Here is a 72089-nt window from a genome sequence, read left to right as displayed (position 1 = left end):
TTTCTGGACTTTTGGAGTTGCACAGAATAGGTTTCTAATATTTGCTCCTTTTCCGACCCAGAATTCTAGCTGCCGGCATTCTCCCTCCTTATATAAACCTTGTAAAATAGGAGAGAATAGCCATACGTATTGTGACATAAAGTGAAATAACAATCCATAATGCAATAAATATCGATATAAAAGCATGATGCAAAATGGACATATCAGATAACATCCTCGAAAGATCTTGAACTAATGCAGAGTGGAAACACGAATCTTAGAGATATCTTGAGCACTCCGGAACAATTGAATAGCGAGCAATGAATGAATATGAGGTGCACCGGCATGAGAAGGTATTTGAAACAAGGAAAAGGATATGATCAACAAAGCTTGACTTGGGTCTACCGGAGAAGAAAAAAACAAAGAATGATAAACTAGAAGCTCCGTTAGAATCTTCATGAGAATCACCGGATAAGAAACATTGACGGAAAAGGAATGAAGAGGCCTCGCACCAATAAGATGGATACTTGATTAAGATATCTGAGTCCTTGAAAAAAAAGGGGGGGGGGGGGGGAAAACAAAGGCAACTTGGAGACGGATGAAACAAACACCGTTGAGAAGAACTGATAATAGATCTTGCGAATGTTGACAAGATTGGATCCACTTGAAGAGGAGCACGCCGGTTGAAAAGGATTTACATGACAATCTCGATTATGAAGAAGGATTGGTATTCACATAGGAACATGAGAACACCGCTTAGGAAAGGTATGGAATCAACACTTGACTTCGAAGCAACTCAAATACCACAACTCAAAACAAAAACAAACGATTGGCTTGCAGAATAAGCCGGAACAAACATATGATAGAGATTTCGTCCTAAGTTTTCGCGGTGGGGCCCACACGGGCTCGATCGTACAGCACCATCATGTACAAGGCAGTGCACATGACATACGAAGCGTCCCCGAGTCGGCATAGCCAAGGACTCTTTAAGACACAAAGAGACCACAGTAAAACCAACCGTGGATAGGCAGACCACTAGACGTCGAACCCCAATTTCATATTATACATCTATCGGAAAGATATCCTAGGATCTACTTGAATTCCCACTTATAAACTCCCGAAACTTTCCAGTTATGCAATCAGGTGTTGGGGATACAGGGGAAGCATAATATCTCACCCAAAACTAGCAAATCCTACATCCAGTTGTATCCATCCTTCAACACATAACCAAGAAACCTTCGGAAATCATTTACCTCAACCTTTGAGAAGCATCCGTTATACGAGTTATGGCAATACTCCCGAACTCCCGCCCCAGTACTAGGTGGCGTCGAGGTTATCTCACCAACAACTACATAGAAGACATTTTCGATGTCGGCGAAACTCAGGTATTCCAGAATAGCAACGATAAATTGTGACGACAACACCTCAGAGCTCAACTCCCCGGGACACTGCCACAACCCCTAAATGTCAGGAGGCACCAAGAACAGTGTTCTCGTCACAAAACCATCGGAATGATTCCAAGATACCCGCGTGATCCTAAATTTTTTTAGTGAAATTTGAGAAGAGAAGAGTCAAAACTCTACGTCAGGATGCCTCACCAGAGCGACGAAGGGACTGAGGAGTAAAAAGAATCCTACTCTCCGATATATATAATGCTAAATGACTCAAAACATTTTTCTAGACTCAACAACGCCAGCGATTGATCAAGCAGGGGGCTCCTAAGTCGGGGAAGGCTCTGATTACCAACTTGTAACGCCCTCGATGCGGCTATATCTCCCACGTGTCGAAGCATGACTTAGAGGCATAACCGCAATGAAATCAATGTCGCAAGTGAGGTAATCTTCACACAACCCATGTAATACATAAGGGAAAGAGATACATAGTTGGCTTACAATGCCACGTCACACAATACATGAATAAAGCATTACATCAACCAGATAGAATCAAGGTCCAACTACGGAACCAAAATAAAAGAATACTACCCCAAAAGCTACACAGATCCCCAATCATCCCCAACTAGGCTCCACTACTGATCAACTAGAACGAAACAACACAAAGGACAAGATCTTCATCGAGCTCCTCCTTGAGCTTGGTCGCGTCACCTGCTTGGCAACATCGGCACCTGCAAACTGGTTTTGGAAGTATCTGTGAGTCACGGGGACTCAGCAATCTCACACCCTCGCGATCAAGACTATTTAAGCTTATAGGTAGGGAAAAAGGTATGTGAGGTGGAGCTGCAACAAGCGACTAGCATATATGGTGGCTAACATACACAAATGAGAGCGAGAAGAGAAGGCAAAGCATGGTCGAGAAACTATGATCAAGAAGTGATCCTAGAACAACCTATGTCAAGCATTACTCCAACACCGTGTTCACTTCCCGGACCCCGCCGAGAAGAGACCATCACGGCTACACACGCGGTTGATGCATTTTAATTAAGATAAGTTTCAGGTTTCCTACAACCGGACATTAACAAATTCCCATCTGCCCATAACCGCGGGCACGGCTTTTGAAAGTTCAAATCCCTGCAGGGGTTTCCCAACTTAGCCCATCACAAGGTCTCACGGTCAATGAAGGATATTCCTTCTCCCAGGAAGACCCGATCAGGCTCGGAATCCCGGTTACAAGACATTTCAACAATGGTAAAAACAAGACCAGCAAAGCCACCCAGATGTGCCGACAAATCCCGATAGGAGCTGCACATATCTCGTTCTCAGGGCACACCGGATGAGCAAGACGTCGGGTAGGCCAGCCCAGAGTTGCCCCTCGTAGCCCCGGACATCGCTCAGTTGGACCAACACTTAGAGAAGCACTGGCCCGGGGGGGGGGGGTTAAATAAAGATGACCCTTGAGCCGGCCGACCCAAGGGAAAGAAAAGGCTAGGTGGCAAGTGGTAAAACCAATGTTGGGCCTTGCTGGAGGAGTTTTATTCAAGGCGGACTGTCAAGGGGTTCCCATTATAACCCAACCGTGTAAGGAACGCAAAATCAAGGAACATAACACCGGTATGACGGAAACTAGGGCGGCAAGAGTGGAACAAAACACCAGGCATAAGGCCGAGCCTTCCACCCTTTACCAAGTATATAGATGCATTAATTAAATAAGCGATATTGTGATATCCCAACATATAATCGTGTTCCAACAAGGAACAAACTCAAATCTTCACCTGCAACTAACAATGCTATAAGAGGGGCTGAGCAAAGTGGTAACATAGCCAAACAACGGTTTGCTAGGACAAGGTGGGTTAGAGGCTTGGCTTAGCAACATGGGAGGCATGATATAGCAAGTGGTAGGTATCGCAGCATAGGCGTAGCAAAAGAGCGAGCATCTAGCAAGCAAAGATAGAAGTGATTTCGAGGGTATGTTCATCTTGCCTGAGATCCCGCAAGGAAGAAGAATGAGTCCATGAAGAAGACAAACGGACGTAGTCGAACGGATCCTCACAACACGACGTTATCGGAACCAACCCGAAGAAGCAACACCGGAAAGAAGCAAACAATCATGGTAAACAACCATCACATAAGCATGGCACGATGCACAATCAAGTATGATGCATGTCTGGTTTAATGAGGCATGGCATGGCAAATTGCACAAACAACCCTACAAATTAAGTGGAGCTCAATATGCAATGAGTTGCATATTGACAAAACACCACATGACTTATTTAGTTCGATCTCGTTTATGAACTCAACAATATTAAATGTTGTTAAGCATGTCAAGAGGTGAAACATAAAGGAATTATCTATCTAAACAATTTAAATGGGGCCGGATATAGCAACCAACAAATCCGGTAAATCCCCATATGCATTTATCAATTTGGTGCAACAACAATTTAAACATTTTCTTGATGCGTTTTGTTGTTTTTCCTCCTTTTAGTTTAGCTTGATTACCCCTTGTAATCCCCCTTGTACTTGTTCTTGTCTTGCCTTTTAATAAAGTTTTGATTTGCTGTGGGGGTTTTTCCCTACAGTCCCCAGTCAAAAAAAACAATTTAAACATTTTAATTGTTGTTATCATGATGCGGATGACGTGAACAAGTTTTATGCAATTATTATTAAAAGTTGACAAGAGCATTAAGAAGCATTTGTCATCGTGGCGGAAATGAAAGGGGTGCCACAATAATGACAAGGGAAATGGTGCCACGGCAACATTCCGGTTCCGATAGCTCACGAAGATACCGGTGCAAAAGGAAAAGTGACGGGAGCGTGACATGCGATAGAAGGTGGGGTGATCCCGGTAACTGGGTTCCGACGAGACGACGGCATGGCAACGGGGAACATGCAAGAAACACGTCGGGCACGGTGCAACCGCGAGCATTTCATACAACATATGCATTCATCCACGGGCGGTCGTTTCGGGGTTATACCTTCGAAGCGTGCGTTATCGGAGCGGTTCGGGTCAAGCGGTGTAGTCGTTCTCACATGCATCTAGGGTCGACGGAAGAGGTTCTCGCGATCTCGGCGACAGTAGTTGTACATGTTGGCGGTAGTCGAACTTGACTGTTCCGTTACACGGTTCTTCGGGGACGGTAGTGGTATACGGTACTTTCGGCCATGGTAGTCGTACACGCATTTGGAGAGGAACTCGGTGTTGGAAATATGCCCTAGAGGCAATAATAAAATGGTTATTATTATATTTCTTTGTTCATGATAATTGTCTATTGTTCATGCTATAATTGTGTTATCCGGAAATCGTAATACATGTGTGAATACATAGACCACAACACGTCCCTAGTGAGCCTCTAGTTGACTAGCTCGTTGATCAAAAGATAGTCATGGTTTCCTGACTATGGACATTGGATGTCATTGATAACGGGATCACATCATTAGGAGAATGATGTGATGGACAAGACCCAATCCTAAGCATAGCTCAAAGACCGTGTAGTTCGTTTGCTGTAGCTTTTCCGAATGTCAAGTATCATTTCCTTAGACCATGAGATTGTGCAACTCCCGGATACTGTAGGAGTGCTTTGGGTGTGCCAAACGTCACAACGTAACTGGGTGACTATAAAGGTACACTACAGGTATCTCCGAAAGTATCTGTTGGGTTGGCACGAATCGAGACTGGGATTTGTCACTCCGTATGATGGAGAGGTATCTCTGGGCCCACTCGGTAATGCATCATCATAATGAGCTCAATGTGACCAAGTGGTTGATCACGGGATCATGCATTACGGCACGAGTAAAGTGACTTGCCAGTAACGAGATTGAACGAGGTATTGGGATACCGACGATCGAGTCTCGGGCAAGTAACGTACCGATTGACAAAGGGAATTGTATACGGATTGATTGAATCCTCGACATCATGGTTCATCCGATGAGATCATCGTGGAGCATGTGGGAGCCAACATGGGTATCTAGATCCCGGTGTTGGTTATTGACCGGAGAGGCGTCTCGGTCATGTCTGCATGTCTCCCGAACCCGTAGGGTCTACACACTTAAGGTTCGGTGACGCTAGGGTTGTAGAGATATTAGTATGCAGTAACCCAAAAGTTGTTCAGAGTCCCGGATGAGATCCCGGACGTCACGAGGAGTTCCGTAATGGTCCGGAGGTAAATATTTGTATATAGGAAGTCCAGTTTCGGCCATCCGGAAGGTTTCGGGGGTCGCCGGTATTGTACCGGGACCACCGGAAGGGTCCCGGGGGTCCACCGGGTGGGGCCACCTATCCCGGAGGGCCCCATGGGCTGAGTTGGGAGGGGAACCAGCCCCTAGTGGGCTGGTGCACCCCCTTGGGCCTCCCCTGCGCCTAGGGTTGGGAAACCCTAGGGGTGGGGGCGCCCCCCACTTGGCTTGGGGGGGAAGCCACCCCTTGGCCGCCGCCCCTTTGGAGATCCATCTCCTAGGGCCGGCGCCCCCCCTAAGGCCCCTATATAAAGAGGGGGGAGGGAGGGCAGCCGCACCCCTTGCTCTTGGTGCCTCCCTCTCCCTCCGTAACACCTCTCCTCCCCGCTTGCGCTTGGCGAAGCCCTGCCGGGATCCTGCTGCATCCACCACCACGCCGTCGTGCTGCTGGATCTTCATCAACCTCTCCTTCCCCCTTGCTGGATCAAGAAGGAGGAGACGTCTTCCCAACCGTACGTGTGTTGAACGCGGAGGTGCCATCCGTTCGGCACTAGGTCATCGGTGATTTGGATCATGTCGAGTACGACTCCATCAACCCTATTCTCTTGAACGCTTCCGTACGCAATCTACAAGGGTATGTAGATGCACTCCTCTCTCCCTCGGTGCTAGATGACTCCATAGATTGATCTTGGTGTTGCGTAGAAAATTTTAAAATTCTGCTACGTTCCCCAACAGTGGCATCATGAGCTAGGTCTATGCATAGTTCCTATGACGAGTAGAACACAAAGCAGTTGTGGGCATCGATATTGTCAATTTGCTTGCCGTTACTAGTCTTATCTTGATTCGGCGGCATTGTGGGATGAAGCGGCCCGGACTAACCTTACACGTACGCTTACATGAGACTGGTTCCACCGACTGACATGCACTAGTTCCATAAGGTGGCTGGCGGGTGTCTGTCTCTCCCACTTTAGTCGGATCGGATTCGATGAACAGGGTCCTTATGAAGGGTAAATAGAAATTGGCAATTCACGTTGTGGTTTTGGCGTAGGTAAGAAACGTTCTTGCTAGAATCCTATAGCAGCCACGTAAAAACTTGCAACAACAATTAGAGGACGTCTAACTTGTTTTTGCAGCAAGTGTTTTGTGATGTGATATGGCCAAAGGATGTGATGAATGATATATGTGATGTATGAGATGATCATGTTCTTGTAATAGGAATCACGACTTGCATGTCGATGCGTATGACAACCGGCAGGAACCATAGGAGTTGTCTTAATTTATTTGTGACCTGCGTGTCAACATATAACATCATGTAATTACTTTACTTTATTTCTAAACCGTTAGCCATAGTAGTAGAAGTAATAGATGACGAGACAACTTCAAGAAGACACGATGATGGAGATCATGATCATGGAGATCATGGTGTCATGCCGGTGACAACGATGATCATGGAGCCCCGAAGATGGAGATCAAAAGGAGCAAATGATATTGGCCATATCATGTCACTATTTGATTGCATGTGATGTTTATCATGTTTTACATCTTATTTGCTTAGAACGACGGTAGCTTAAATAAGATGATCCCTCGTAATAATTTCAAGAAAGTGTTCCCCCTAACTGTGCACCATTGCGAAGGTTCGTTGTTTCGAAGCACCACGTGATGATCGGGTGTGATAGATTCTAACGTTCGAATACAACGGGTGTAAGCCAGATTTACACACGCAATACACTTAGGTTGACTTGACGAGCCTAGCATGTACAGACATGGCCTCGGAACACGGAAGACCGAAAGGTTGAGCATGAGTCGTATAGAAGATACGATCAACATGTAGATGTTCACCGATGTTGGCTAGTCCGTCTCACGTGATGATCGGACACGGCCTAGTTAACTCGGATCATGTTTCACTTAGATGACTGGAGGGATGTATATCTGAGTGGGAGTTCATTGAGTAATTTGATTAGATGAACTTAATTATCATGAACTTAGTCTAAAATCTTTACAATATGTCTTGTAGATCAAATGGCCCACGTTGTCCTCAACTTCAACGCGTTCCTAGAGAAAACCAAGCTGAAAGATGATGGCAGCAACTATACGGACTGGGTCCGGAACCTGAGGATCATCCTCATAGCTGCCAAGAAAGATTATGTCCTAGAAGCACTGCTAGGTGACGCACCTATCCCAGAGAACCAAGACGTTATGAACGCTTGGCAGTCACGTGCTGATGATTACTCCCTCGTTCAGTGCGGCATGCTTTACAGCTTAGAACCGGGGCTCCAAAAGCGTTTTGAGAGACATGGAACATATGAGATGTTCGAAGAGCTGAAAATGGTTTTCCAAGCTCACGCCCGGGTCGAGAGATATGAAGTCTCCGACAAGTTCTTCAGTTGTAAGATGGAGGAAAATAGTTTTGTCAGTGAGCACATACTCAAAATGTCTGGGTTGCATAACCGCTTGACTCAGCTGGGAGTTAATCTCCCGGATGACGCGGTCATTGACAGAATCCTTCAGTCGCTTCCACCGAGCTACAAGAGCTTTGTGATGAACTTCAATATGCAGGGGATGGAAAAGACCATTCCTGAGGTATATTCAATGTTGAAATCAGCAGAGGTGGAAATCAAAAAGGAACATCAAGTGTTGATGGTGAATAAAACCACTAAGTTCAAGAGCAAGGGTAAGAAGAACTTCAAGAAGGACGGCAAGGGAGTTGCCGCGCCCGGTAAGCAAGCTGCCGGGAAGAAGCCAAAGAATGGACCCAAGCCCGAGACTGAGTGTTTTTATTGCAAGGGAAGTGGTCACTGGAAGCGGAACTACCCCAAATACTTAGCGGACAAGAAGGCCGGCAACACCAAAGGTATATGTGATATACATGTAATTGATGTGGACCTTACCAGTACTCGTAGTAGCTCCTGGGTATTTGATACCGGTGCGGTTGCTCACATTTGTAACTCAAAGCAGGAGCTGCGGAATAAGCGGAGACTAGCGAAGGACGAGGTGACGATGCGCGTCGGGAATGGTTCCAAGGTCGATGTGATCGCCATCGGCACGCTACCTCTACATTTACCTACGGGATTAGTTTTAAACCTCAATAATTGTTATTTAGTGCTAGCTTTGAGCATGAACATTGTATCAGGATCTCGTTTAATTCGAGATGGCTACTCATTTAAATCTGAGAATAATGGTTGTTCTATTTATATGAGAGATATGTTTTATGGTCATGCTCCGATGGTGAATGGTTTATTCTTAATGAATCTCGAGCGTAATGCTACACATATTCATAGTGTGAATACCAAAAGATGTAAGGTTGATAATGATAGTCCCACATACTTGTGGCACTGCCGCCTTGGTTACATAGGTGTCAAACGCATGAAGAAGCTCCATGCAGATGGGCTTTTGGAGTCTCTTGATTACGAATCATTTGACACATGCGAACCATGCCTCATGGGTAAAATGACCAAGACTCCGTTCTCAGGAACAATGGAGCGAGCAACCAACTTATTGGAAATCATACATACCGATGTGTGTGGTCCAATGAGTGTTGAGGCTCGCGGTGGCTATCGTTATGTTCTCACCCTCACTGATGACTTGAGTAGATATGGGTATGCCTACTTAATGAAACACAAGTCCGAGACCTTTCAAAAGTTCAAGGAATTTCAGAGTGAGGTTGAGAATCAACGTGACAGGAAAATCAAGTTCTTGCGATCAAATCGTGGGGGAGAATACTTGAGTCATGAATTTGGCACACACTTAAGAAAATGTGGAATAGTTTCACAACTCACGCCGCCTGGAACACCTCAGCGTAATGGTGTGTCCGAACGTCGTAATCGCACTCTATTGGATATGGTGCGATCTATGATGTCTCTTACCGATTTACCGCTGTCATTTTGGGGCTATGCTTTAGAGACTGCCGCATTCACTTTAAATAGGGCTCCGTCGAAATCCGTTGAGATAGCACCGTATGAATTATGGTTTGGGAAGAAACCTAAGCTGTCGTTTCTAAAAGTTTGGGGATGCGAGGCTTATGTCAAGAAACTTCAACCTGAAAAGCTCGAACCCAAATCGGAAAAATGCGTCTTCATAGGATACCCTAAAGAAACTATTGGGTATACCTTCTACCTCAGATCCGAAGGCAAGATCTTTGTTGCCAAGAATGGGTCCTTTCTAGAGAAAGAGTTTCTCTCGAAAGAAATAAGTGGGAGGAAAGTAGAACTTGATGAAGTATTACCTCTTGAACCGGTAAGTAGCGCAGCTCAAGAAAATGTTCCTGAGGTGCCTGCACCGACTAGAGAGGAAGTTAATGATGATGATCATGAAACTTCAGATCAAGTTGGTACTGAACTTCATAGGTCCACAAGGACACATTCCGCACCAGAGTGGTACGGCAACCCTATCTTGGAAATCATGTTGTTAGACAACGGTGAACCTTCGAACTATGAAGAAGCGATGGCGGGCCCGGATTCCGACAAATGGCTGGAAGCCATGAAATCCGAGATAGGATCCATGTATGAAAATGAAGTATGGACTTTAACTGACTTTCCCGATGATTGGCGAGCCATAGAAAATAAATGGATCTTTAAGAAGAAGACAAACACGGATGGTAACGTAACCATCTATAAAGCTCGGCTTGTCGCTAAGGGTTATCGACAAGTTCAAGGGGTTGACTACGATGAGACTTTCTCACCCGTAGCGAAGCTGAAGTCCGTACGAATCATGTTAGCAATTGGCGCATTCTATGACTATGAGATATGGCAAATGGACGTCAAAACGGCGTTCCTTAATGGTTTCCTTAAGGAAGAATTGTATATGATGCAGCCGGAAGGTTTTGTCGATCCTAAGAATGCTGACAAGGTGTGCAAGCTCCAACGCTCGATTTATGGGCTAGTGCAAGCATCTCGGAGTTGGAACATTCGTTTTGATGAGATGATCAAAGCGTTTGGGTTTACGCAGACTTATGGAGAAGCCTGCATTTACAAGAAAGTGAGTGGGAGCTCTGTAGCATTTCTCATATTGTATGTGGATGACATACTGTTGATGGGAAATGATATAGAATTCTTGGAAAGCATAAAGGCCTACTTGAACAAGTGTTTTTCAATGAAGGACCTTGGAGAAGCTGCTTATATATTAGGCATCAAGATCTATAGAGATAGATCGAGACGCCTCATTGGTCTTTCACAGAGTACGTACCTTGACAAGATATTGAAGAAGTTCAAAATGGATCAGTCAAAGAAGGGGTTCTTGCCTATATTGCAAGGTACGAGATTGAGCACGGCTCAATGCCCGACCACGACAGAAGATAGAGAAAAGATGAGTGTCGTCCCCTATGCCTCGGCCATAGGGTCTATCATGTATGCTATGCTGTGTACCAGACCTGATGTAAACCTTGCCGTAATTTTGGTAGGAAGGTATCAAAGTAATCCCGGCATGGAACACTGGACATCGGTCAAGAATATCCTGAAGTACCTGAAAAGGACTAAGGATATGTTTCTCGTTTATGGAGGTGACGAAGAGCTCGTCGTAAAGGGTTACGTCGATGCTAGCTTCGACACAGATCTGGATGACTCTAAGTCACAAACCGGATACGTGTATATTTTGAATGGTGGGGCAGTAAGCTGGTGCAGTTGCAAGCAAAGCGTTGTGGTGGGATCTACATGTGAAGCGGAGTACATGGCAGCCTCAGAGGCAGCACAAGAAGCAGTCTGGGTGAAGGAGTTCATAACCGACCTAGGAGTCATACCCAATGCGTCGGGCCCGATGACTCTCTTCTGTGACAACACTGGAGCTATTGCCCTTGCCAAGGAGCCCAGGTTTCACAGGAAGACCAGGCATATCAAGCGTCGCTTCAACTCCATTTGTGAAAGTGTACAGAATGGAGACATAGCGATTTGTAAAGTACATACGGACCTGAATGTGGCAGATCCGTTGACTAAACCTCTCCCTAGAGCAAAACATGATCAACACCAGAACTGCATGGGTGTTCGATTCATCACAATGTAACTAGACTATTGACTCTAGTGCAAGTGGGAGACTATTGGAAATATGCCCTAGAGGCAATAATAAAATGGTTATTATTATATTTCTTTGTTCATGATAATTGTCTATTGTTCATGCTATAATTGTGTTATCCGGAAATCGTAATACATGTGTGAATACATATACCACAACACGTCCCTAGTGAGCCTCTAGTTGACTAGCTCGTTGCTCAAAAGATAGTCATGGTTTCCTGACTATGGACATTGGATGTCATTGATAACGGGATCACATCATTAGGAGAATGATGTGATGGACAAGACCCAATCCTAAGCATAGCTCAAAGACCGTGTAGTTCGTTTGCTGTAGCTTTTCTGAATGTCAAGTATCATTTCCTTAGACCATGAGATTGTGCAACTCCCGGATACCGTAGGAGTGCTTTGGGTGTGCCAAACGTCACAATGTAATTGGGTGACTATAAAGGTACACTACAGGTATCTCCGAAAGTATCTGTTGGGTTGGCACGAATCGAGACTGAGATTTGTCACTCCGTATGACGGAGAGGTATCTCTGGGCCCACTCGGTAATGCATCATCATAATGAGCTCAATGTGACCAAGTGGTTGATCACGGGGTCATGCATTATGGCACGAGTAAAGTGACTTGCCGGTAACGAGATTGAACGAGGTATTGGGATACCGACGATCGAGTCTCGGGCAAGTAACGTACCGATTGACAAAGGGAATTGTATATGGATTGATTGAATCCTCGACATCGTGATTCATTTGATGAGATCATCGTGGAGCATGTGGGATCCAACATGGGTATCCAGATCCCACTGTTGGTTATTGACCGGAGAGGCGTCTCGGTCATGTCTGCATGTCTCCCGAACCCGTAGGGTCTACACACTTAAGGTTCGGTGATGCTAGGGTTGTAGAGATATTAGTATGCAGTAACCCGAAAGTTTTTCGGAGTCCCGGATGAGATCCCGGACATCACGAGGAGTTTCGGAATGGTCCGGAGGTAAAGATTTATATATAGGAAGTCCAGTTTCGGCCATCGGGAAGGTTTCAGGGGTCGCCGGTATTGTACCGGGACCACCGAAAGGGTCCCGGGGTCCACCGGGTGGGGCCACCTATCCCGGAGGGCCCCATGGGCTGAGTTGGGAGGGGAACCAGCCCCTAGTGGCTGGTGCGCCCCCCCTTGGGCCTCCCCTGCACCTAGGGTTGGGAAACCCTAGGGGTGGGGGTGCCCCCCACTTGGCTTGGGGGGGGGGGAAGCCACCCCTTGGCCGTCGCCCCTTTGGAGATCCATCTCCTAGGGCCGGCGCCCCCCCAAGGCCCCTATATAAAGAGGGGGAAGGGAGGGCAGCCGCACCCCTTGCTCTTGGCGCCTCCCTCTCCCTCCGTAACACCTCTCCTCCCCGCTTGCGCTTGGCGAAGCCCTGCCGGGATCCTGCTGCATCCACCACCACGCCGTCATGCTGCTGGATCTTCATCAACCTCTCCTTCCCCTTGCTGGATCAAGAAGGAGGAGACGTCTTCCCAACCATACGTGTGTTGAACGCGGAGGTGCCGTCCGTTCGGCACTAGGTCATCGGTGACTTGGATCACGTCGAGTACGACTCCATCAACCCCGTTCTCTTGAACGCTTACGCGCGCAATCTACAAGGGTATGTAGATGCACTCCTCTCTCCCTCGGTGCTAGATGACTCCATAGATTGATCTTGGTGTTGCATAGAAAATTTTAAAATTTTGCTACGTTCCCCAACACTCGGCGTTTCGGTGCGGCGTAGGGGTACATGTAAATGGTCGTGTCGTGGTACTCGGCGTTCGTTTCAGTACTCGTTCGAGCATCTGTGTGGTCTTTTCGGTGGTGTACTTGGCGATATCTGAGACGACCTTGACGCATCCGTGTGTAGAGGTACTTGGCGGTTTCGGTAACGTAGTTGTACACGCGTCGTTGAACTTGTCGAATCCAAATGCTGGCCGCTGTGGTACTTGGCGCTAATCCATGTTCGGTGGTCGAACTTGACATCAACAGCAACAACAAGTGGAGGTACATGATGACAGTGGGGCGTCGCGGTCGTCCACTACGGCGGACAGGGCATGCAGGTCGTGGTGGTACTTCTCGAGGTAGTAGTAGGAGAAGGCCGGGTCGTGTGCTCGTCAGCAGGCAGCGAAACACGTTGTTGCTGCTCAAAGAAGGCGGCGACGCGCTTGCGGCCGAACGGAGGGAGGAAGAGGCGCGGGCGCGAGGTGACGAAGCAGCAGCTGCAAGGGCAGAGCAAGGTCGGCACTGCGGCGCAGCTCGACGGCGGCAAGGCAGCAAGGGGAACCGGGCAGGAGGAAGGAGAGGTCGGCGGCTGCGTACAAGAAGCAACCGAGGCGCGGTTTCGGTCCATGGCGACGGCGAGGCAGGTCAAGGGTGGCGGCGCTCCTGGTTCCAGCGGGAGGAAGAACATCCCAGTCGCCGCTCGGGAGGCGTGAAGCAGAGGGAGGAGAGGAGGCTCCAGCTTGGTCGTGGCCTCGTCAGCCGACGAGGTGGAGCTCCGGCAGTGGCTCGATGGACAGAGGAGCTGGGTGGCTATGCGCGGGATCCAGAGAGAGAGAGAGATGGGGGTCGCGTGGGATCGAGAGGAAAGGGGTCGAGGGGATCGGGATCGAGCCGAGGGCTCTGCGGCACTGAGGAGAAGGGTTCGGCTGCACTAGGGGATCGATAGGAGGCAGCATTAGAGGAAAAGGTCGAGGGAGAGATGCTCGTTAGGGTTACGGGAGGAGTGGGCTGACTGCTGCTGGGCCTGCGGCTACAGGAGGCCCAAGAGGCAAGGCTAGGCTCTCTCTCTCTCTACTAAAAGAAAAGAAAAAAACAGAGATTAAGAAAGAAAAGAAAGAGGGGTTAGGGGAAGAAGTTGGACACGCAGATAATTTTCCCTGACTCACAAAAATGTGCTTGTTCCGGGAAAATAGAAAAGGCCATGATTGAGAGATCTAAATTTAAATCCATTTGAATTTAATTCAAATGGTTTGAATAAGTTCAAGGTAATTAAGAGTCCAAAAATATTCGGATTTTTGGTGGAGCTCCGGAAAATGACGAAAGAATAAATGGCAAGGTTAGAGAGCAACTCGAAGCAGAAAAGACTTGAGAGTTTAAATTGCAAGTGTGTCACGGTAATTCTAGAAGAATGGAAATATTTATAATAGCTCCCTAATATCGGGAGGATATGTTATAAAGAGAAGTCACCCTTCCCTCGGTTTAAATGGACCGAAGATCCATGCAATTTATTTAGTGAGTTTTAAAACGGGTTACATGATGACATGATGCAATGCACATGAAACTCAAGCAAACGACAAGGCAACAACAGCGATAACTGGAAGACACCTGGCGCATCGGTCTCGGGGCGTCACAACATCATCCCGCAACTAACTCATTAGTTGCAATGCTTGCAAGTCTTAAGTGATGTGCATTACCGAGTGGGCCCAGAGATACCTCTCCAACAATCGGAGTGACAAATCCTAATCTTGAAATACGCCAACCCAATAAGTACCTTTGGAGACACCTGTAGAGCACCTTTATAATCACCCAGTTACGTTGTGACATTTGGTTGCACACAAAGTGTTCCTCCGGTAAATGGGAGTTGCATAATCTCATAGTCATAGGAACATGTATAAGTCATGAAGAAAGCAATAGCAACAAACTAAATGATCAAGTGCTAAGCTAACGGAGTGGGTCATGTCAATCACATCATTCTCCCAATGATGTGATCCCGTTAATCAAATGACAACTCATGTCTATGCTTAGGAAACATAACCATCTTTGATCAACGAGCTAGTCAAGTAGAGGCATACTGGTGACACTCTGTTTGTCTATGTATTCACACATGTATTGTGTTTCTGGTTAATATAATTCTAGCATGAATAATAAACATTTATCATGATATAAGGAAATAAATAATAACTTTATTATTGCCTCTAGGGCATATTTCCTTCAGTCTCCCACTTGCACTAGAGTCAGTAATCTAGTTCACATCGCCTTGTGATTTAATACCAATAGTTCACATCACCATGTGATTAACACCCATAGTTCACATCGACATGTGACCAACACCCAAAGGGTTTACTAGAGTCAATAATCTAGTTCACATCGCTATGTGATTAACACCCAAAGAGTACTGAGGTGTGATCATGTTTTGCTTGTGAGAGAAGTTTAGTCAACGGGTCTGCCACATTCAGATCCGTAAGTATTTTGCAAATTTCTATGTCAATAATGCTTTGCATGGAGCTACTCTAGCTAATTGCTCCCACTTTCAATATGTATCCAGATTGAGACTTAGAGTCATCTAGATCAGTGTCAAAACTTGCATCGACGTAACCCTTTACGATGAACCTTTTGTCACCTCCATAATCGAGAAACATATCCTTATTCCACTAAGGATAATTTTGACCAATGTCCAGTGATCTACTCCTAGATCACTATTGTACTCCCTTGCCAAATTCAGGGCAGGGTATACAATAGGTCTGGTACACAGCATGGCATACTTTATAGAAACTATGGCTGAGGCATATGGAATGACTTTCATTCTCTTTCTATCTTCTGTCGTGGTCGGGCTTTGAGTCTTACTCAATTTCACACCTTGTAACACATGTAAGAACTCTTTCTGTGACCGTTCCATTTTGAACTACTTCAAAATCTTGTCAAGGTATGTACTCATTGAAAAAACTTATCAAGCGTCTTGATCTATCTCTATAGATCTTGATGCTCAATATGTAAGTAGCTTCACCGATGTCTTTCCTTGAAAAACTCCTTTCAAACACTCCTTTATGCTTTGTAGAATAATTCTACATTATTTCCGATCAACAATATGTCATTCACATATACTTATCAGAAATGTTGTAGTGCTCCCACTCACTTTCTTGTAAATACAGGCTTTACCGCAAATCTGTATAAAACTATATGCTTTGATCAACTCATGAAAGCGTATATTCCAACTCTGAGATGCTTGCACCAGTCCATTAATGGATCACTGGAGCTTGCACATTTTGTTAGCACCTTTAGGATCGACAAAACCTTCTGGTTGCATCATATACAAATCTTCTTTAATAAATCCATTAAGGAATGTAGTTTTGACATCCATTTGCCAGATTTCATAAAATGTGGTAATTTGCTAACATGATTCGGACAGACTTAAGCATCGCTACGAGTGAGAAAATCTCATCGTAGTCAACACCTTAAACTTTGTCAAAACCTTTTTCGACAAGTCTAGCTTTGTAGATAGTAACACTTGATGGGTTTCGTAGTAATTTCAAAAAATTTCCTACGCACACGCAAGATCATGTGATGCATAGCAACGAGAGGGAGAGTGTTGTCTACGTACCCAACGCAGACCGACTGCGGAAGCGATGACACGACGTAGAGGAAGTAGTCGTACGTCTTCACGATCCAGCCGATCAAGCACCGAAACTACGGCACCTCCGAGTTCGAGCACACGTTCAGCTCGATGACGATCCCCGGACTCCGATCCAGCAAAGTGTCAGGGAAGAGTTCCGTCAGCACGACGGCGTGGTGACGATCTTGATGAACTACAGCAGCAGGGCTTCGCCTAAACTCCGCTACAGTATTATCGAGGTATATGGTGGCAGGGGGCACCGCACACGGCTAAGGATTAGATCACGTGGATCAACTTGTGTGTCTAGAGGTGTCCCCTGCCTCCGTATATAAAGGAGTAGAGGGGGGAGGCTGGCCGGCCAAGGAGGAGGCGCCAGGAGAGTCCTACTCCCTCTAGGAGTAGGATTCCCCCCAATCCTAGTTGGAATAGGATTCGCGGAGGGGGAAAAGAGGAGGAGGGGGCCGGCCACCTCTCCTAGTCCTAATAGGACTAGGGGAAGGGGGAGGCGCGCAGCCCATCTAGGGCAGCCCCTTCTCTTTTCCACTAAGGCCCACTATGGCCCATTTAGCTCCCGGGGGGTTCCGGTAACCCTCCCGGTACTCCGGTAAAATCCCGATTTCACCCGGAACACTTCTGATGTCCAAACATAGGCTTCCAATATATCAATCTTTACGTCTCGACCATTTCGAGACTCCTCGTCATGTCCGTGATCACATCCGGGACTCCGAACAACCTTCCGGTACATCAAAAATGCATAAACTCATAATATAACTGTCATCGTAACCTTAAGCGTGCGGACCCTACGGGTTCGAGAACAATGTAGACATGACCGAGACACGTCTCCGGTCAATAACCAATAGCGGGACCTGGATGCCCATATTGGCTCCTACATATTCTACGAAGATCTTTATCGGTCAGACCGCATAACAACATACGTTGTTCCCTTTGTCATCGGTATGTTACTTGCCCGAGATTCGATCGTCGGTATCCAATACCTAGTTCAATCTCGTTACCGGCAAGTCTCTTTACTCGTTCCGTAATACATCATTCCACAACTAACTCATTAGTTGCAATGCTTGCAAGGCTTAAGTGATGTGCATTACCGAGAGGGCCCAGAGATACCTCTCCGACAATCGGAGTGACTGACAAATCCTAATCTCGAAATACGCCAACCCAACATCTACCTTTGGAGACACCTGTAATGCTCCTTTATAATCACCCAGTTACGTTGTGACGTTTGGTAGCACCCAAAGTGTTCCTCCGGCAAACGGGAGTTGCATAATCTCATAGTCATAGGAACATGTATAAGTCATGAAGAAAGCAATAGCAACATACTAAACGATCGGGTGCTAAGCTAATGGAATGGGTCATGTCAATCAGATCATTCAACTAATGATGTGACCTCGTTAATCAAATAACAACTTATTGTTCATGGTCAGGAAACATAACCATCTTTGATTAACGAGCTAGTCAAGTAGAGGCATACTAGTGACACTTTGTTTGTCTATGTATTCACACATGTATTATGTTTCCGGTTAATACAATTCTAGCATGAATAATAAACATTTATCATGATTATAAGGAAATATATAATAACTTTATTATTGCCTCTAGGGCATATTTCCTTCAGTCTCCCACTTGCACTAGAGTCAATAATCTAGATTACACTGTAATGAATCTAACACCCATGGAGCCTTGGTGCTGATCATGTTTTGCTCGTGGAAGAGGCTTAGTCAACGGGTCTGCAACATTCAGATCCGTATGTATCTTGCAAATCTCTATGTCTCCCACCTGGACTAGATCCCGGATGGAGTTGAAGCGTCTCTTGATGTGTTTGGTCCTTTTGTGAAATCTGGACTCCTTTGCCAAGGCAATTGCACCAGTATTGTCACAAAAGATTTTCATTGGACCCGATGCATTAGGTATGACACCTAGATCGGATATGAACTCCTTCATCCAGACTCCTTCGTTCGCTGCTTCCGAAGCAGCTATGTACTCCGCTTCACATGTAGATCCCGCTACGACGCTTTGTTTAGAACTGCACCAACTGACAGCTCCACCGTTTAATGTAAACACGTATCCGGTTTGCGATTTAGAATCGTCCGGATCAGTGTCAAAGCTTGCATCAACGTAACCTTTTACGGTGAGCTCTTTGTCACCTCCATATACGAGAAACATATCCTTAGTCCTTTTCAGGTATCTCAGGATGTTCTTGACCGCTGTCCAGTGATCCACTCCTGGATTACTTTGGTACCTCCCTGCTAAACTTATAGCAAGGCACACATCAGGTCTGGTACACAGCATTGCATACATGATAGAGCCTATGGCTGATGCATAGGGAACATCTTTCATATTCTCTCTATCTTCTGCAGTGGTCGGGCATTGAGTCTTACTCAATTTCACACCTTGTAACACAGGCAAGAATCCTTTCTTTGCTTGATCCATTTTGAATTTCTTCAAAATCTTGTCAAGGTATGTGCTTTGTGAAAGTCCAATTAAGCGTCTTGATCTATCTCTATAGATCTTAATGCCTAATATGTAAGCAGCTTCACCGAGGTCTTTCATTGAAAAACTTTTATTCAAGTATCCCTTTATGCTATCCAGAAATTCTATATCATTTCCAATCAGCAATATGTCATCCACATATAATATCAGAAATGCTACAGAGCTCCCACTCACTTTCTTGTAAATACAGGCTTCTCCGAAAGTCTGTATAAAATCAAATGCTTTGATCACACTATCAAAGCGTTTATTCCAACTCCGAGATGCTTGCACCAGTCCATAAATGGATCACTGGAGCTTGCATACTTTGTTAGCTCCCTTTGGATCGACAAAACCTTCCGGTTGCATCATATACAACTCTTCTTCCAGAAATCCATTCAGGAATGCAGTTTTGACATCCATCTGCCAAATTTCATAATCATAAAATGCGGCAATCGCTAACATGATTCGGACAGACTTAAGCATCGCTACGGGTGAGAAAGTCTCATCGTAGTCAACCCCTTGAACTTGTCGAAAACCTTTCGCGACAAGTCGAGCTTTGTAGAAAGTAACATTACCATCAGCGTCAGTCTTCTTCTTGAAGATCCATTTATTCTCAATTGCTTGCCGATCATCGGGCAAGTCAACCAAAGTCCATACTTTGTTCTCATACATGGATCCCATCTCAGATTTCATGGCTTCAAGCCACTTTGCGGAATCTGGGCTCACCATCGCTTCTTCATAGTTCGTAGGTTCATCATGATCTAGTAGCATGACTTCCAGAACTGGATTACCGTACCACTCTGGTGCGGATCTTACTCTGGTTGATCTACGAGGTTCAGTAGTATCTTGTTCTGAAGTTTCATGATCATTATCATTAACTTCCTCACTCATTGGTGTAGGTGTCGCAGAAACAATTTTCTGTGATGTACTACTTTCCAACAAGGGAGTAGGTACAGTTACCTCGTCAAGTTCTACTTTCCTCCCACTCACTTCTTTCGAGAGAAACTCTTTCTCAAGAAAGTTTCCGAATTTAGCAACAAAATTCTTGCCTTCGGATCTGTGATAGAAGGTGTATCCAATAGTTTCCTTTGGATATCCTATGAAGACACATTTCTCCGATTTGGGTTCGAGCTTATCAGGTTGAAGCTTTTTCACATAAGCATCGCAGCCCCAAACTTTCAGAAACGACAACTTTGGTTTCTTGCCAAACCATAGTTCATAAGGCGTCGTCTCAACGGATTTTGATGGTGCCCTATTTAACGTGAATGCGGCCGTCTCTAAAGCATAACCCCAAAATGATAGCGGTAAATCAGTGAGAGACATCATAGATCGCACCATATCTAGTAAAGTACGATTACGACGTTCGGGCACACCATTACGTTGTGGTGTTCCGGGTGGCGTGAGTTGCGAAACTATTCCACAGTTTTTCAAATGTACACCAAACTCGTAACTCAAATATTCTCCTCCACGATCAGATCGTAGAAACTTTATTTTCTTGTTACGATGATTTTCAACTTCACTCTGAAATTCTTTGAACCTTTCAAATGTTTCAGATTTATGTTTCATTAAGTAGATATACCCATATCTGCTTAAATCATCTGTGAAGGTGAGAAAATAACGATATCCGCCACGAGCCTCAATATTCATCGGACCACATACATCGGTATGTATGATTTCCAACAAATCTGTTGCTCTCTCCATAGTACCGGAGAACGGTGTTTTAGTCATCTTGCCCATGAGGCACGGTTCGCAAGTACCAAGTGATTCATAATCAAGTGGTTCCAAAAGTCCATTAGTATGGAGTTTCTTCATGCGCTTTATACCGATATGACCTAAACGACAGTGCCACAAATAAGTTGCACTTTCATTATCAACTCTGCATCTTTTGGCTTCAACATTATGAATATGTGTATTACTACTATCGAGATTCAATAAGAATAGACCACTCTTCAAGGGTGCATGACCATAAAAGATATTACTCATATAAATAGAACAACCATTATTCTCTGATTTAAATGAATAACCGTCTCGCATTAAACAAGATCCAGATATAATGTTCATGCTCAACGCTGGCACCAAATAACAATTATTTAGGTCTAATATTAATCCCGAAGGTAGATGTAGAGGTAGCGTGCCGACCGCGATCACATCGACTTTGGAACCGTTTCCCACGCGCATCGTCACCTCGTCCTTAACCAATCTTCGCTTAATCCGTAGCCCCTGTTTCGAGTTGCAAATATTAGCAACAGAACCAGTATCAAATACCCAGGTGCTACTGCGAGCATTAGTAAGGTACACATCAATAACATGTATATCACATATACCTTTGTTCACTTTGCCATCCTTCTTATCCGCCAAATACTTGGGGCAGTTCCGCTTCCAGTGACCAGTCTGCTTGCAGTAGAAGCACTCAGTTTCAGGCTTAGGTCCAGACTTGGGTTTCTTCTCTTGAGCAGCAACTGGCTTGCCGTTCTTCTTGAAGTTCCCCTTCTTCTTTCCTTTGCCCTTTTTCTTGAAACTAGTGGTCTTGTTGACCATCAACACTTGATGCTCTTTCTTGATTTCTACCTCCGCAGCTTTCAGCATCGCGAAGAGCTCGGGAATAGTCTTGTTCATCCCTTGCATATTATAGTTCATCACGAAGCTCTTGTAGCTTGGTGGCAGTGATTGGAGAATTCTGTCAATGACGCAATCATCTGGAAGATTAACTCCCAATTGAATCAAGTGATTATTATACCCAGACATTTTGAGTATATGCTCACTGACAGAACTGTTCTCCTCCATCTTGCAGCTATAGAACTTATTGGAGACTTCATATCTCTCAATCCGGGCATTTGCTTGAAATATCAACTTCAACTCCTGGAACATCTCATATGCTCCATGACGTTCAAAACGTCGTTGAAGTCCCGATTCTAAGCCGTAAAGCATGGCACACTGAACTATCAATTAAGTTCATGATAATTTACTAAAGCCATCTATCTACAATCAACATAAACAAGCAAGATACTATCAGGTACTAAGTTCATGATAAATTTAAGTTCAATTAATCATATTACTTAAGAACTCCCACTTAGATAGACATCCCTCTAATCCTCTAAGTGATCACGTGATCCAAATCAACTAAACCATGTCCGATCATCACGTGAGATGGAGTAGTTTCATCGGTGAACATCATTATGTTGATCATATCTACTATATGATTCACGCTCGACCTTTCGGTCTCTGTGTTCCGAGGCCATATCTGTATATGCTTGGCTCGTCAAGTATAACCTGAGTATTCTGCGTGCGCAACTGTTTTGCACCCGTTGTAATTTGAACGTAGAGCGTATCACACCCGATCATCACGTGGTGTCTCAGCACGAAGAACTTTAGCAACGGTGCATACTCACGGAGAACATTTATACTTTGAAAATTTAGTGAGGGATCATCTTATAATGCTACCGTCAATCAAAGCAAGATAAGATGCATAAAAGGATAAACATCACATGCAATCAATATAAGTGATATGATATGGCCATCATCATCTTGTGCCTGTGATCTCCATCTCCGAAGCACCGTCATGATCACCATCGTCACCGGCACGACACCTTGATCTCCATCGTAGCATCGTTGTCGTCTCGCCAATCTTATGCTTCTACGACTATCACTACCGCTTAGTAATAAAGTAAAGCATTACATCGTGATTGCATTGCATACAATAAAGCGACAACCATATGGCTCCTGCCAGTTGCCGATAACTCGGTTACAAAATATGATCATCTCATACAATAAAATTCAGCATCATCCTTGACCATATCACATCACAACATGCCCTGCAAAAACAAGTTAGACGTCCTCTACTTTGTTGTTGCAAGTTTTACGTGGCTGCTACGGGCTTAAGTAAGAACCAATCTCACCTACGCATCAAAACCACAACGATAGTTTGTCAAATAGACTCCGTTTTAACCTTCTCAAGGACCGGGCGTAGCCATACTTGGTTCAACTAAAGTTGGAGAGACAGTCGCCCGCAAGCCATCTATGTGCAAAGCACGTCGAGGGAACCGGTCTCGCGTAAGCGTACGCGTAAGGTTGGTCCGGGTCGTCTCGTCCAACAATACCGCCGAACCAAAGTATGACATGCTGGTAGGCAGTATGACTTGTATCGTCCACAACTCACTTGTGTTCTACTCGTGCATATAACATCAACATAATAACCTAGGCTCAGATGCCACTGTTAGGGTTTCGTAGTAATTTCAAAAAATTTCCTACGCACACGCAAGATCATGTGATGCATAGCAACGAGGGGAGAGTGTTGTCTACGTACCCAACGCAGACCGACTGCGGAAGCGATGACACGACGTAGAGGAAGTAGTCGTACGTCTTCACGATCCAACCGATCAAGCACCGAAACTATGGCACCTCCGAGTTCGAGCACACGTTCAGCTCGATGACGATCCCCGGACTCCGATCCAGCAAAGTCGGGAAAGAGTTCCGTCAGCACGACGGCGTGGTTGACGATCTTGATGAACTACAAGCAGCAGGGCTTCGCCTAAACTCCGCTACAGTATTATCGAGGAATAATGGTGGCTGGGGGCACCGCACACGGCTAAGGATTAGATCACGTGGATCAACTTGTGTGTCTGGGGTGCCCTCTGCCTCCGTATATAAAGGACTAGAGGGGGAAGGCTGGCCGCCAAGGAGGGGCGCGCCAAGGAGAGTCTACTCCCTCTGGGAGTAGATTCCCCCCATTCCTAGTTTGGAATAGGATTCGCGGAGGGGTAAAAGAGAAGAGGGGCCGGCCACCTCTCCTAGTCCTAATAGGATAGGAAGGGGAGGCGCACAGCCCATGTAGGGCCCCCTCTTCTCTTTTCCACTGGCCCATCATGGCCCATTTAGCTCCCGGGGGTTCCCGGTAACCCTCCCGGTACTCCGGTAAAATCCCGATTCACCCGGAACACTTCCGATATCCAAACATAGGCTTTCCAATATATCAATATTTACGTCTCCGACCATTTCGAGACTCCTCGTCCATGTCCGTGATCACATCCGGGACTCGAACAACCTTCGGTACATCAAAATGCATAAACTCATAATATAACTGTCATCGTAACCTTAAGCGTGTGGACCCTGCGGGTTCGAGAACAATGTAGACATGACCGAGACACGTCTCCGGTCAATAACCAATAGCGGGACCTGGATGCCCATACTGGCTCCTACATATGCTACGAAGATCTTTATCGGTCAGACCGCATAACAACATACGTTGTTCCCTTTGTCATCGTATGTTTTACTTGCCTGAGATCGATCGTCGGTATTCCCAATACCTAGTTCATCTCGTTCCGGCAAGTCTCTTTACTCTTTCGTATACAATCATCTCACAACTAACATATTAGTTGTAAATGCCTTGCAAGGCCTTAATGTGATGTGCATTACGAGAGGGCCCAGAGATACCTCTCCGACAATCGGAGTGACAAATCCTAATCTCGAAATACGCCAACCCAACATCTACCTTTGGAGACACCTGTAATGCTCCTTTATAATCACCCAGTTACGTTGTGACGTTTGGTAGCACCCAAAGTGTTCCTCCGGCAAACGGGAGTTGCATAATCTCATAGTCATAGGAACATGTATAAGTCATGGAGAAAGCAATAGCAACATACTAAACGATCGGGTGCTAAGCTAATGGAATGGGTCATGTCAATCAGATCATTCAACTAATGATGTGACCTCGTTAATCAAATAACAACTCATATGTTCATGGTTAGGAAACATAACCATCTTTGATTAACGAGCTAGTCAAGTAGAGGCATACTAGTGACACTTTGTTTGTCTATGTATTCACACATGTATTATGTTTCCGGTTAATACAATTCTAGCATGAATAATAAACATTTATCATGATATAAGGAAATAAATAATAACTTTATTATTGCCTCTAGGGCATATTTCCTTCAGTCTCCCACTTGCACTAGAGTCAATAATCTAGATTACACAGTAATGATTCTAACACCCATGGAGCCTTGGTGCTGATCATGTTTTGCTCGGAAGAGGCTTAGTCAACGGTCTGCAACATTCAGATCCGTATGTATCTTGCAAATCTCTATGTCTCCCACCTGGACTAGATCCCGGATGAGTTGAAGCGTCTCTTGATGTGCTTGGTTCTTTGTGAAATCTGGATTCCGGCCAAGGCAATTGCACCAAGTATTGTCACAAAAGATTTTCATTGGACCCGATGCATTAGGTATATGACACCTAGATCGGATATGAACTCCTTCATCCAGACTCCTTCATTTGCTGCTTCCGAAGCAGCTATGTACTCCGCTTCACATGTAGATCCCGCTACGACGCTTTGTTTAGAACTGCACCAACTGACAGCTCCACCGTTTAATGTAAACACGTATCCGGTTTGCGATTTAGAATCGTCCGGATCAGTGTCAAAGCTGCATCAACGTAACCTTTTACGGTGAGCTCTTTGTCACCTCCATATACGAGAAACATATCCTTAGTCCTTTTCAGGTATTTCAGGATGTTCTTGACCGCTGTCCAGTGATCCACTCCTGGATTACTTTGGTACCTCCCTGCTAAACTTATAGCAAGGCACACATCAGGTCTGGTACACAGCATTGCATACATGATAGAGCCTATGGCTGATGCATAGGGAACATCTTTCATATTCTCTCTATCTTCTGCAGTGGTCGGGCATTGAGTCTTACTCAACTTCACACCTTGTAACACAGGCAAGAATCCTTTCTTTGCTTGATCCATTTTGAATTTCTTCAAAATCTTGTCAAGGTATGTGCTTTGTGAAAGTCCAATTAAGCGTCTTGATCTATCTCTATAGATCTTAATGCCTAATATGTAAGCAGCTTCACCGAGGTCTTTCATTGAAAAACTTTTATTCAAGTATCCCTTTATGCTATCCAGAAATTCTATATCATTTCCAATCAGCAATATGTCATCCACATATAATATCAGAAATGCTACAGAGCTCCCACTCACTTTCTTGTAAATACAGGCTTCTCCGAAAGTCTGTATAAAACCAAATGCTTTGATCACACTATCAAAGCGTTTATTCCAACTCCGAGAGGCTTGCACCAGTCCATAAATGGATCGCTGGAGCTTGCACACTTTGTTAGCTCCCTTTGGATCGACAAAACCTTCCGGTTGCATCATATACAACTCTTCTTCCAGAAATCCATTCAGGAATGCAGTTTTGACATCCATCTGCCAAATTTCATAATCATAAAATGCGGCAATCGCTAACATGATTCGGACAGACTTAAGCATCGCTACGGGTGAGAAAGTCTCATCATAGTCAATCCCTTGAACTTGTCGAAAACCTTTCGCAACAAGTCAAGCTTTATAGACAGTAACATTACCGTCAGCGTCAGTCTTCTTCTTGAAGATCCATTTATTCTCAATTGCTTGCCGATCAACGGGCAAGTCAACCAAAGTCCACACTTTGTTCTCATACATGGATCCCATCTCAGATTTCATGGCCTTAAGCATTTTTCGGAATCTGGGCTACCATCGCTTCTTCATAGTTCGTAGGTTCATCATGATCTAGTAGCATGACTTCCAGAACAGGATTACGTACCACTCGGGTGCGATCTTACTCTTCCCATGCCCCACTAGGCCATATAGCTCCCGGGGTCCGGTAACCTCCCGGTACTCCGGTAAAATCCCGATTTTACCCGGAACACTTCCGATATCCAAACATAGGCTTCCAATATATCAATATTTATGTCTCGACATTTCGAGACTCCTCGTCATGTCCGTGATCACATCCGGGACTCCGAACAACCTTCGGTACATCAAATCATAAACTCATAATATAACTGTCATCGTAACGTTAAGCGTGCGGACCCTACGGGTTCGAGAACAATGTAGACATGACCGAGACACGTCTCCGGTCAATAACCAATAGCGGGACCTGGATGCCCATATTGGCTCCTACATATTCTACGAAGATCTTTATCGGTCAGACCGCATAACAACATACGTTGTTCCCTTTGTCATCGGTATGTTACTTGCCCGAGATTCGATCGTCGGTATCCAATACCTAGTTCAATCTCGTTACCGGCAAGTCTCTTTACTCGTTCCGTAATACATCATCTCACAACTAACATATTAGTTGTAATGCTTGCAAGGCTTATGTGATGTGTATTACCGAGAGGGCCCAGAGATACCTCTTCCGACAATCGGAGTGACAGATCCTAATCTCAAAATACGCCAACCCAACATGTACCTTTGGAGACACCTGTAGAGCTCCTTTATAATCACCCAGTTACGTTGTGACGTTTGGTAGCACACAAAGTGTTCCTCCGGCAAACGGGAGTTGCATAATCTCAGTCATAGGAACATGTATAAGTCATGAAGAAAGCAATAACAACATACTAAACGATCGGGTGCTAAGCTAATGGAATGGGTCATGTCAATCACATCATTCTCCTAATGATGTGATCCCATTAATCAAATGACAACACATGTCTATGGTTAGGAAACATAACCATCTTCAATTAACGAGCTAGTCAAGTAGAGGCATACTAGTGACACTCTGTTTGTCTATGTATTCACACATGTATTATTGTTTCCGGTTAATACAATTCTAGCATGAATAATAAACATTTATCATGATTATAAGGAAATATATAATAACTTTATTATTGCCTCTAGGGCATATTTCCTTCAACACTACTATCATCATCCGTCTTCCTCTTGAAGATCCATTTATTTTCTATGTCTTGCCGATCATCGGGCAAGTCAACCAACGTCCACACTTTGTTCTCATACATGGATCCCATCTCAGATTTCATGGCCTCACGCCATTTCGTGGAATCTGGGCTCATCATCGCTTCCTCATAGTTCGTAGGTTTGTCATGGTCAATTAACATGACCTTCAGAACATGATTACCTTACCACTCTGGTGCGGATCTCAGTCTGGTTGACCTACGAGGTTCGGTAGTAACTTGATCTGAAGTTACATGATCATCATCATTAGCTTCCTCACTAATTGGTGTAGGAGTCACAGAAACAGATTTCTGTGATGAACTACTTTCCAATAAGAGAGCAGGTACAGTTACCTCATCAAGTTCTACTTTCCTCCCACTCACTTCTTTCGAGAGAAACTCCTTCTCTAGAAGGGATCCATTCTCAGCAACAAATATCTTGCCTTCGGATCTGTGATAGAAGGTGTACCCAACTGTCTCCTTTGGGTATCCTATGAAGACACATTTCTCCGATTTGGGTTTGAGCTTATCAGGATGAAACTTTTTCTTATAAGCATCGTAACCCCGAACTTTAAGAAATGACAACTTTGGTTTCTTGCCAAACCACAGTTCGTATGGTGTCGTCTCAACGGATTTAGATGGTGCCCTTTTTAACATGAATGCAACTATCTCTAATGCATAACCCCAAAACTATAGTGGTAAATCGGTAAGAAACATCATAGATTGCACTATATCCAATAATAGTACGGTTATGACGTTCGGACACACCATTATGTTGCGGTGTTCTAGGTGGCACGAATTTGTGAAACTATTCCACATTGTTTTAATTGAAGAGCAAACTCGTAACTCAAATATTTGTCTCTGCGATCAGATCGTAGAAACTTTATTTTTTTATCACGGTGATTTTCCACTTCACTCTGAAGTTCTTTGAACTTTTCAAATGTTTCAGACTTATGTTTCATCAAGTAGATATACCCATATCTGCTCAAATCATTTGTGAAGGTCAGAAAATAACGATACCCGCCACGAGCCTCAACACTCATCGGACAACATACATCAGTATGTATTATTTCCAATAATTCAGTTGCTTGCTCCATTGTTTCAGAGAACGGAGTCTTAGTCATCTTGCCCATGAGGCATGGTTCGCAAGCATCAAGTGATTCATAATCAAGTGATTTCAAAAGCCCATCAGCATGGAGTTTCTTCATGCGCTTTACACCAATATGACCTAAACGGCAGTGCCACAAATAAGTTGCACTATCATTATTAACTTTGCATCTTTTGGCTTCAATATTATGAATATGTGTATCACTACGATCGAAATCCAACAAACCATAGAAGGTTTCATTGGGTGTATGACCATAGAAGGTTTTATTCATGTAAACATAATAACAATTATTCTCTAACTTAAATGAATAACCGTATTGCAATAAACATGATCAAATCATATTCATGCTCAACGCAAACACCAAATAACACTTATTTAGGTTCAACACTAATCCCGAAAGTATAGGGAGTGTGCGATGATGATCATATCAATCTTGGAACCACTTTCAACACACATCGTCACTTACCCTCAACTAGTCTCTGTTTATTCTGCAACTCCCGTTTCAAGTTATTAATCTTAGAAACTTGAACTAGTATCAAATACCGAGGGGTTGCTATAAACACCAGTAAAGTACACATCAATAACATGTATATCAAATATACCTTTGTTCACTTTGACATCCTTCTTATCCGCCAAATACTTGGGGTAGTTCTGCTTCTAGTGACCAGTCCCTTTGCAGTAGAAGCACTTAGTCTTAGGCTTAGGTCCAGACTTGAGCTTCTTCACTTGAGTAGCAACTTGCTTGCCGTTCTTCTTGAAGTTCCCCTTCTTCCCTTTACCCTTTTCCTGAAACTAGCGGTCTTGTCAACCATCAACACTTGATGCTTTTCTTGATTTCTACCTTCGTCGATTTCAGCATCACGAAGAGCTTGGGAATCATTTCCGTTATCCCTTGCATATTATAGTTCATCACGAAGTTCTAGTAACTTGGTGATAGTGACTAGAGAACTCTGTCAATCACTATCTTATTTGGAAGATTAACTCCCACTTGATTCAAGCGATTGTAGTACTCAGACAATCTGAGCACATGCTCACTGGTTGAGCTATTCTCCTCCATCTTGTAGGCAAAGTAATGTCAGAGGTCTCATACCTCTTGACACGGGCATGAGTATGAAATATCAATTTCAACTCTTATAACATCTCATATGTTCCGTGGCATTTCAAAAACGTCTTTGAAGCCCCGATTCTAAGGCCTAAAGCATGGTGCACTAAACTATCAAGTAGTCATCATATCGAGCTTGCCAAACGTTCATAACGTCTGTATTTGCTCCTGCAATCGGTCTGTCACTTAGCGGTGCATCAAGGACATAATTCTTCTGTGCAGCAATAAGGATAATCCTCAGATCACGGATCCAATCCTATCATTGCTACTAACATCTTTCAACTTAGTTTTCTCTAGGAACATATCAAAAATAAAACAGGGGAGCTAAATGCGAGCAATTGATCTACAACATAGATATGCTAATACTACCAGGACTAAGCTCATGATAAATTAAAGTTCAATTAATCATATTACTTAAGAACTCCCACTTAAATAGACATCCCTCTAATCATCTAAGTGATCACGTGATCCAAATCAACTAAACCATAACCGATCATCACGTGAAATGGAGTAGTTTTCAATGGTGAACATCACTATGTTGATCATATCTACTATATGATTCACGCTCGACCTTTCGGTCTCAGTGTTCCGAGGCCATATCTGCATATGCTAGGCTCGTCAAGTTTAACCTGAGTATTCTGCGTGTGCAAAACTGACTTGCACCCGTTGTAGACGGACGTAGAGCTTATCACACCCGATCATCACGTGGTGTCTGGGCACGACGAACTTTGGCAACGGTGCATACTCAGGGAGAACATTTTTTCTTGAAATTTAGTGAGAGATCATCTTATAATGCTACCGTCAATCAAAGCAAAATAAGATGCATAAAAGATAAACATCACATGCAATCAATATAAGTGATATGATATGGTCATCATCATCTTGTGCTTGTGATCTCCATCTCCGAAGCACCGTCATGATCACCATCGTCACCGGCGCGACACCTTGATCTCCATCGTAGCATCGTTGTCGTCTCGCCAACTATTGCTTCTACGACTATCGCTACCGCTTAGTGATAAAGTAAAGCAATTACAGGGTGATAGCATTGCATACAATAAAGCGACAACCATATGGCTCCTGCCAGTTGCCGATAACTCGGTTACAAAACATGATCATCTCATACAATAAAATATAGCATCATGTCTTGACCATATCACATCACAACATGCCCTGCAAAAACAAGTTAGACGTCCTCTACTTTGTTGTTGCAAGTTTTACGTGGCTGCTACGGGCTGAGCAAGAACCGTTCTTACCTACGCATCAAAACCACAACGATAGTTCGTCAAGTTAGTGTTGTTTTAACCTTCTCAAGGACCGGGCGTAGCCACACTCAGTTCAACTAAAGTTGGAAAAACTGACAGTCGCCAGCCACTTGTGTGCAAAGCACGTCGATAGAACCAGTCTCGCGTAAGCGTACGCGTAATGTCGGTCCGGGCCGCTTCATCCAACAATACCGCTGAACCAAAGTATGACATGCCGGTAAGCAGTATGACTTGTATCGCCCACAACTCACTTGTGTTCTACTCGTGCATATAACATCAACGCATAAAACCTGGCTCGGATGCCACTGTTGGGGAACGTAGTAATTTCAAAATTTTCCTACGCACACGCAAGATCATGGTGATGCATAGCAATGAGAGGGGAAAGTGTTGTCCATGTACCCTCGTAGACCGAAAGCGGAAGCGTTAGCACAGCGCACTTGATGTAGTCATACGTCTTCATGATCCGACCGATCAAGTACCGAACGCACGGCACCTCCGAGTTCAGCACATGTTCAGCCCGATGACGTCCCTCGAACTCCGATCCAGCCGAGTGTTGAGGGAGAGTTTCGTCAGCATGACGGCGTGGTGACGATGATGATGTTCTACCGACGCAGGGCTTCGCCTAAGCACCGCTACAGTATTATCGAGGTGGACTATGGTGGAGGGGGCACCGCACACGGCTAAAAGATCAAACGACTAGTTGTTGTGTCTCTAGGGTGCCCCCCTTGCCCCCGTATATAAAGGAGCAAGGGGGGAGGTGTGGCCGGCCAGGAGGGCCGCGCCAGGAAGAGTCCTACTCCCATCGGGAGTAGGACTCCCTCCCTTTTCCTTGTTGGATTAGGAGTGGAGGGGGAAAGAGGAGGGAGAGAGGAAGGAAAGGGGGGGCGTCGCCCCCCTCTCCTTGTCCTATTCGGACTAGGGGGGGAGGGGCGCGCGGCCCTGCCCTGGCCGCCTCTTCTCTTCTCCACAAATGCCCACTATGGCCCATTAAGCCCGTGGGGGGTTCTGGTAACCCATCGGTACTCCGGTAAAATCCCGATTTCACCCGGAACACTTCTGATATCCAAATATAGGCTTCCAATATATCAATCTTCATGTCTCGACCATTTAGAGACTCCTCTTCATGTCCGTGATCACATCCGGGACTCGAACAACCTTCGGTACATCAAAACTCATAAACTCATAATATAACCGTCATCGAAACTTTAAGCGTGCGGACCCTACGGGTTCGAGAACTATGTAGAAATGACCGTGACGCATCTCCGGTCAATAACCAATAGAGGAACCTGGATGCTCATATTAGCTCCCACATATTCTACGAAGATCTTTATCGGTCAGACCGCATAACAGCATACGTTGTTCCCTTTGTCATCGGTATGTTACTTGCCCGAGATTCGATCATCGGTATCTCAATACCTAGTTCAATCTCGTTATCGGCAAGTCTCTTTACTCGTTCCGTAATACATCATCCCGCAACTAACTCATTAGTTGCAATGCTTGCAAGGCTTAAGTGATGTGCATTACCGAGTGGGCCCAGAGATACCTCTCCGACAATCGGAGTGACAAATCCTAATCTCGAAATACGCCAGCCCAACAAGTACCTTTGGAGACACCTGTAGAGCACCTTTATAATCACCCAGTTACGTTGTGACATTTGGTAGCACACAAAGTGTTCCTCCGGTAAACGGGAGTTGCATAATATCATAGTCATAGGAACATGTATAAGTCATGAAGAAAGCAATAGCAACAAACTAAACGATCAAGTGCTAAGCTAACGGAATGGGTCATGTCAATCACATCATTCTCCTAATGATATGATCTCATTAATCAAATGACAACTCATGTCTATGCTTAGGAAACATAACCATCTTTGATTAACGAGCTAGTCAAGTAGAGGCATACTAGTAACACTCTGTTTGTCTATGTATTCACACATGTATTATGTTTCCGGTTAATACAATTCTAGCATGAATAATAAACATTTATCATGATATAAGGAAATAAATAATAACTTTATTATTGCTCTAGGGCATATTTCCTTCAATACATCCAAAGCACAAGTATGAACATGGCTGTAATTAGTGATATCAAAAGGAAATTGTTTTGTACAATCTCGTGCATCCCCAAATACAGAAATACAAAAGTACTTTTTGATTCCGGTTTGAAGGCACAGTTGCATGGATTGTTTCCAGAACTCTAATTCCTAAATCCCCAATTGGTCACTAATTAACCACAACACAGTTACACAAAGCTACAAAAAAAAATAGAATTACGTGTCCTTCATCAACCTAGTTATCCAGAAAATAGGATTTTGGATTATATGAGAACTGCTCAAATAAATTCGGTATACAACTATACGCAGTATCGGTTGTGGCTATAGGACAACATTTTGTTTCAATTTTCTATTATAAAAAAATCAACATGACGAGAGCAAAAGCTGATGCAAATTTTCTTTTCACTCAAGAAACTATTTTATTTTGGCATTTGCAGGAGGAACAAACCATGATTAATAAGTAGAGAACTCCACATTAATCTACACACGGAAAAATAGGAACAAAGAGAAGGCAAGCAAGTTCTAACCCACATGTCGTCATTGTGGTCAATTGCAGTTTCTCTCTTGTACATTCAGTCAAGTGACTCGAGGGCATCCAGGAAGCAGCATCATTTCTTGTAGCTAGTTCAGACATCGTCCTCTTGCAATACTGGCAGCATCCATGATGAATCCACACCCCAGGAGTCTTGGGTAGTTGCAGCTGCATCCACACGTCATGAAGGTGACTCAACTCGGTGCTGCCACTCACCACAATTAAAACATTAGATTAACATTACAACATGGAGTGGAAAAGACAAAGAAGATTGTAAGTCAGTACAATTGTGAAATCCACTCCTACTCACTTGGTCATTTTGTCAAATACCTTCTGTGCACTGCATGAAACATCACTATAAAGAGGAGAGCAGTGCAAGGAGACGGACCATTGCATTGAGAGACGGGGGCATCCATGACCAGAACATAAGAGTGGACATGCGTATGTGTTTCACCTGGCCAGGGAGGTCAAGTCGTCGTCATGGGGCACTCTCTGCGGCCGCCATAGCCCAACCTCGCAGAGTGCCACGACGCACAAGTAACATGAGGAGGGAGACCACGGAGAGCGAGCAGACGGCACAGCTACGCTCGGGCAAGGTCCATGCACATGCCCAAACCGCAACAACACGTTGAACGCCCTACGGCCGTGGCAGGATCCTCGAAGGATCCATGCGGCGAAGTCGATGGATCCGCGGCGACCAGGGCCATCAGCGCCACTCCTTCACTTCCCCAGTGTACCTCGCCCTCCGCGTCACTCCTCCTCGAGACCCCAGCCGCTTCGGTGAGCCGACCTGGTTGTTGCGGTGGTCGTCATCACACGATTGCTTCGTTGAGAGAGAGAGAGAGCAGGGGTACGGGCTGAAATTATCGCCTCTAGCTACAGGCCCAATACAGTGGATGGTTCCCAGGCCCAGGCAAAACGTTTTTAAGTTTACACACTTAAAATTGTAGCGCGGGTTGATTCCCAAAAAGCACAGGGATCTTTGTAAAAACGCCGCGACGGTGAACCCGACAGACTCAATCCGTTCTTTGTTATTAGGGAAAGATATTAGCCTAGCAACAACAAAATCTTAGTCTAAGCCATGGATAAAAAAATTCTTCACTGTTCTTGAAATCTACAAAGCTCTACTAGTGACTATGATATATCTTTCTACAAAATAATCTAAACAATATTTCCTTTTTTTAAACAACACATTCTTAAAATAACAATTGTAGTTACTAAGCTCTTAAGCCGAAGCTACCAAGCGTTGAAGTTTATAGTTGTAGCAGTCATAGGGGTTAGCCTATTTGGTTTGGTTTGGTTTATTATCATAAATTGAGCTAGCCAATACTCTTTTCATTTCAAAATAGATGATCCAGTTTGGATCAGATCATTTATTTTAGAACGGAGGGAGTATTTTTTTTGAAGGGAAAAGCCTCATGGCATTTTATTCATCTCGTGGCAAGGTTACATCATGGAAAACATGCGGTAATAAGAATTTTGGGGCCTCATCGTCCCATTCATACAAAAAGACCTTGCTCATAGTAGTACCTAGCTAGAAAGTGTGCCAACTTGTTGGCTTCCCTCTTACAATGCCTAAAAAAATAGATGGAATCCCATGCGCTAACTCAAAGCAATCTGCTAGTACGGGAGCAAATGGGCTCCAAATCTCCGAATACCCATTGCAAGCGTTCACGAGCTCAAGGCAATCCGATTCCACCACCACTTTGGAGCAGTCTCTGTCAAAAAGAAGCTTGAGTCCCCGCTTCACTGCTAGCGCTTCTGCAACTTGTGCGTTCATGACATGCTGGATAATCTCTGTAGCTCCTGCAATTGCTATACCCCTCCAGTCTCGGAGTATAGCAGCTACCGCGCCAGAACGGAGGGAGTATTTGGCAATGTTAAAGGTTGTCAAAAAAATTGACAACCTTTTAAAAGGTTGCCAAGATTTTTTTGGGAGTCCTTGCCAAACATTGGTAAACCAAATTTTATTTTAATTTTACATGGTATAATCCCTTTGTACGCCCTCACTACTGTGGACACGAATCCGGCCACTACAGCACATCAGATGGCGACCACCGACCACATCTCGTCGCCGCCGCAGCCGGCGTCGCCGGGCGTTGGCGCCGTCGCCCTCTCGTCCGCCGTCGGCGAGCTACTCCGCTTCGTCCTCTCCTCCCACGTCGCCACCCCGGACCCGGCCCTCCCTCTGTCCCTCTCCTATTGCTCCCGCCTCCTCGAAGACGACCTGTGCGATAAGCTGGCCACGGAGCTTGCGGGGTGCGCCGAGGAGGGGCGGATCCCGAGACCCCCAGTGGTAGCGGGGGCGGTAGGAACTCCTGCGGAGGAGAATGATTCGCGTAAGAGGGAGGGGGAGTGGGAGGCGGTCCTGCGCGAGAAGGGCGCCGAGTTAAAGCGGGTAACTTTCTCCGATCTGCTTTCTTCCTGTTTCTCTCTTCAATCGGCTTTGCTTGAATTCCACTGAAAAAAATAATCTTCTAGCTAGGAAGTCAGAATCATGGCTGAAGCTGTTGTCAATCAATTTCGGGGTATAATTGTATTTGCGACAGTGTTTAGACTTTTATAGGAATTGTGATATGAACTATGATCATAAAGGATACTACAATTGGCACTATATGATACTTGTATATATCCAGCAGTGTCTCTTTGGGGGCAGCGTTGCTCGACAGAGTACTAAATTTAGTGAAAAGAGAGTATTGCAAAATTCCCTATTTGCTGTAATATGGATACCTTGCAGCGGAAACTACAATTGGCTCTACGGAACTACTACACCCGGGCCAATTTTTTTTTGGCATTTATTAAACAATGCATGTACAGATTGATATATTATGTGGTCAGGCGGATTCAAGAGAACCCACGCATTTTTCTTGGTTATGCAAAAACAAACTGGGTGTACAAATAGTTGCTTTGTTGAACCATCTTTCTTGTTTCTTGTGTTTTCTTGAAAGTTAGTAGTGTACTACCACATGTACATGTGTAATTTTTTTACTGACTTATTTGAAATATTAAAACACATTATCGAGTGTTATCCTTTTCCGCAATTTGTTTGACTATAGCTTATTGTTGTCATCTGTATTCACTAGATTTATGATGCAGTCGAGTTTGTGCTACATGTTCAAGAACCATACTTCACTCAACTCAGTGGTAATTCCAGAATCTTTTTCTTGTGGTTCATTTAACATCTAATTGACATTCATATTTCCTTTCCTTGTAGTTATATGTATATCAATATTGCTTTTTCTTAATATATTTGTTATTTTTCTCTGGTGTGCAATATACACCATCAAGGATCTGTATTTAATTCTTAAAATTAATAATTTCATTTGTTCAGTTTTAACGGCTCAGTATAAAGCTGAAGGGCACTAATTGATGTATTTCGAGAAAGTTTGTAACCTGCATCTTTTTTGTGCCTTTTTTGCCAACCACATTTTCTAACTTGAACCATGTACTTCTGTAGCTGGATCCAAGAACGTTGAAGGGAGGTTAGCAGCTGGTAATTACAACAGGTACACACAGCTGGTTTTAAATTTTGGAAGACTGAAATTCTAAGTTGAGATATATGGTGGAGAACATCACAGCCTTAATGTCTATCAACTAGGAACATCTATTGGAGCTACATTATGAAAATGGCAACAATTCTAGTTCTGTAGCTCATCATATTGTTCTGTTTAGGCGTTAGCGTATGTTTTATATTACGAAAATGGCAACAATTCTAGTTCTGCAGCTCATCATATTGTTCTGTTTAGGTGTTAGCGTATATTTTACATTATGAAAATGGCAACGATTATAATTCTGTAGCTCGTCATATTGTTTTTGTTTAGGTGTTAGCGTATATTCGGGTTGCTCTATTTCAGGGTCTTCCACATTCTCATTCTCAGTTCACAGTTTGAGGATACAACATAGTTGCAATAATTTATGGACTTTAAATTCTTAAATGTATCCACTACAATATGCACTCTGAAATTCGCTATAAGGATTATTCAGTAAGGTGTAGGCCTACTACTTGGAAGCCTTATATTGTTGTTTCTGTAAAAAGTTATCTCCCAAGCTTATTGACTCTGTGAGCACTTCTGCTAGGTTTCTTATGGCTACGCATTATTTTTCATACTCAACGTGCATGCTATTCATGTAATCATTTTTTTTGTCATTTTGTCGCAGGATTACACAAGGTTCTTTGTTGCTCTTCAATAAATGCCTCTTGCTTGAGGTTGAGGTAATTTTCTTTGCTATGTAACTAGCTTTTCTGGATATAATATTTATATCTTTGCACTGTTATCTTCAAATTAGTAATTTTCCTTCTTTAAGAAAAAAACCTGTATTTGTTGAAGTATATATGGATTCCCTAACCTTCTCCATCAGTTTGGACTTTTGGTTCTACTGGTTGGTGCATAAAACTTATTTGATCCCTCAAGTTATTTGATCTTTATGGATTTTCTATGAAATCACATAAAGCACCGAATAGAAAAATTGATAATGGCATGACCTCTGACGTGCCACTGATTTGGCCCGATCTTTCACCGCAAGACAATCAGATATCAAATCATGGGGTCAATCCACGCAACCTGAAGATGAGGAAATAAATCCAGCAAGCAACGTGGAGATGAACAACATGCCTCTAACCTTGGCACAATAATCCTTGATCTCACATGAACCTTCACGCAATCATCACTTTATTTGATAACCAGCAGCGCGTCCCCGGAGGGATGATTCACCACGTGAACACAATGTTCGAACTCAACCTAAAATTTGACTTCCTCTAATCTGGCGCACCCCTATGGTTATATAGGTGAGGGGATGGCCAGGGAAATAACGTAGGCATGGACCAGAATTCCAACTCTGGTCCGACTCAGACTAGATACAAACCGACCACAAAGGGGTTCGGCCCAATCTAGGCGCGCAGGCTCAAATACAACGTGTACATACTTAGACATATAAAATCTAATCATTAGCTGTCCCATATGCAACGCAGCACCACCTGGAGCTAGACATGTTTGGCCTCGCCTCCTCGGCCAAACTGAAAACAATTCTGGTGGTATTCTGAAATTGGGCTTCACATCCTCCTTCATGGGAACAGCAGGAGGTAAAGGGATGCCCTCATAAAAAAATCCACAATTGATTCTGTTTAAAATATGTGCTTATATTTTATGACTCATGATACATAACTGGGCAAATAATCCTTCTTGACCTGCACATATATACTTTTTATTCCAGAGTTGTGGTAAATCCCATTGCTTATTTATTTTCAGGCAGTTAGAAAGTACAGTTCGTTCTCTGAGATGCTGCAAACAGAGACGTTCTCAAATGTCCTTCCTGGTATTTCGTCAATTGAAGAAGGTGCTTTGTTTCTTACGATCGTACCATTGTAGTGTTGCTTGTGCGGTGTTCCATAACTGGATTAATTTTCATGAAGTCTGCACCTTTGGTCACCCATGAGTTAATCCTTTTAAGAACCTATTTCTTACTTATTATGGTGCATAGCTTATTTTGGCACTTGTCATGCCCTGGATTTCTTACAATGATTTTTTCTAAATTAATCTAGGCCGTAGTTGACAGTAATATCAGTGTAAATGTAACTTCTATATAGAGCTGCACTACCTTGGTACATATTTCTTATAAAGCTTTCTGGACCCTGACAGCTTGCTGTGAATCCATGATGCGCTGATTGTTCTTGGTTTGGCAGGCACCTTAGATAATAATTTAATTCAGCTCGAAGGGTGTTAGGCATGCTACCTCTTTAATCTTCAGACTTTATTGTACCACAAAAAACACAACTGAGCTCTTGTGATATGTTGATGGGTACACATTTCTGAAGCATCTCAAGTCCATACCCATGTTGATAACACATATGTTCTTTCTCATTAGTATTATTATTGTTTTGATATAAAAGGTTCTATATGCACCTGTAAAGGACCCCTAGACAATCGACTAAATTATCTGCATATACAGGTGTCGAAGTTTATAGAAAATTCTACACAGAGGAAAAGGAGAACTCTTATGGAGTCTTGGCAATATCTGTCTCAAAGCTGCAAATCCAACCTTACATAACCATGACCGAGCTTCTTGCTGTGAGTGGCACACTTTAACATTTCATTCCACGTTTCTTCTGTTTGTAATGTTACCAGATCATTTATAATCATATTTATAGCGACATATCTTTTATGGGGCATACAAGGCTGATATATCTAAGTGTAGTGTCAAAAAATGTCCTACCTTATGGGACAGAGGGAGTACTTTGTAAATACACATTGAATAACACTAAGTGTCACTATTTATGCACTCAAAACACCCACCTCGCTTACCCCTTTGGCCTTTGCATGTCAATTGCAAGCTTTGTAGCTTGGAGTTTTACTGAATGTTAATTAAATCTTAATGGCCAGTAATATTTGTATTAATTCATGTTCTGGTTATCATAATTCATAAATACTCCTTCCATCAACATCTAAAAGGCCACATCAAAATTTGAGCTCAACTTTGACTAAAAAATATTATACACATGGCACAAAAATTATGACATTGGATTTGTATTCAAAGGGTTTCCAATGGTATAATAATATTTGTTGTATATGACTCATATTTAATAAGTCAAATTTGTGGAGTTAAGCTCGGATTTCGAGGGGGCCTTTTATATGTGGGATGAGGGAGTTACGTTTTTAGATCCGCTAGCTGCTTTAAGTTGAATAATCATATATGGGCACTTGTAGCTGGTTCTGTGCTTTGTTAACTTATCTCTTGTTATTTTCTAGGGATTGGGCTACGATGGACTAGGTAGACTCCTTGGTTTGGCAAACACATCAGGAACAGTTCCAGATGGACTGCCTCCTCCAAAATCCATGTTGATTTCATCTTGTATGAAACTACACAAACCAACGGTAAGTTCATCTTTAGCAACTACCTCTCAGTTCTATTGATTGCTGTCCCATCCAAACTTTTTGCTGTCCTTGAATATTACCAAGAAATTTCTCTTGTAACTAAGATTGATGGTGTTGCATTGTACTGGAGGTGAAAAGTTGTTCTTTAACTGATGCTGCAAGGGCATTGGCCAAACATGTTCACAGGAGTAGGGATGGGTGGTGGGGCTGCCTCCATGGAAGTGGTAAAGATGTGTTCCTGCTTAACAATCATCAAGTTGAAGACTCGCATTATGGTATATTTAGTTGAAACTATTTATCTACAGATCCAAAGAAGAATCAAATTTCGTCCAAAGTCATTGACCGTTTGTTACGTGAGGGCTGTTGGATAAATATTCATCTGACACAGCCCAATAGGCCTGTTTTTGAAATTCGTGTGCATGAAGGTTATGGTGCCCGATGGTCTCATGATGGTTTGAAGGTACATCTATTAGTTTCTTGTTCTTTCGTTGATTGTGGTGCGCTCTAATGTAAAAAGTGATAGACCTCAACCCGCATGATAGTTCTTCTATTATTGTTTTTATCACTCGAGCAACATTGTTGGCCGCTGGCCAATCCTTGTTTTTTTTCTAAAGAAATTACTCATTGTTTGTCTTCCCTGTCTTATGTACAAATCAGATATAAGAAAACGAGCCCAAGGGAAAGCTTTCCCAAATGGCTCTTCGAGATTGGACTCGAGAAGGGCAAGGCACCTGTGACAGGGTTACAAAATATTAGGGGCTGGACCCTGCAGGGCAAGCCCAGATATGAAAATCAAAATGGTGCCAAATTTAACTTGAATTTGAAAACCATGTAAAAGTTTGGACAAAGGCACATGACACATTTGATTTTTATAATCAATTTATAGTGTAGAGTAGGCATTGTGATGTTAAATACAAATTTGGATCACAAGATGAGAAATGACGTACTCGATAGAAGACCATGAGAAGTTAAAGATTTCTAGGTCTTATTATGTGTGCTCTCCAGCTTCGCCATGTTTCTTGTTAATCGGTTACTTGACTGTTCATTGATTCCTTGGATATGATTTTGCAGTTCATTGGATTCTTGGAGCCTTACACTCCAGATGGCTTTCTCAACGGTTGGAAACACTAGAGTGCGATCTGAGTGATGTACACTAGTTCAAATGTTCTGTAGAATGGCGGAAGATATGTTGTATGTCTTATTCAAGGTCGAAGGGAATGTCTTTTGTAAGGCCTGAAGGTGTAAGTTATAACTTATAAGATGCTATAGTACTTCCAATGTTTTTTTTTCAAAATCTGGTTATGGTGTGTCTTGAATAGGCAATGTCGTTGTGTTATGGTGAACATTGTAATTCTGGTGCACATCAGCTCTGAAAGCATCAAACAGATTTCTGTGTTGTAACTTGTAAGGTGTTCATAAGATTCATGAGGCCTGACCTTTCTGTTTGTTCAAGGTTCATCAATCGCTTATTCTGTCGGCACAACAATCGGAACATGAAAGCACCCCATTAACAAGATATACACAGGAAACACAACAGATAAATAGTCCATCTTGCATGATTTATTCTTTCGTGGAAATGCAAAGCTGGAATGCTGACTTGTATCCGAGTTCTAAAATACTTCCAACTCGCTGACTAGGTGACATTACAAGGAGTGCTTGCTTCCCGTTGGTCATTTCACACATAAAGATGAAAAAGGGTAACAAGGTTCATAATCTATATAGATAGATGTGTATGACTTTCAGAATCTCAATGAGATTCCACCTGTAGGCGTAATGAACAACTTCATCGTCAAGCCGACTTTTTGCCACCGAAGAGGAGATTCCAACTGTAGGCGTTGCCTTTCTTTGCAGCGGCATCCACTCGCTTTGCACCAACCTGGGTAAAAACAAAATAACCATCAGATTATATTGACAAATGCAAGGCGGTAGTTTACAGAATAAAATAGCTGTTCAAAAATTGTTTCAATTTTTTTTTGACTGCAGTCCTCAAAATTGCACAATAGGACTACGTTTTTTACTTCAGATTTCAGTCCCCTAGACGCATCAGCTTCACCAACAAGTTTTAACCATGCCACTGAACCTACTTATTTATTTCTCAACTCTTGAACTACCATGAATGCAAAGCAAGGCACAACCCAGTCACTATATTCAACAAATAAATCTTGAAAAACTAAGGAAATTTAGAATGACAAAAATGGTGGAACACCAACAATTTAGAGAAAAAGTAAGAAAACATAGAAGAAACTGTAAGAGACAAGGAACAATTCACAAAAACCTAAAATATTATTACAAAATTTAACAAAGAGAAGTACGGGGAATTTAATTTTATAAAGTACGAAATATTCCTGTAAATTTACTAAAGAATTAGAGAATTTTAAGAAATGGTAATAACAGCAGAAACTTTGAAGGAATATCATTAGTATTCTGAACAAACAAGATAATACAGCAACTCACAAATGATTTATACACATTTGTAAGAAAACCAAAATGTTTTTTAAGTGCGTGGAAACACTCTATTTAGCCTTATTGTTGCAGTCATTGTAAGCCTGTATTTGTAAATTTATTTTCTTCAAATTCCTAATTTCCAAAAAAATAATATTTGTAGCAATTTTCCCTTATCTCTGAGTATTTCTAAAGTTGCCCCTTGCCAGAATCTTAAATTCCTTCAAAACCACTGCACATCATAAAAAAAACCTTGCTGCATCTCATGGATGAAAAAGGACCTTCCTATTCTCAAAGAAAATTCCTCGAAAAAAGGGCTTCCAGAGCTTAGGGTCAGACATCCTTAGACTTACCAGTTTGAAGGTTGAGGGGTGAAATCTAAGGTCCCACTTCAAACAAAGAAAAAATGAACTCAAATGATACAGAACAAAGGAACGGCTCCCAAAAAGCTTTCATACACATTTTGGAGGAAACCAACTATTGTTCAAAACACACGGAAAATTTCCACTTCGAAATCAAAGGAAATATTCCCCCATGTTTCCTTTCAAGTGATTCTTCCACCCACAAGTTTCCATGTTATACCTATCATATATTCCAACTGGCTTCTCTTCTCTATTCACGTGTTTTCAATCTGTACAGGGAGTGTGAGACTCTGAGCCATGCCGCTCTAATTCATGAATTTTCCACGTTTTTGCATTTTTCCTATCATTGTTCCAAATGTGACATCATGAAAGTGCTTTAAAGCTTAATACACTGATCAAGTTTGTCCACACGATTTCTACCTGTGACGAGTTTGTTCTGACTGGAGGATGCAAAGACAGTTCACCAGTAGATAAGGAAAAGAAAAACACCAAACCAGAAAAGATTACCTTGTCCATAATCCAGCATCCAATTGTTGGCATGTATTGCACCACGTACATAACAGCCAGCACAGGCTGCAAAGGAAGTCACTAAAATTCAGATTCAATATGTAACATAAATAATTATATATAGAATGAAAAATACACTATGCAGAGTGCCAGACATAAAATAGAAACTTCATGTCATAGATACTTGAACCAATAGTATTACATAGTGATACAAGCTACCAACCCGCAGGTTACTACAACATAGTGATTGTACTCGACACATTATTATATTATAGAACCTTTTATGTTAGTACATGCACTAGCTAACTGATGTTATTGCTCAGAAAAAACGTGGGCACAAATATAGAATGAAAAATACACTATGCAGAGTGCCAGACATAAAATAGAAACTTCATGTCATAGATACTTGAACCAATAGTATTACATAGTGATACAAGCTACCAACCAGCAGGTTACTACAACATAGTGATTGTACTCGACACATTATTATATTATAGAACCTTTTATGTTAGTACATGCACTAGCTAACTGATGTTATTGCTCAGAAAAAACGTGGGCACAAAGTTTCAAGGATCCATTAGGGAAAGCTTGTGTTGTGTAATGTTATGGCGCTGCTAGAAGGAGGGCGCGAGAGGGCCGGCCGGGGGCCTTTTTGCCCACGGCCGGGCAAGAGGGAAGGGATTTCCTTCTTAATTCTTGCTTGATTAGATTGATACATCTCCTCTCTTTATATAGAGAGGTTTACTTGACTCCCAAGCAAGGCTTACTTGACCCCTAAGCAAGCGACTCTTATCTCTAATTAACCCTAAGACTAACGGGCCCATTAGGCCCATTAGGTACTCTAACACTACACCCCACCTGGACATGCAGCTTGTCCTCAAGCTGCAGCCTAACCAACTTATAACCATGACTCGAGGCAACACAAACCTAACACCTAAAAACAAGCCTTTTACATCTCGGCTTGTTTTATTACTCTCAACCTGAAATGGACTGGGATGATTTATTTTGGACCTCTTAACAAAAAGTGGATACCATCCGCACGTCGGACGTGCACGTGTACAGCCACCTGGATCCCATGGACACCATCTTGACAAAAGGAGTGCATGTGTATGGCCACCTGGAAGTGGTCGCAAGAGCGACCAGCAGAGGCGCCCTTGCGGCGGCCGGCGGCGGAATGCAGTGGTGCTACGCGGTGCGCTCTTGTCGGTGACACCATGCCTTCTCCCCGCCGGACGGCTGTTGGTCGGCACCGCACATAGAAGAGTGGAGGGTTGTCGATGGACAATGGCGAGGAGGGGTGCGCCTCCCCAACCGCCGATGTCGCAGACTTTGAGGGCGTTGTCCGTGGGGAAAACAGCATGCCCAAGATCCCCGACGCAGCGGACGAGATCGAGGTCCTTTGCGCAGCGAGCGCAACTGGGAGGAGCGGCAGCTGCAGACCACGCAACTCCCGACCACGCAACTCCCGCACACGCCGACGAGCTAGGAGGCCGCGTGCAGCAGCCTGCAGCCTCACCGTCGCCGACACGTGGCAGGTAGTGGTCCAAGCTGGAAGCGGTGACGGCGACGGCGGAAGCTTGATCTGCTGGATGGGGACGCCCTGGGGAAGCGGTGATGGCGACGGCGGGAACTTGATCTGGTGGATCGGGACTTCCGTCGGCGCGGTCGATGCGGGGCCGGAGCTGACCGGTGATGGCTGCTGCAGTTGCAGCGGCTGCTGCGGCGGAGCGCCGGGCGCGGCGGAGGTCGCCAGGAGCGGTGGCTGCCACTGCAGCCAGGGCGGGGCGGTGGATGGCAGCTGCTGCAGCGGCCCGATGAGCGCGGCGGAGGCCACCTGGTGCGGCGGCTGCCACGGCAGCCAGGACGGGGCGGTGGTGGCGGTGGATGGCAGTTGCAGCGGCTGCTGCAGCAGCCCGACGAGCGCGGCGGAGGCCGCCTGGTGCGGCAGCTGCCACGACAGCCAGGACGGGGCAATGGATGGCAGCTGCAGCGGCTGCTGCAGCAGCCCGGCGAGCGCGGCGGGGGCCGCTTGGTGCGGCGGCTGCCACGGCAGCCACGGCGGCGCGGTGGCGGTGATGGGCGGCGCAGCCGGGTGCGGCCCATAGGACCCGACCAAGAACAGGTGGATCTCCTGGACCGCCTGTGTTAGGTCCCGCAGCGCCCCGGACACCTCCGGGGTGAGGACGACGGGGGCGGGCGCGACGGAGGATCCCGGCGTGGGCAGGAGCGGGGCGACGGTCGTGACCGGCAGCGGAAGAGACGGGTTGGGCGGCGGTGAAGACATGATCGAACCGAAGCTAGCTGATACCAAATTGTTATGGCACTGCTAGAAGGAGGGCGTGAGAGGGCCGGCCGGGGGCCTTTTTGCCCACGGCCGGGCAAGAGGGAAGGGATTTCCTTCTTAATTCTTGCTTGATTAGATTGATACATCTCCTCTCTTTATATAGAGAGGTTTACTTGACTCCCAAGCAAGGCTTACTTGACCCCTAAGCAAGCGACTCTTATCTCTAATTAACCCTAAGACTAACGGGCCCATTAGGCCCATTACGTACTCTAACATGTAAATGAGTCAGATATGGTGGTAGTTTCTAGCATAATATATAATATGTGAGCATAATAAATTAAGACTTCAGACTTCTTAAATGATCCAAGCAGTAATGTTCAGAATGAAATATACCTGATATGATATCCATGCTTCTTTTAGTCCATGAGTTGCGGCAACTATTGTCAGTTCAGCACATCTTTCCACTGAAACACGTTTCTGCATAGGTTAACAAGAATGAGTAAATATAAGAAATAACGATTAAAGAAGGGGACTGAGAACCAACTTTCAACAGTTAAGCAAGTACAAGATGTTAGGACGTGAGCAGAATGTGATAACGCATGTACAACAAAAAACATTAAAGCAAGTCTAGACACAAACAACATGCATTTTAGAACACTGCTGGATTATGATAACCTCGTTCGATTCAGCAGTTGCAATTATTGGGCTTGTTCAACACATGTGGGATGAAATATCTGGATAAAAGAATTTATCTAACTTTAATACTATGAAACACAAAAGATGGTAGCTAATAGAATTTTACATAGCTTCATTTTCACATAAGATTTGGAAATAAGCACTGAGGTGAAGTCTTTGTGTGACTTTGTCTAGCAAACTACTTCCGTTTGTTCAAAAAAAAATAAAGATAAGTCTAATAAACAAAGCATAACCTCGGATGAATGCCTTTGTGATGAAGAAGTTGCACCAGAAGATACTGGTGTTTCAATAGGTCCAGGACAGACAACAGTGACCTTAATGCCTTTCGTACATAACTGCAGCATGGAAGATATATAGCTTGAGCAACATAGTCGCGAAAAAACAAACAAAACATACAGGAAAACAACTAAATATCTACAGAGAACCATCTAACCACAAAATTCCATTTGAACAGAAAATACAGTCAATGCTCTTGATAACAGAAGAAAGATTGTCTATGAATACTCGTGGATAACAGAAGTGGATAATTCATATGCATATAAATTTAGCATACCCAGAATGTATTATGTTGCAAGCTTAATGAGCTAAATGTATGACATTTAATACCTCAGAGCGCAGAGAAGCAAAGTAGCCATTGAGAGCATGTTTGGAAGCAGAGTAAAGAGCCTGACCAGGTGTGGGCACCTTTCCAGCTGCACTACTCATCTGTGAATAGCGAGTTAGCTACAATAATAACCTAATAGAAATCATGTTGACAATAAGTTCCATTACAGACATACCACAACAAAATGACCCATCCCTCTATCCAACATGAAAGGTGCAAGAAGACGAGTCAAAGTAATTGTTCCAAAGACATTGACATGAAAAGTAGCCTGCGTAACAAGAAATAATTAGCAGGAAGTTACGTTGTCGATAACGATATAAAGAACAAAGTAAAAGATGGTTCACATACCTTAAGACCTTCCTCAGTTTCTTCCAGGGCCCCCCTTTTCTGCAATTTTATTGATTTATTTAGCACGCAAAAACTTGTGGTGGTTGTGTAGCTAGACTAAAAGGGATTCAGGCTGATAGAAAGTGTATGAATATTTACTGGACGCTCAAAGGCCGCATTGTGCATCATATAGTCAATGCCTGCACTGGAAAAGAGTGATTCCGCTGAATGTACAACTTCTTTCAGAGATTCTTCATCAGATGATAAATCCATGGGTAATACTTCAATTTTGCTATCTGGATGCTTGCCTTTGAAGAATAAAGAGAACAGAAAAAACATGAAATTAAAACTTGGTCCAGAACTCAGATTTCCACTACCCTACTAGATGACAACATGAGTTTTGCAAACTTACTCATGATGTTACGTTTCACTCTCTCAAGCTCCTCCTTGTTACGTGCAGATAGTATGAGCTTTGCTCCTAAACTCGCAAACTGCATCGAAAGAACCTCCCCTGGCATTACAAGAAACCATTCTGGTTATCGTGGAACAATATGCTAAATTTAGCAAACATATCATGAAATTTAGCAAAAGGATGACATGTAAATAACATATATCCAATTATCAAAACCGAAAGTGATCCATGAATAGGTTCTATGTGAATTAACCATTTAAAACTACACTGCAACAAACATAAGGCAGACACTAAACCTACAAAAAACCTTTCACTAATGAACAATGTGTAATACCTCCATCTGGCTTAAAAAATCATACAATCAGCTTTGGAGAAGTGCAATTTTGCTCGCATTAAGCGGCTTAGCAGGTCATCACAAAATCTATAATTCCCTTTCTGTATTACCGTTCACTGATTAACATATTTGCAATATCAGTTATGATGCAGACACCCCCTCTATGACCATTGACCAATGTCATTACAGATCTACAGATATGCGCACCAAAGTTCTCAAAGCACGATAGTTGTATTACAAGGTTTCTCAAATATAAGGTTCCTATCGAAACAAGCATGAGCATGGCAGATAAAACTGGAAATAAAGCCAGGTTAGGGATATAAAAAGTAATCTTCTAACCACTGTCCAATGGTAAAATCACTATCCTCATTAATAAACTAGCACAAAAACTAAGTTCTATTGATTCTTCCTCTGTCTATAACTACATAATATGCAATCTATAATGCTTAAAAAGCATATGTACCATGGCATGATCTCATCATCGGGCGCAATTCTTTATTTTGTGACCGTCACCCTAACCGAAGCAATACACCTAAAGTTTAGCACTCAGGACATGCGCTTAAAACAAAGATCAAGTTCAACAACTCCACAGTCATAAATCACAACCACAACAAAAAGGTTGACACCTAAAAAATCATATGACACCCAATTTACTACGACCAAATTCTTTTTTTTTTCTTGCGATGAAATTCACCCAATTGAAGAGACAGACAAGTAAACTCACCAATCCCACGGCTCGCCCCCGTAATCCATACAACCTGAAGGGCACCAAAGAAAGGGAAACGCAAGCATACGGAATTCAGACAACGAATCCAACGAGATGATAAGCAAGGGAGCAGCAAACAACACCAACCTTGCCTTCGACTTTGTCCCGCCGCGCCCGGCCGCACGACAAGAGGGTGAAATCGCCTGCGCCCGGCCAAGAACAAGAGCGATTAGCCCGCGGCCAGCAGAGAAGAATAGGGGGGGGGGGGGGGGGGGGGGGGGGACGAAGGACGAAGGGGGATACTTGAGTGGAATATAGGCCTAGGTTCGATCGGTGGGCGGAAGGGGGGAGAGAATGGAGACGCGGCGTTGCTTACCATCGGCGGTGGCGGACTTGAAGAGGAGGAAGGCGCCGGCGGCGGCGCCGGCGAGGAGCGCGAAGGGGAGGAGCATTCTCGGCTGTCGAGCGGTGCGTGGTCCGTGGCGGCGGCGTGTTCTCTGAATCCTCGGCGCGTTCTCTCGCTGTTTTGATGTGACTAGTAGACTTCATAATCTATAATAGAAACATTCATTTTAAATCTTATTATTATTTAGACAGTCATTGTTATTGAGCCATGTGCATATGTGTCATGCCTAGCGATCCGGATTTCTTATATCATCATCATTCAATTCTCAATCTACTAAAATAACAACTAATTTTGTTCTAAATATGCCCTGTGAAAATAAAGTCAGGTAATACGAGTTAATTTTCAAATAGTGCTACTTCATAAAATAATAAGTATTATGATATGATGCAAAATATATCTGTTCAAGAATATCGAAATATCTTCCATAAGTACTCCATGAAATTTAACATCGAGAGGCCACAAAATGACCTACATGATTTATCCTCAACAAAAAGTTCTATAAACTATCAAAACAATTATGACAGAACGTTTATTTAAACCGTTGTAATGCTGTAAAAAGATCGCACCCAGACGTTAACTTCCAATAGAAAAATTAGATAACTACTTCCTCTGTTTCATAATGTAAGATCTTAATAGAGGGAGTAATATAAACAGAACAAAACTACTTTACACACGACAATTTACAGCCGATTCTTGCACGACAACTGATCCATGCATCAAACATAAAAGAGCTGTTATGCAGACGACTTTCTTGCACGATGTTTGGACGATGCTACATATCCAATCATCCAACCATAAACTAAAACTGCAGCACACCACCGAATTGACTGTCGTGCAAGGATCGGCCACAAAAATGCGGTTGTAAAGTAGATTCGCAGACATAATGAAAGGCAGAGCTCACTCATCGTGCATTCGGTGTCGTGTGTGTAGCATCACTGTAAAAAGAATGATGAAAAAGGCCAGTGATAATAAAAAGAAAAGGAATCGATGAAGAAAAAATTGGACACGCCCCTCGCTGCCTCCTCTCAGCTCTCCACACCCACACACTTCACATACCTTATCCCTTCCACTGTCTCACCACCGCTCTCAGGGAAAAAGCCGCCGCCACCGTCCTCGGTGCTCCTGGCAGTTAGGGCGAAGGAGTCCCTAGGCATGCTGCTGCTGCGCCAACGCCTCCGGCATCCGCACCGTCGTGGGCAACGCCAAATACAACGCCGGTGCCGCATATACGCGCGCGCACCGGTTGCCGCCTCGGCCTCGGTGCGCCCGGCCGCGGAGGAGGGGGAGGAGCAGGAGCAGTGGCGCAGGAGCCGACAACGTAGACGGAGGGAGAGGAGTAGCGCGAGGGGCGCAGACGGAGGGGTCGCCGGGGACGTTTGGCGTGCCACCACACAACGGTCCCGGGCCGCCGCGGGGAGGCAGAGAGGCGACACGGGAGGTTTGTGCTGGCTGCCCTTCTTCTCCTTGTTACTGATGGATTTTCTGATGTGCAGATGGCTAGTTTGCGCCCATCACTGCTAAAAATTTGAACGAATCTTGTTCTTCGTCGGAAATCCAATTGAATTTCCATCTCGTTCTGAATTGAGTTCTGATTGTCGGGTGACAGAGGTGAGAGGATAGCCGAACAACGAGCTCGCAGTCGCAGGGTCACTATGCGAGAGCACATATCCTCGCATGGCAGGTTACATGTAGCCCTATAAAATCAAATTCAGCCCCATGTTACCTGATTTTCTGTGAATGGATTTTACTGCTTTTCAGTTTTGGACCCTGTGTAACTTGTTGTATTTCTGGAGCAGTGCAGCGAGGATGAGGCTATGAAGTACGTCCAATACTTAACCTACAGCCATCTAATATGCAAATTTAATATAGTGGAAAATGAAAAACAAAAAAAGTATAAGAAGACCCAATTCCTCTTTTATGTGCACCTTGTGTGCGTAGACACTGGACTACAATTGTAGCAACAAAGAGTATATCAATTTATCAGGTAATAGAAATAGTGCTACTTCTTTGGATGCAGTCACAAAGAGAAGACTTTTTTTTGTGATTAGAGAGGGTACTTTCTTACTTGCTGATCACTGAATGCGTGAGTGATCATTATTATGTTGGATTGGTAGATGTTGTTTGATGCCATAAAAAGGCTCTGTACCTGAATCAACTATAGAGTGCCCAAAGAAAGAAGAAATAAACACTTTGATAATTTAGCACCATTAAAAAATCGATGAACTAACCTTTTTTTTAAAGACTCTTCTGGGATATGTAGGTCGACGATTGTACTGAGTTGGGGGTTCTCAAACAGTTTGACATTTGGGTGAGTGTCATTTGTCTTGAAATTCGTTGCATCTGGTACGCATCATTTCTGTGCAACCCATTGGACTCATCATCTTCATAAATATTCTCTTTTTCGTCGAGGATGTCTGTTGAAATGCATGGAATTTGGTACTGCACCACCTGCGCATGTTATGTTCTGCAGTTGTGTGACTGCCAATTGTTCGGTAGCTGGCATGTGTGACACAATGTTACTGCCATTGAGGACGGCAACAATATGCTTATTTTGCTTGCGGGTTTGACGTTGTCGCTTTAATATTTCCTCTCTATTTTGTGCATACTACTCCATTTCCATCCGATTCTTAATCTCATTATGGTCTGAATATATGAAGAATAGATCATTATATAGTAATACAACTGGGCCGTATATCATGAAGTTGATCATCGTTACCTTGTGATACAGCCAACTGTGTGTGTACTCTGTTATTTAGGCCATTGATCTTGGCAGCGGCAATTTTTTTTTCTGTTTGTAGGCCTCACACCGTCTCTTATTAATCTCATCCCTATTTTGTGCATATTGCTCTCTATCCATCCGCCTTTTTATTTCTTTAGGGTCTGCAAATCATGACACAATTCAGCAGTTGAGCAACAATCGAGTGATTGGGTTATGATCATTACCTGTTGGGAGTGGTAGGGGCTATACGAAGTCGTTCAACCCTGTGAATGTCAAGAGTGTTATCATACAACTATCTTTGAAGGAATAGTATTACCGGAATACAGACATAGTAGAGTTTTATGTTCAACTCCCACCAACTGTTTACCTTCAGAGCTTTCTTGTGGTGCCTCTGCTTACCCAAATGAATTCAATTTGCATTAATATACTTAGTATAATGCTACAAGATGTAGTTATTTGTAATACTATTCATCTAGGTCTGTTACCCAAATGAATTCAATTTGCATTAATTTACTTTCATAATGCTACAGAATATAATAGTTTGTAATACTATTCATCTAGGTCTGCTACCCAAATGAATTCAATTTGCATTAATATACTTGGCATAATGTAACAGGATGTAGTAGTTTGTAATACTATTCATCTAGGTCTCTTTCAGAGTGTGGCCTTTTTTATGTTCATATTACTTTAACTGAGCAATGGGTGAACCATATGCAGCTTGGTGAGGCTTTTAGGTGAGGTCAGTACCATGTGCATTTGCCAAGGCTTCATGGTACGATTTCAGGTTTAGGTCGGGTACGTACAATAGGGATCATGTTAGCATATGCTCATGCCATAAGATTCATTCTTGTTTTTGATAAATTATAGAATGCCAACATGTTTTTATCATTATAATATGCAGAAAAGCAAGAGGATCAATCAAATGGATCACACTGGCCCATGTTGGCAAATAAGCATGCACCTGCGGAGCAGTTCATCGGCGTTGTGACGTCGTCGTACACGCAGTGCGGCGATGGCGCGGGACAGTCTGGGTGGTGGCGGCATGTAAAAGCCTCACGAAGTTCAGACAATCTGGGCGGCACCTTTGTTGGTGAAGAGCTCGGACGTGAATGGCGCAGGGCAGGTCAGCTCGTCGCACCCGTCGTCGGGTCCATCGTCGGCTGCGCAGGGCAGCGATGGCACAGGTCAACCTGGACGCCTGGATGGCAACAAAGTTCAGACAGTCTGGGTGGTACCTGTATTGACGAAGAGCTCGTCGTTGCGGCCGTCGTCTGGTGCCTTGCCGTCTGCGCAGGGCAGCGATGGCGCAGGTAAACCTGGACGTCTGGATGACAATAGAGTTCAGCTAGTCTGGGCGCTGCACCTGTGTCGCCGAAGAGCTTGTCGTTGCCGTCGTGGTCAGGTGCCTCTCCGGCTGCCCAGGGCAGCGATGCCACGGGTTAACCTGTACGCCTGGATGGCAACGTGGAACGGTGGAACGGCAGCGGCGGCGGGGGAAAATAAATTGGTTGCCGCTAATTTAGCAACTTTCTTTCTGTATTGTTGAACAATGCATGCGGAACGGACGTGTGGTTTCCTTTTGCGATTGTTTTTTTTTCTCTCCATATAAATTGGACGTGGGTTATTTGATTGTTTCCCTTGTGCGCGGGCGTGGATTGTTTCTCTTGTGCAAGCGTGGGCCTGGCAGAGTTTTCGTCCGTCATGTTCTCTTGTTTAATAGTAGTGTAGAAGTGTAGATGTGAGCGCGAGGGAGTGTGACCGTGTGAGTCGCTGGGTGGAGAATTTCAGGTTGTGCTTTCTTTGGCTTGCCTGCGGTGGCGTGGGTCTGTTGCGGAAGTGGTTATGGGTCGGCTTGCAGCCGCCGCTAAAGTGGCTGCAAGGATCTGACAGCGTGGACGTGACACTACTTATGGCACAACATATCAATTTGAATCTCTCTCTAAAAAAAACATAGCAATTTGAACAAGCATTCACACTGCATTATAGGCACTTTTGAGTCGAATGAAACCCTTAATTGACACCCTAGCCGAGTTGTACGAAACCCTAAATCCTGACCTAAACCTGAGTTGACACCAAAATCGAAGCCTCCAAGTCTGGATATATGCCTACATGGATCCCTAAATCAGACGGACATGAGCTTACCGTCATCGACGAAGGGGTGTGAAGAAGCCGGTGGGATAAGAGAGAGATTCTGGACTTTTAGGATAGGGTTCTGCTAGAGATGCCCTTATAAGCTCTTAAACAAAGAAAACGCGCGGCAACCCCATTGGTGAGTATAGGTATACAATCGGAGGGGTATATCCTACGAGCGTGCATGAACCAAATCCAACCAGGAGTGATATAGACAACCTCAGCAGAATCGGCTGGGCCACGACTGGATTCTTAACTTGTTTTGTAACATTGCTTGACCAAGACTAGTGGCCTTATTTATACAGATTTATTCATTGGTTTGCAACTAAATGAAGGAGGTGGTGGAGTCACCGTGGAGTGGGAGGAGGTGCACCAGCGCCAACCCTGAAGCCACATTAGTGGTGGAGGCCTCTCCCCTCTTCTTCCTTCTTGGATCCCAACGTGGATGTGTTCTTCCTTTACTCTTGGACGTAGTTGAGGTGTTCTTCAAGGTGGGGCGTGTTGGGGAACATAGCATGCAATTTAAAAAAAAATTCCTACGCTCACGCAAGATCCATCTAGGAGATGCATAGCAACAGGAAGGGGAAAGTGTGTCCACGTACCCTCGTAGACCGAAAGCGGAAGCGTTTGACAACATGGTTGATGTAGTCGAACTTCTTCTCATTTCGACCGATCAAACACCGAACGTACGGCATCTTCGAGTTCTGCACACGTTCAGCTCGATGACATCCCTCGAACTCTTGATCCAGCAAAGTGTCGAGGGAGAGTTCCGTCAGCACGACGGCGTGGTGACGATGATGGTGAAGTGATTCGTGCAGGGCTTCGCCTAAGCACTACGAAGATATGACCGGAGGTGTAATCTGTGGAGGGAGGCGCCGCACACGGCTAACAGATGTTGTTGTGTGTTCTAGGCGCCTTCCCCCTCATATATATAGGTGGGAGGGAGAGGGAGCAGCCAAGGGGGCCGCCTCAAGTAGGCTAAATCCTACTTCGGGTTCCTCCCCAATTCGCCCCCGCCTTCTTTATTCATCGAAGGGGAAAGGAAATAGCGGGGGGAGGGAAGGAAGGGGGAGGCCGAATCCTCCCCTTTCCTTCTCCCTTCCCATCTTTCCTTCTCCTCCTATTTCAGCCTACATGGGGGGCACACCAGCCCCTTAGGGGCTGACCTGTCCCCCTCTTAGCCCATTAGGCCCATATAGTTGCCGGGGGGGGGGGGGGGGGGGTGCCCGGAACCCCTTCCGGTGACCCGATATGTACCCGGTACCCCCGGAACACTTCCGGTGTCTGAATACCATCATCCTATATATATATATAATCTTTACCTCTCGATCATTTGGAGACTCCTTGTCATGTCTGTGATCTCATCCAGGACTCCGAACAACATTCGGTCACCAAATCACATAACTCATATAATCAAAATCATCATCAAACGTTAAGCGTGCGGACCCTACGGGTTCGAGAACTATGTAGAGATGACTGAGACACCTCTCCGGTCAATAACCAATAACGGAACCTGGATTCTCATATTGGTTCCTACATACTCTACGAAGATCTTTATCGGTCGTACCGTAATGACAACATACGTTATTCCCTTTGTCATCGGTATGTTACTTTCCCGAGATTCGATCGTCGGTATCTACATACCTAGTTCAATCTCGTTACCGGCAAGTCTCTTGTCTCTTTCCGTAATACATCATCCCGCAACTAACTCATTAGTCACATTGCTTGCAAGGCTTATTATGATGTGCATTACCGAGAGGGCCTAGAGATACCTCTCTGATACTCAGAGTGTCAAATCCCAATCTCGATCTATGCCAACCCAACAAACACCTTCTGAGATACCTATAGAGCATCTTTATAGTCATCCAGTTATTTTGTGACATTTGATAGCACACAAGGCATTCCTCCGGTATCCGGGAGTTGCATAATCTCATAGTCAAATGAATATGTATATGAGATCAATATGCTAAGCTAACGGATGGGTCTTGTCAATCACATCATTATTCTAATGATGTGATCCCGTTCATCAAATGACAACACATGTCTATGGTTAGGAAACTTAACCATCTTTGATTAACGAGCTAGTCTAGTAGAGGCTTACTAGGGACACAATGTTTTGTCTATGTATCCACACATGTATCAAGTTTCCGGTTAATACAATTCTAGCATGAATAATAAAAATTTATCATGATGTAAGGAAATATAAAATAACAACTTTATTATTGCCTCTAGGGCATATTTCCTTCAGTCTCCGACTTGCGCTAGAGTCAATAATCTAGATTACATTGTAATGATTCTAACACCCATGGAGTCTTGGTGCTGATCATGTTTTGCTCGTGGAAGAGGCTTAGTCACCGGGTATGCCACATTCTGATCTATATGTATTTTGCAAATCTCTATGTCTCCCTCCTTGACTTGATCACAGATGGAGTTGAAGCGTCTCTTGATGTGTTTGGTTCTTTTGTGAAATCTGGATTCCTTCGCAAAGGCAACTGCTCCGGTATTGTCACAAAAGATTTTCATTGGACCCGATGCACTAGGTATTACACCTAGATCGGATATGAACTCCTTCATCCAGACTCCTTCATTCGCTGCTTTCGAAGCAGCTATGTACTCCGCTTCACGCGTAGATCCCGCCACGACGCTTTGCTTGGAACTGCACCAACTGACAGCTCCACCATTCAATATAAAATACATATCCGGTTTGTGACTTAGAGTCATCCGGATTAGTGTCAAAGCTAGCATCGACGTAACCATTTACGACGAGCTCTTTGTCACCTCCATAAACGAGAAACATATCCTTAGTCCTTTTCAGGTACTTCAGGATGTTCTTGATCGCTGTCCAGTGATCCACTCCTGGATTACTTTGGTACCTCCCTGCTAGACTTATAGCAAGGCACACATCAGGTATGGTACACAACATTGCATACATAATAGAACCTATGACTAAGGCACAGGGAATGACTTTCATTTTCTCTCTATCTTCTCCAGTGGTCGGGCATTGAGTCTGACTCAACTTCACACCTTGTAACACATGCAAGAACCCTTTCTTTGACTGATTCATTTTGAACTTCTTCAAAACTTTACCAAGGTATGTGCTTTGTGGAAGTCCAATCAAGCGTCTTGATCTATCTCTATAGATCTTGATGCCCAATATATAATAAGCTTCACCGAGGTCTTTCATTGCAATTTTTTATTAAAGTATCCTTTTATGCTATCCAGAAATTCTATATCATTTCCAATCAACAATATGCCATCCACATATAATATTAGAAATGCTACAAAGCTCCCACTCACTTTCTTATAAAAATAGGCTTCTCCAAAAGTCTGTATAAAACCATATGCTTGGATCACCTCATCAAAGCGTATATTCCAACTCCGAGATGCTTGCACCAGTCCATAGATGGATCGTTGGAGCTTGCACACTTTGTTAGCACCTTTAGGATCGACAAAACCTTCTGGTTGCATCATATACAACTCTTCTTTAAGAAATCCATTAAGGAATGCTGTTTTGACGTCCATTTGCCAGATTTCATAATCATAAAATGCAGCAATTACTAGTATGATTCAGACAGACTTAAGCATCACTACGGGTGAGAAGGTCTCATCGTAGTCAACTCCTTGAACTTGCCGAAAACCTTTCGCGACAAGTCGAGCTTTGTAGACAGTAACATTACCATCAGCGCCAGTCTTCTTCTTGAAGATCCATTTATTCTCTATGGCTCGCCAATCATCGGGCAAGTCAACCAAAGTCCACACTTTGTTCTCATACATGGATCCAATCTCAGATTTCATGGCCTCAAGCCATTTATTGGAATCTGGGCTCATCATCGCTTCTTCATAGTTCGTAGGTTCGTCATGATCTAGTAACATGACCTCCAGAACAGGATTACCATACCACTCTGGTGCGGAACATGCTCTGGTTGACCTACGAGGTTCGGTAGTAACTTGATCTGAAGTTTCATGATCATTATCATTAGCTTCCTCTCTAGTCGGTGTATGCATCTCTGGAACGGTTTTCTGTGATGAGCTACTTTCCAATTCGAGAGAAGGTATAATTACCTCATGAAGTTTTACTTTCCTCCCACTCACTTCTTTCGAGAGAAACTCCTCTACAAAGGATCCATTCTTAGCAACAAAGATCTTGCCTTCGGATCTGTGATAGAAGGTGTACCCAACAGTTTTTTTGGGTATCCTATGAAGACGCACTTCTCCTATTTGGGTTCGAACTTATCAGGATGAAGTTTTTTCACATAAGCATCACAACCTCAAACTTTAAGAAACGACAGCTTAGGTTTCTTGCCAAACCATAGTTCATACGGTGTCATCTCAACGGATTTAGACGGTGCCCTATTTAAAGTGAATGTAGTTGTCTTTAATGCATAACCCCAAAATGACAGTGGTAAATCGGTAAGAGACATCATAGATCACACCATATCTAATAAAGTATGGTTACGATGTTCAGACACATCATTACACTATGGTGTTCCAGGTGGCGTGAGTTGTGAAACTATTCCACATTGTTTTAAATGAACGCCAAATTTGCAACTCAAATATTCGCCTCCGCGATCAGATCATAGAAACTTTATTTTCTTGTTACGATGATTCTCCACTTCACTCTGAAATACTTTAAAATTTTCAAATGTTTCAGACTTGTGTTTCATCAAGTAGATATACCCATATCTGCTCAAATCATCTATGAAGGTCAGAAAATAATGATATGCGCCGCGAGCCTCAACACTCATCGGACCGCATACATCGGTATGTATTATTTCCAATAAGTCAGTTGGTCGCTCCATTGTTCCGGAGAACGGAGTTTTAGTCATCTTGCCCATGAGGCATGGTTCACAAGCATCAAATGACTCATAATCAAGTAATTCCAAAAGCCCATCTGCATGGAGTTTCTTCATGCGTTTTACACCAATATGACCTAAATGGCAGTGCCACAAATATGTTGCACTATCATTATCAACTTTGCATCTTTTGGCATCATAATTATGAATATGTGTATCACCACAATCGAGATTCAATAAAAATAGACTACTCTTCAAGGATGCATGACCATAAAAGATATTACTCATATAAATAGAACAACCATTATTCTCTGATTTAAATGAATAACCGTCTTGCATCAAACAAGATCTAGATATAATGTTCATGCTCAACATTGACACTAAAAAATAATTATTCATGTCTAAAACTAATCCTGAAGGTAGATGTAGAGATAGCGTGCCGACGGCGATCACATTGACCTTGGAACCATCCTCGACGCTCATCGTCACCTCGTCCTTAGTCAATCTCCGTTTAATCCGTAGCCCCTGTTTTGAGTTACAAATATGAGCAACCGAACCGGTATGAAATACCCATGCGCTACTATGAGCATTAGAAAGGTACACATCAATTACATGTATATCACATATACCTTTGTTCACTTTGCCATCCTTCTTACCCGCCAAATACTTGGGGTAGTTCCGCTTCCAGTGACTAGTCCCTTTGCAGTAGAAGCACTCAGTTTCAGGCTTAGGTCCAGACTTGGGCTTCTTCCCAGGAGTGGCAATTTTCTTGCCATTCTTCTTGAAGTTCCCCTTATTTCCCTTGCCCTTTTCTTGAAACTAGTGGTATTGTTAACCATCAACACTTGATGCTCCTTCTTGATTTCTACCTCTGCAGCCATTAGCATTGCAAGAGCTCGGGAATTGTCTTATCCATCCCTTGCATATTATAGTTCATCATGAAGCCTTTGTAGCTTGGTGGCAGTGATTGAAGAACTCTGTCAATAACACTATCATCTGGAAGATTAGCTCCTAGTTGAGTCAAGTGGTTATGATAAGCAGACATTTTGAGTATGTGTTCACTGACAGAATTGTTCTCCTCCATCTTGCAGCTATAGAACTTGTTGGAGACTTCATATCTCTCAACTCGGGCATTTGCTTGAAATATTAACTTCAACTCTTGGAACATCTCATATACTCCATGATGTTCAAAACTTCTTTGAAGTCCTGACTCTAAGCCGTAAAGCATGGCACACTGAACTATCGAGTAGTCATCGGATCGAGCTTGCGAGACGTTCATAACATTAGCATCTGCTCCTGTGGCAGGCCTTTCACCTAGCGGTGCATCAAGGACATAATTCTTCTATGCAGCAATGAGGATAATCCTCAAGTTATGGACCCAGTCCGTGTAGTTGCTACCATCATCTTTCAACTTAGCTTTCTCTAGGAATGCATTAAAATTCAAGGGAACGGTAGCACGGGCCATTGATCTACAACATAGATATGCAAAAACTATCAGGACTAAGTTCATGATAAATTAAGTTCAATTAATCATATTACTTAAGAACTCCCACTTAGATAGACATCCCTCGAGTCATCTAAATGATTATGTGATTGATACGTCTCCAACGTATCTATAATTTATGAAGTATTCATGCTGTTATTTTATCATTCTTTGATGTTTTACAATCATTTTATAGCAACTTTATATCATTTTTTAGGACTAACCTATTGACCCAGTGCCCAGTGCCAGCTGCTATTTTTTGCTTGTTTTTTACATCGCAGGAAATCAATATCAAATGGAGTCCAAACACCATCAAACTTTTTGTGGATTATTTATGGACTAGAAGACATCCATTGGGCCGAAGAATCACCTGGGGGGTGCCCCGAGGGGCACAACCCACCAGGGCGCGCCTGGGGACCCAAGCACGCCCAAGTGGGTTGCACCCACCTCGGTGGCCTCCCGCACCCACTCTTTACCCTATAAATTCACAAATATTCCAAAACCCTTCGGGGTTAGCCTAGATCAGAAGTTCCGCCGCAGCAAGGCTCTGTAGCCGCCGAAAACCAATCTAGACCCCGTTTCGGCACTCCGCCGGCCATCTTCATCGTCCTGACGACCACCACGATGAGGAGGGAGTCGTCCACCCTCGGGGCTGAGGGTTTGTAGCAGTAGCTATGTGTTTAATCTCTCTCTCTCTCTCTCGTGTTCTTCAGATGTCACGATCTTGATGTATCGCGGGCTTTGTTAGTATAGTCGGATCATATGGTGTTTTTGTTGGGGAACGTAGCAATAATTCAAAATTTTCCTACGTGTCACCAAGATCAATCTATGGAGTCATCTAGCAACGAGGGAGGAGTGGATCTACATACCCTTGTAGATCGCGCACGGAAGCATTGAAGAGAACGGGGTTGATGGAGTCGTACTCGTCGTGATCCAAATCACCGATGATCCTAGCGCCGAACGGATGGCACCTCCGCGTTCAACACACGTACGGAGCAGCGAGGTCTCCTCCTTCTTGATCCAGCAAGGGGGGAGGAGAGGTTGATGGAGATCCAGCAGCACGACGGTGTGGTGGTGGAAGTAGCGGGATTCCAACAGGGCTTCGCCAAGCGCTGCGGGAGGAGGGAGATGTGTCATGGGAGGGAGAGGGAGGCGCCAGGGCTTAGGTATGGTTGCCCTCCCTTACCCCCACTATATATAGGGCCAAGGGAGAGGGGGGGCGCAGCCTTGGCCCTTCCTCCAAGGAAGGTGCGGCCAAGGGAGGAGTCCATCCTCCCCAAGGCACCTAGGAGGTGCCTTCCCCCTTTAGGACTCTTCCTTTCCCCTCTTCTCTTGGCGCATGGGCCTCTTGGGGCTGGTGCCCTTGGCCCATATAGGCCAAGGCGCACCCCCTACAGCCCATGTGCCCCCCCGGGGCAGGTGGCCCCACCTGGTGGACCCCCGGGACCCTTCCGGTGGTCCCGGTACAATACCGGTGACCCCGAAACTTGTCCCAATGGCCGAAATAGCACTTCCTATATATAATTCTTTACCTCCGGACCATTCCGGAACTCCTCGTGACATCCGGGATCTCATCTGGGACTCCGAACAACTTTCGGGTTACCGCATACTAATATTTATATAACCCTAGCGTCACCGAACCTTAAGTGTGTAGACCCTACGGGTTCGGGAGACATGCAGACATGACCGAGATGACTCTCCGGTCAATAACCATCAGCGGGATCTGGATACCCATGTTGGCTCCCACATGTTCCACGATGATCTCATCGGATGAACCACGATGTCAAGGACTTAATCAATCCCGTATACAATTCCCTTTGTCTAGCGGTACGATACTTGCCCGAGATTCGATCGTCGGTATCCCGATACCTTGTTCAATCTCGTTACCGGCAAGTCTCTTTACTCGTTTCATAACACATCATCCCATGATCAACTCCTTGATCACATTGTGCACATTACGATGATGTCCTACCGAGTGGGCCCAGAGATACCTCTCCGTTTACACGGAGTGACAAATCCCAGTCTCGATTCGTGCCAACCCAACAGACACTTTCGGAGATACCTGTAGTGTACCTTTATAGCCACCCAGTTACGTTGTGACGTTTGGCACACCCAAAGCACTCCTACGGTATCCGGGAGTTGCACAATCTCATGGTCTAAGGAAATGATACTTGACATTAGAAAAACTTTAGCATACGAACTACATGATCTTGTGCTAGGCTTAGGATTGGGTCTTGTCCATCACATCATTCTCCTAATGAGGTGATCCCGTTATCAATGACATCCAATGTCCATGGTCAGGAAACCGTAACCATCTATTGATCAACGAGCTAGTCAACTAGAGGCTTACTAGGGACATGGTGTTGTCTATGTATCCACACATGTATCTGAGTTTCCTATCAATAAAATTCTAGCATGGATAATAAACGATTATCATGAACAAGGAAATATAATAATAACTAATTTATTATTGCCTCTAGGGCATATTTCCAACAGTCTCCCACTTGCACTAGAGTCAATAATCCAGTTCACATCGATATGTGATTAACACTCAAGGTCACATCCCCATGTGACTAACACCCAAAGAGTTTACTAGAGTCAATAATCTAGTTCACATTACCATGTGATTAACACTCGATGAGTTCTGGGTTTGATCATGTTATGCTTGTGAGAGATGTTATAGTCAACGGGTTTGAATCTTTCTGATCCGTATGTACTTCGCAAATTTCTATGTCATCTTGTAGATGCAACTACTACACTACATTTGGAGCTATTCCAAATAACTGTTCTACTATACGAATCCAGTTTACTACTCAGAATAATCTGGATTAGTGTCAAAGTTTGCATCGGAGTAACCCTTTACGACGAACTCTTTTACCACCTCCATAATCGAGAAAATTCCTTAGTCCACTAGTTACTAAGGATAACTTTGACCGCTGTCCTGTGATCCATTCTTGGATCACTCTTGTACCCCTTGACTGACTCATGGCAAGGCACATTTCAGGTGCGGTACACAACATAGCATACTGTAGAGCCTATGTCTTAAGCATAGGGGATGACCTTCGTCCTTTCTCTCTATTCTGCCGTGGTCGAGCTCTAAGTCTTAACTTCATACCTTACAACTCAAGCAAGAACTCCTTCTTCGACTGATCCATCTTGAACACCTTCAAGATCATGTCAAGGTATGTGCTCATTTGAAAGTACCATTAAGCGTTTTGATCTATCCTTATAGATCTTGATGCTTAATGTTCAAGTAGCTTAATCCAGGCTTTCCATTGAAAAACACTTTCCAAATAACCCTATATGCTTTCCAGAAATTCTACGTCATTTCTGATCAACAATATGTCAACAACATATATTCATCAGAAATTCTATAGTGCTCCCACTCACTTCTTTGGAAATACAAGTTTCTCACAAACTTTGTATAAACCCAAAATCTTTGATCATATCATCAAAGCATACATTCCAACTCCGAGATGCTTACTCTAGTCCCTAGAAGGATTGCTGGAGCTTTGCATACTTATTAGCATCTTTCAGGATTGACAAAACCTTCCGGTTTGTATCACATACAACCTTTCGTCGAGGAAACAATGTTTTGACATCCTATCTGCAAGATTTCATAAATAATGCAGTAATCGCTAATATAATTCCAACAGACTCTTAGCATCGCTACGAGTGAGAAAGTCTCATCGTAGTCAACTCCTTGAACTTGTCGGAAAACATCTTAACGACAAGTCGAGCTTTCTTAATGGTGACATTTACCATCATTGTTCGTCTTCCTTTTTAAAATCCATCTGCACTCAACAGCCTTACGACCATCGAGCTGTTCTGCCAAAGTCTACACTTTGTTTCCATACATGGATCCTCTCTCGGATTTTATGGCCTCGAGCCATTTATCAGAATCCGGGCCCACCATCGCTTCTCCATAGCTCGTAGATTCATTGTTGTCTAGCAACATGACTTCCAAGACAGGATTACGTACCACTCTGCATTAGTATGCATCCTTGTCATCCCACGAGGTTTGGTAGTGACTTGATCTGAAGTTTCATGACCACTATCATAAGCTTCAACTTCAATTGGTGTAGGTGCCACAGGAACAACTCCCGTGCCCTGCCACACACTAGTTGAAGAGACGGTTCAATAACCTCATCAAGTCTCCACCATCCTCCCACTCAATTCTTTCGAGAGAAACTTTTCCTCGAGAAAGGACCCGATTCTAGAAACAATCCCTTATTGCTTTCGGATCTGAGACAGGAGGTATACCCAACTGTTTTGGGTGTCCTATGAAGATGCATTTATCCGCTTTGGGTTCGAGCTTATCAGCCTGAAACTTTTTCACATAAGCGTTGCAGCCCCAAACTTCTAAGAAATGACAGCTTAGGTTTCTCTAAACCATAGTTCATATGGTGTCATCTCATCGGAATTACGTGGTGCCCTATTAAAGTGAATGTGGTTGTCTTTAATGCCTAACCCATAAACTATCGTGGTAATTCGATAAGAGACATCATGGTATGCATCATATCCAATAGGGTGCAGTTATGATGTTCGGACACACCATCACACTATGGTGTTCCAGGCTGTATTAGTTGTGAAACAATTTCCACAATGTCTTAATTCTGTGCCAAACTCGTAATTCAGATATTCATCTCTATGATCACATCATAGATCTTTTATCCTCTTGTCACGACGATCTTTCAACTTCACCCTGAAATTACTTGAACCTTTCAATAATTCAGACTCGTGATTCATCAAGTAAATATACTCAACATCTACTCAAATCATCTGTGAAGTAAGAACATAACGATATCCACTACATGCCTCAGCACTCATTGGATTGCACACATCAAAATGTATTACTTCCGACAAGTTGCTTTCTAGTTCCATTTTACTGAAAACGAGGCTTTCAGTCATCTTGCCCATGTGGTATGATTTGCATGTCTCAAGTGATTCAAAATCAATTGAGTCCAAACGGTCCATTTGCATGGAGTTTCTTCATGCATATACACCAATAGACATGGTTCGCATGTCTCAAACCTTTCAAAAATGAGTGAGCCCAAAGATCCATCAACATGGAGCTTCTTCATGCGTTTTATACCGATATGACTTACGTGGCAGTGCCACAAGTAGGTGGTACTATCATTACTATCTTATATCTTTTGGCATGAACATGTGTATCACTACGATCGAGATTCAATAAACCATTCATTTTAGGTGCAAGACCATTGAAGGTATTATTCAAATAAACAGAGTAACCATTATTCTCCTTAAATGAATAACCGTATTGCGATAGACATAATCCAATCATATCTATGCTCAACGCAAACACCAATCTCGATGGTAGAGGGAGCGTATGATATTTGATCAACCTTGGAAATACTTCCAACACATATCGTCATCTCACCTTTAGCTAGTCTCCGTTTATTCCATAGCTTTTATTTCGAGTTACTAACACTTAGCAACCGAACCGGTATCTAATACCCTCGTGCTACTAGGAGTACTAGTAAAGTATACATTAACATAATACATCCAATATACTTCTATCGACCTTGCCAGCCTTCTCATCTACCAAGTATCTAGGGTAATTCTGCTCCAGTGGCTGTTCTCCTTATTACAGAAGCACTTAGTCTCGGGTTTGGGTTCAACTTTGGGTTTCTTCACTAGAGCAGCAGCTGATTTGCCGTTTCATGAAGTATCCCTTCTTGCCCTTGCCCTTCTTGAAACTAGTGGTTTCACCAACCATCAACAATTGATGCTCCTTCTTGATCTCTACTTTTTGTGGTGTCAAACATCGCGAATATCTCAAGGATCATCATATATGTCCCCGATACATTATAGTTCATCACGAAGCTCTAGCAGCTTGGTGGTAATGACTTCGGAGAAACATCACTATCTCATTTGGAAGATCAACTCCCACTTGATTCAAATGATTGTTGTACTCAGACAATCTGAGCACAAGCTCAACAATTGAGCTTTTCTCCTTAGTTTGTAGGCTAAGAAAATCGTCGGAGGTCTTATACCTCTTGACGTGGGCACGAGCCTGAAATCCCAATTTCAGCCCTCTAAACATCTCATATGTTTCGCGATGTTTTAACACGTCTTCGGTGCCTCAACTCTAAACCGTTTAACTGAACTATCACGTAGTTATCAAAATGTGTATGTCAGATGTTCGCAACATCCACAGACAACGTTCGAGGTTCATCACACTGAGCGGTGCATTAAGGACATAAGCCTTCTATGAAGCAATGAGAACAATCCTTAGTTTACGGACCTAGTCCGCATAATTGCTACTATCAACTTTCAACTAAATTTTCTCTAGGAACATATCTAAACAGTAGAACAGAAACGTGAGCCACGACATAATTTGCGAAGACCTTTTGACTATGTTCAGGATAATTAAGTTCATCTTATGAACTCCCACTCAGATAGACATCCCTCTAGTCATCTAAGTGATTACATGATCCGAGTCAACTAGGCCGTGTCCGATCATCACGTGAGATGGACTAGTCATCATCGGTGAACATCTTCATGTTGATCGTATCTACCATACGACTCATGCTCGACCTTTCGGTCTCTTGTGTTCCGAGGCCATGTCTGTACATGCTAGGCTCGTCAAGTCAACCTAAGTGTTTCGCATGTGTTCCGAGGCCATGTCTGTACATGCTAGGCTCGTCAACACCCGTTGTATTCGAACGTAAGAATCTATCACACCCGATCATCACGTGGTGCTTTGAAACGACGAACTTTCGCAACGGTGCACAGTTAGGGGGAAAACTTTCTTGAAATTTTAATGAGGGATAATCTTATTTACTACCGTCGTTCTAAGCAAACAAGATGCATAAACATGATAAACATCACATGCAATCAAATAGTGACATGATATGGCCATCATCACTTTGCTCCTCTTGATCTCCATCTTCGGGGCTCCATGATCATCATCGTCACCGGCATGACACCATGATCTCCATCATCGTGTCTCCATGAAGTTGCCTCGCCAACTATTACTTCTACTACTACAGCTAACGGTTAGCAATAAAGTAAAGTAATTACATGACGTTTATGTTGACACGCAGGTCATAAATAAATTAAGACAACTCCTATGGCTCCTGCCGGTTGTCATACTCATCGACATGCAAGTCGTGATTCCTATTACAAGAACGTGATCATCTCATACATCACATATATCATTCATCACATCCTTTTGGCCATATCACATCACATAGCATACCCTGCAAAAACAAGTTAGACGTCCTCTAATTGTTGTTTGCATGTTTTACGTGGCTGCTATGGGTTTCTAGCAAGAACGTTTCTTACCTACACAGAAACCACAACGTGATATGCCAATTGCTATTTACCCTTCATAAGGACCCTTTTCATCGAATCCGATCTGACTAAAGTGGGAGAGACAGACACCCGCTAGCCACCTTATGCAACTAGTGCATGTCAGTCGGTGGAACCAGTCTCACGTAAGAGTACGTGTAAGGTCGGTCCGGGCCGCTTCATCCCACAATGCCACCGAATCAAGATTGGACTAGTAACGGTAAGCATATTGAACAAAATCAATGCCCACAACTACTTTGTGTTCTACTCGTGCATAGTAACTACGCATAGACCTAGCTCATGATGCCACTGTTGGGGAACGTAGCAATAATTCAAAATTTTCCTATGTGTCACCAAGATCAATCTATGGAGTCATCTAGCAACGAGGGAGGAGTGGATCTACATACCCTTGTAGATCGCGCGCAGAAGCGTTCAAGAGAACGGGGTTGATGGAGTCGTACTCGTCGTGATCCAAATCACCGATGGTCCTAGCGCCGAACGGACGGCACCTCCGCGTTCAACACACGTACGGAGCAGCAACGTCTCCTCCTTCTTGATCCAGCAAGGGGGGAGGAGAGGTTGATGGAGATCCAGCAGCACGACGGCGTGGTGGTGGAAGTAGCGGGATTCCAACAGGGCTTCGCCAAGCGCTGCGGGAGGAGGGAGATGTGTCATGGGAGGGAGAGGGAGGCGCCAGGGCTTAGGTATGGTTTCCCTCCCTTCCCCCCACTATATATAGGGCCAAGGGAGAGGGGGGGGGGCGCAGCCTTGGCCCTTCCTCCAAGGAAGGTGCGGCCAAGGGAGGAGTCCATCCTCCCCAAGGCACCTAGGAGGTGCCTTCCCCCTTTAGGACTCTTCCTTTCCCCTCTTCTCTTGGCGCATGGGCCTCTTGGGGCTGGTGCCCTTGGCCCATATAGGCCAAGGCGCACCCCCTACAGCCCATGTGGCCCCCCGGGGCAGGTGGCCCCACCCGGTGGACCCCCGGGACCCTTCCGGTGGTCCCGGTACAATACCGGTGACCCCGAAACTTGTCCCAATGGCCGAAATAGCACTTCCTATATATAATTCTTTACCTCCGGACCATTCCGGAACTCCTCGTGACATCCGGGATCTCATCTGGGACTCCGAACAACTTTCGGGTTACCGCATACTAATATTTATATAACCCTAGCGTCACCGAACCTTAAGTGTGTAGACCCTACGGGTTCGGGAGACATGCAGACATGACCGAGATGACTCTCCGGTCAATAACCATCAGCGGGATCTGGATACCCATGTTGGCTCCCACATGGCTCCACGATGATCTCATCGGATGAACCACGATGTCGAGGATTCAATCAATCCGTATACAATTCCCTTTGTCAATCGGTACGTTACTTGCCCGAGACTCGATCGTCGGTATCCCAATACCTCGTTCAATCTCGTTACCGGCAAGTCACTTTACTCGTACCGTAATGCATGATCCCGTGATCAACCACTTGGTCACATTGAGCTCATTATGATGATGCATTACCGAGTGGGCCCAGAGATACCTCTCCATGTCCATACGGAGTGACAAATCCCAGTCTCGATTCGTGCCAACCCAACAGACACTTTCGGAGATACCTGTAGTTGTACCTTTATAGTCACCCAGTTACGTTGTGACGTTTGGCACACCCAAAGCACTCCTACGGTATCCGGGAGTTGCACAATCTCATGGTCTAAGGAAATGATACTTGACATTCAGAAAAGCTACAGCAAACGAACTACACGATCTTTGAGCTAAGCTTAGGATTGGGTCTTGTCCATCACATCATTCTCCTAATGATGTGATCCCGTTATCAATGACATCCAATGTCCATAGTCAGGAAACCATGACTATCTTTTGATCAACGAGCTAGTCAACTAGAGGCTCACTAGGGACGTGTTGTGGTCTATGTATTCACACATGTATTACGATTTCCGGATAACACAATTATAGCATGAACAATAGACAATTATCATGAACAAAGAAATATAATAATAACCATTTTATTATTGCCTCTACGGCATATTTCCAATAGTCCGCACGCTTAACGTTACGATGACAGTTTCATTATGAGTTTATATATTTTGATGTACCAAAGTTTGTTCGGAGTCCCGGATGTGATCACGGACATGACGAGGAGTCTCGAAATGGTCGAGACGTAAATATTGATATATTGGAAGCCTATGTTTGGACATCGGAAGTGTTCCGGGTGAAATCGGGATTTTACCGGAGTACCGGGAGGGTTACCGGAACCCCCCGGGAGCTAAATGGGCCATAGTGGGCCTTAGTGGAAAAGAGAAGGGGCTGCCCTAGATGGGCTGCGCGCCTCCCCCTTCCCCTAGTCCTATTAGGACTAGGAGAGGTGGCCGGCCCCCTCCTCCTCTTTTACCCCTCCGCGAATCCTATTCCAACTAGGATTGGGGGGGGGGAATCCTACTCCCAGAGGGAGTAGGACTCTCCTGGCGCCTCCTCCTTGGCCGGCCAGCCTTCCCCCTCTACTCCTTTATATACGGAGGCAGGGGACACCTCTAGACACACAAGTTGATCCACGTGATCTAATCCTTAGCCGTGTGCGGTGCCCCCTGCCACCATATACCTCGATAATACTGTAGCGGAGTTTAGGCGAAGCCCTGCTGCTGTAGTTCATCAAGATCGTCACCACGCCGTCGTGCTGACGGAACTCTTCCCCGACACTTTGCTGGATCGGAGTCCGGGGATCGTCATCGAGCTGAACGTGTGCTCGAACTCGGAGGTGCCATAGTTTCGGTGCTTGATCGGTTGGATCGTGAAGACGTACGACTACTTCCTCTACGTCGTGTCATCGCTTCCGCAGTCGGTCTGCGTTGGGTACGTAGACAACACTCTCCCTCTCGTTGCTATGCATCACATGATCTTGCGTGTGCGTAGGAATTTTTTTGAAATTACTACGAAACCCATCAGTGGCATCCGAGCCAGGTTATTTATGTTGATGTTATATGCACGAGTAGAACACAAGTGAGTTGTGGACGATACAAGTCATACTGCCTACCAGCATGTCATACTTTGGTTCGGCGGTATTGTTGGACGAGACGACCCGGACCAACCTTACGCGTACGCTTACGCGAGACCGGTTCCCTCGACGTGCTTGGCACAGAGATGGCTTGCGGGCGACTGTCTCCCCAACTTTAGTTGAACCAAGTATGGCTACGCCCGGTCCTTGAGAAGGTTAAAACGGAGTCTATTTGACAAACTATCGTTGTGGTTTTGATGCGTAGGTGATATTGGTTCTTACTTAAGCCCGTAGCAGCCACGTAAAACTTGCAACAACAAAGTAGAGGACGTCTAACTTGCTTTTGCAGGGCATGTTGTGATGTGATATGGTCAAGGCATGATGCTGAATTTTATTGTATGAGATGATCATGTTTTGTAACCGAGTTATCGGCAACTGGCAGGAGCCATATGGTTGTCGCTTTATTGTATGCAATGCAATCGCGATGTAATGCTTTACTTTATTACTAAACGGTAGTGATAGTCGTGGAAGCATAAGATTGGCGAGACGACAACGATGCTA

General features: G+C 44.1%; 3 protein-coding genes across 44 annotated transcripts; 2 read left to right on the top strand and 1 right to left on the bottom strand.

Annotated features, from left to right (window-relative positions):
* Positions 1–36125: 36125 nt before the first annotated feature.
* Positions 36126–42462, top strand: LOC125550676. Of its 3 annotated transcripts, none has more exons than XM_048713725.1 (10): positions 36126–36539; positions 37225–37285; positions 37599–37647; positions 38300–38354; positions 39388–39475; positions 40088–40206; positions 40885–41010; positions 41141–41234; positions 41316–41470; positions 41668–41893. In XM_048713725.1, exons 1-10 carry the CDS (start codon positions 36189–36191, stop codon positions 41671–41673), a joined length of 1104 nt encoding a protein of 367 aa, XP_048569682.1. In that variant the 5' UTR covers positions 36126–36188; the 3' UTR covers positions 41674–41893. The 3 variants fall into 3 exon arrangements, with proteins under 3 accessions (XP_048569682.1, XP_048569683.1, XP_048569681.1); XM_048713724.1 differs by lacking the exon at positions 41668–41893 and adding an exon at positions 42082–42462 and having other exon boundaries at positions 36127–36539; XM_048713726.1 differs by lacking the exon at positions 41668–41893 and having other exon boundaries at positions 41197–41234; positions 41316–41393.
* Positions 42463–42528: 66 nt separating this feature from the next.
* LOC125550677 (dehydrogenase/reductase SDR family member 7) lies at positions 42529–50223 on the bottom strand. The gene is made up of 12 exons (XM_048713728.1): positions 50061–50223; positions 49832–49887; positions 49703–49736; positions 48645–48743; positions 48392–48540; positions 48254–48292; positions 48081–48173; positions 47908–48006; positions 47535–47636; positions 46999–47082; positions 44322–44387; positions 42529–42886 (listed from the first exon to the last, which is right to left on the bottom strand). Exons 1-12 carry the CDS (start codon positions 50134–50136, stop codon positions 42800–42802), a joined length of 984 nt encoding a protein of 327 aa, XP_048569685.1. The 5' UTR covers positions 50137–50223; the 3' UTR covers positions 42529–42799.
* Positions 50224–50999: 776 nt separating this feature from the next.
* Positions 51000–54443, top strand: LOC125550673. 40 transcript variants are annotated; one of them, XR_007301768.1, is made up of 6 exons: positions 51092–51528; positions 51697–51771; positions 51887–51909; positions 52332–52398; positions 53527–53604; positions 53711–54443. XR_007301768.1 is itself a non-coding variant. In XM_048713722.1 (2 exons), exons 1-2 carry the CDS (start codon positions 51078–51080, stop codon positions 54121–54123), a joined length of 864 nt encoding a protein of 287 aa, XP_048569679.1. In that variant the 5' UTR covers positions 51063–51077; the 3' UTR covers positions 54124–54443. The 40 variants fall into 40 exon arrangements, 1 of the variants encoding a protein (XP_048569679.1); XR_007301767.1 differs by having other exon boundaries at positions 51849–51909; positions 52351–52398; XR_007301763.1 differs by having other exon boundaries at positions 51091–51528; positions 52351–53604.
* Positions 54444–72089: the final 17646 nt, after the last annotated feature.

Source organism: Triticum urartu, chromosome 4, assembly GCF_003073215.2.
Source record: "Triticum urartu cultivar G1812 chromosome 4, Tu2.1, whole genome shotgun sequence".
Lineage (NCBI taxonomy): Eukaryota > Viridiplantae > Streptophyta > Magnoliopsida > Poales > Poaceae > Triticum > Triticum urartu.
This window is presented reverse-complemented; position numbering and strand designations above follow the sequence as displayed.

Bases quoted from the DNA above. Each gene is read 5' to 3' on its own strand.
- LOC125550676 (XM_048713724.1), top strand. From the start codon at position 36,189: ATGGCGACCACCGACCACATCTCGTCGCCGCCGCAGCCGGCGTCGCCG. The intron at 39,476-40,087 runs GTGCTTTGTTTC...CTGCATATACAG, and splicing joins TATTTCGTCAATTGAAGAAG to GTGTCGAAGTTTATAGAAAA. The intron at 41,235-41,315 runs GTAAAGATGTGT...ATTTATCTACAG, and splicing joins GGGCTGCCTCCATGGAAGTG to ATCCAAAGAAGAATCAAATT.
- LOC125550677 (XM_048713728.1), bottom strand. From the start codon at position 50,136: ATGCTCCTCCCCTTCGCGCTCCTCGCCGGCGCCGCCGCCGGCGCCTTC. The intron at 49,888-50,060 runs GTAAGCAACGCC...GGCCGGGCGCAG, and splicing joins CAAGTCCGCCACCGCCGATG to GCGATTTCACCCTCTTGTCG. The intron at 48,174-48,253 runs GTATGTGAACCA...CTTGTTACGCAG, and splicing joins AAACTGAGGAAGGTCTTAAG to GCTACTTTTCATGTCAATGT.
- LOC125550673 (XM_048713722.1), top strand. From the start codon at position 51,078: ATGAAGAAAAAATTGGACACGCCCCTCGCTGCCTCCTCTCAGCTCTCC. The intron at 51,529-53,710 runs GTTTGTGCTGGC...TATAATATGCAG, and splicing joins GCAGAGAGGCGACACGGGAG to AAAAGCAAGAGGATCAATCA.